This window comes from Bombyx mandarina, chromosome 05, assembly GCF_030267445.1.
Source record: "Bombyx mandarina strain Sakado chromosome 05, ASM3026744v2".
Classification (NCBI taxonomy): Eukaryota; Metazoa; Arthropoda; class Insecta; order Lepidoptera; family Bombycidae; genus Bombyx; species Bombyx mandarina.
In genome coordinates this window covers 16940-77887 of record NC_143212.1, presented here as the reverse complement: position 1 = coordinate 77887, position 60948 = coordinate 16940, and the positions used below count along the sequence as shown (strand labels likewise).

Genomic DNA, 60948 nt, shown 5'->3' with positions numbered 1-60948 from the left:
TACAATGACCCAGAGGTTTAAATTTCTTTATCGTTGTAATTCAAATTTTTTTGTTATTCCATTTCCATTTGTATACTGTAATTAAAATAATAAAAACACAAACGTTTTGAAATTGGCCATTAAAATTAATTACTTAAGGAAAATATCTATTGCTAGGCTTATTAAGATTTTTGCAAAACAAAACACAACACAAATTTAATTGTATTGAAACAAAAATCTGGGTGATAGACTGTCAATTTATACGAATAATTAATTTAAGTGTGATTAATTAACAGCTTAAAATTGTTGAGAATAAATTAGTCTAAAATTATTGCCTAATTGCAAACTCTTGTAGAATTAGTCTAAAATTGCAAGAAATACTGCTAGTATTTTAATTTAGTGAATTAAGTGCTTTTTTTAACTTCCGTATTCAGTTCGAATACATTTTCTAAACAAATCTAGATTCTCAACGAAATATCTATACTAATATATAAATCTGCAGTGGTTTTTACGGATGTTCCGTTATAACTACTGAACTATGCATCCGATTGACTTAAAACTTGGTATCCATGTAGAAAATACATGTACTTAATGGATAGGATAATATTTATATGAGTGTTCGACTCCCTACACCAGTTGCGGGGGCGTTAATGATGAGAATCTTTGTGGGGGTGAGAAATAATAATGTTAATATTAAATGCCCAGCTAGTTAATCTCTAAATACAATCGTCAGATGAATAAGTTCTCAAAAGGCTTACGTTGATTGGAAAGAAAAAGAAAAAAGAAAGAACGTAATGTGCGACGACACATTTGCCCTACTACTTATTATAAAGACAAGTCAATCCAACCCCTAAATAATATCCGAGAAGCAACATACTTATATTTCAATAATTCACTAATCAAGTGGTAATTAAATTATAGTGTTTTGACGTTTTCAGGTTTATGTCGCTCGCTCAATCGGCTTTTGATCATTATCTGTTTATTAAAAGAATTTGAATAAATACTTAATTCATGAATTTTTTAATCGCACAAGCCTATCAACAGTTATTGAATGAATTACATGATATTTCTGTGTTCTTAAAAATTATTATTTTAGTAGTTGTCGTTAGGCACGTTTATCTCACACTGTAGTAATTAATTAATATATTTTATCATTATATAGTTTATATATCATAATATTTTTCTCAATACTTGATCTGACGAAAGTAGTAACTAACCTTGAACAGGCAATAAGCCCTTTGCCTTCCGTCACTCATTGCTACGTGTTCTGGTTCCATTATGAATGTCAACACGGTTGATACGAATTAATAAACGTAGAACTGTAAATAAATTAAAAGACTGATGACGACAATTAATCAGGAACTAAAATAGAAGAGTCTGCTGGAAGAGATTTCTTAAAGAAATAAGCAGTGCCTTTGTACATAATTTTCCTATTACTCTGTACTGTCTTCTATTTTGTGTGTACATAAATAAATAAATAAATAAATAGAATTCATCTGCAAAAAGATTCATATATATTTGGTTTCGATTATAAAAAATAATAATTAATTAACGTTCATATGTATATAGAAACACATTAACGAAACGAAAATAAGCTATTAGAATGAATACAATATATTGAAAATTTAATTGTAACTTTTTAATATAAAAGAATTGCCCCAAAAACAATTTTAATGTCTCGAGTATTTGTGAATCCTTTAAATACAATACACGAAAATATTCGATTGAATTAAGATCCTTATGGCTAGAATAATTTGCTTCTCGTACATCAAAATACCATTGGATATTCAACTTGTACATTAGGATTTCCCAATAGCCATCATCTGACTAATTCTCACATAACGTATTCAACAATAACGTCATAAAATTAAAAAGGAATAGCGGTGCTACGTTTATGGATCGCATCGAGAGGGGGGCTGGTACATGGCAGGATGTCGTCTCGAACCGAGCGCAGTGGGTTTTCTGAAGGCTGCGGCGCGTGCCGCATGCCAACACCTCTCATGACCTCGTACGACCCTATTAAAACAAGTTCCGTCGCCAAATCGGCATAGTATCATCAGATCCAACCATGAGGCTCCTGTGCTCTTGTCTCTGCTTAGCGACGATTTTGAAAATCGTTTCGCCCGCGCCCTCCGGCTTCGCTTTTCCGGATCAACGTCGCGAAAGGAAATTAGAACCAGTGATAACACCTCCCGTCTTGCCTGTTTTAGAACACTTAGAGCGTGATCCTAGTACGCTGTTGCCACATGAAAAACGGGCTCAAGTGAAACCCAAATTCGGTGGTGGCGGATTTAATCTGGCTCCTTCAGGCAATGGTGGACTGACCGCCAGTATTAGCAGCAGCGGTAGCGGACCTGGGGCCAGTCACTCCGCTTCTCAGTCGTTCTCATTTGGATTCAGTGAGGGCTTCAGTGCGTCACACTCGGCCAGTCAGGCGTCATCATTCAATGGTTTTGGAAGGTTAGTGACCATGTTTTTTTGAGTGTTCTGAATTTAAAACGTAACCCAGATATGACGTGAACGCTTCGAATACGTGAGTTGTTTGAATTGATTGAATGAGATGAGCGCTATCGTAGTAAACTGATTCCGATGACGTGACGTTTGTTGATTGATTGTGATAATGAACAGTTAAAGATTTTACGTTATTTTTAAACGTCACACGTTTTAAAAAAGATCATTAAAATTAGCTTAGCTGCTCACTGTGCAACTCGTTTCGTGCTTTTTATTTTTAAGTCTTGAATTAGATTCGGTTGAATATATGAGGATACCCTATCAGTCATTCTTTACCAAAATAAAAGGAGAATAATTTATATAGTGAATTTATGTATGTAACCTTTTGGATTTATTTTGATATTAAATTAATAAACGCGTGCCAAGCATTCATTTATACGTGCATTTATTTATGAAACTCAATTTTAATATTCAACGATCTGCATTAGTTGATACGACAGGATTTCAATGATAATTAAATTAAAAATGCATGCATGATAATTAACATGGTTGCAATGTATGCATACGCGAGCTTATTTCAATATCATGTTTTATTTTCTAAGTTTTTCAACAATCCCTGACCGTGTCGAAAATTTTGTTTGTTTTACAATTTTTGACGTTTTGAATACCTATGTACGTAGTGTCTGGCATTTTTATCTGCAGTCTTAATATATCACAGAACAGCATGCGAGGTCCCAGACGTCTGTCGTCGAAAAATAATTACGCAATTATACACTGTAAAATTGGTATTAATAGATCTCATATTATTTTGATTCGGTTATAAATTATAAATAAGATAAAACAAGTCAAACCGTCTGCATTACACTGTAACTACACTTGCGTTATATAGGAGTGGGTAATATCGGTTTTTGCCGCGTATCGAATCGTATCTATATATCGAGGATCAATATCGGATATTGAATCTATATATTTTCTGAATCTATATATTGATGGATGCTAGTAGATTTTCTCGATTCATGATATTTGAGATTTGAAACGATACGCTGATATAATATCGTAGTAGATATAGATTTAAGTCAACGTTATACGGTTGGTTTTCTGATATCAATTTATAATATGATCTTAAAGTAATAAAAAGAACATGAAAATAAAAATATCAAAAAAACTTTCCTTCATGCTTTTACCAGGCTTAGGACTGGCTACATTATTTTCAGTTTTTAGTATTTTGTGTCTTAATTTAAAATTACAAAATATACTAAAAGAGTGTAGATTTCAAAAGTTTAATACAAACACAAGAAATAAACTCAATTATTTGGATTCAACTAAAAATAGAAAAATGTGTACTTTAAAAATCAAACACAAAAAACTTTTAAGTATTTATAAACACTTGTCCAAAAATTCTAGTTCAAGGTCAAAGCGCGTGAAATTAAATTCAACGATGCAAATAGGCTATACTGCATTCAAGTTAGGGTCGAAAGTTGAAACTTCTTTCCTTAATTGTATCCTGTTGATACGCTAAGAATAATCTACAGACATATGGACTTAAATATAAGGTTTACAATTGTATGGATAATGCCTGTTTCTGTTTCATTCATCACATGATATCCCTATCGTGCGCTCACTCACTCTGGCCGATTCGATACGAACCAAACGAATATTGCTGATATTAACGAATCGGTACGATATGCCGAAGCGCATCACATCGAGCAATATCGTGTATCGGCTGATATCGAAATATAGATTTCGATTCACGAATCGGTACGATATGGCGATGCGCATCACATCGAGCAATATCGTGTATCGGCTGATATCGATACATATATAGATTTCGTGCGGGGCGATATCGGATTCAACGATATTGCTACGATATATAAATATTGAATCTATATACGATTTATATCACCCACTCCTAGCGTTATACAAGATAAAAGTTTACGATAATTTTAATGCTAATAATAGGTAACGTTACAAAATACTAATAATATATTACATGTTATTTGAAAAATGACGTAAATAAAACATAAAAACCTCGTAAACTGATAACAGAAGTTGCAGTATCATGAATTATGCATAAGAAATATTTGCAGCGTGTCGGATGTCCCGTAAATATTTGCTTGCAATGACACATCTTTTTACTCGAAAACGCTACAGATCGTTTGCAAGCCGTTAATAATACATAAATCTCGTCTCTCGATCTCTCTCTTCGATCGGTCCCTCACTGCTGAGGATCGTGACTCCATCCGATTCCGTCAACCGGCTGTCTCCATCGACCCCGTTTTGTAGCTTGGTGGATTGCGTCGCTGACAGATACCCTCAGTTCCTCCGCTATTTGGTCCTAACATCGTTTGGGACCTCTACCCCTAGACCATTTTCGCTCTATTTTACCGGTCACCTCGATATTTTACCGGTCTCGATTAATCTCCGGTGACCGGTGCTTGTGGTACCTAAAAGCACCGTTAATGGATCGGGAGGATCCGTAATGACTACACTCTTAGTAGATTTGCTTCGACACATACGTAAACGTATTTCATATAGCCGGACAAAAATTGTCATCAAATGTGCATTTTAGGATGAGAGACAAACATCGGTTGTAATAGTAGTGGGGGACTTCTCGTGAGCACCACCCTGCCTATTTCTGCAACGAAATATTAATTCGTTCCAATTTGAAGAGTGGGACGGGCGTTATACTTTATAATTGAGATTTAGACCTCATGTGTCAAAGTCAGAACCATTCAAATAGTTATGTTTATGGACTCTGCGTGCTTAGTGCGAGTTTTTTAACATTCTCGATAGAGTAAAAGTTAATTCAAATTTGTATGCACTTTGGACAGCACCCCTAGCGGCAAACGTAGGCAGATGTTCCAACTACATGCATATTTGAGTTAACTTTTACGCTATCGAGAACGTTAGAAAACTCGCACTAAGTACACTGGAAAGCACAGATTGTGAGTTCAATCTACATATATGTATATCTATAGAATAAAATGTTACTGTTTTAAAATATACGTAATATTAGTTCCTAGTGATGTTGATCGATGACTACACATATGTACTGTGCTCTGCATACGAAATAATCAAATTTATATTATAATGACTATAAGTAGATAACATGAATTAATTATTTCTAATCCGACCAGAATTTCATCTCCAATATTAGATGGCGACAACATCAGTAATAATTACGTAATTATTTATTTTACGTAAATATCATTATGTAACTCACGTAAACATGTACAAATATTGAAACTGACATGTTTTTAGTCAAATTGGTTATGTTACGTACTTACTTGTTGATTTTTTGTGCTGTTTTGATGTGTCACGCGTACAAACTGCAATGTTTTACGTAACCATTACGGTGACAATTATATAGATTTTAATATACATTACGAATTAACTACAAATATAAATCCAAATAAATACGAATAAAAAATGTGTATCATGTGACACACATAAAGGTTAAGTTACATTAGAAGTATTACAAGCTATGTTCTTTTTTCTTTTTTTACGGTATGTCTCTAAGTTATTAATCTAATTAGATGGGCAGATGAGCCACGCATGAGTTAGTTGGACTTCATCGACATCACAACGTGACCTATCTTGAGATCAGTGGTAAAGTCGTGACAATTTAAATGGGCCTATAAAAGCCTACTTTGATTTTTAATACGCTTTTATTAGCTTCAGACGTATGTATGTAACGGAATCTGTGAACAAGATTTTGACCCCCTTCAAAACGTCGGATTAACTCGAAATTTGGTATACTTATTAAGGACCGATGAAATTCAATATTAAAATTAAAAAAAAATATATTGTAAAAATTTATATTCAACTAAACGACGAAAAATAAATAATAGTTTAAAAAAACTAACAAAATACGCTTTTATAGAAAATCCAACTAAAAAATAGAAAATAAATTTTAATAAATTTGAATTCAAAATAGTGTAAGAAAAAGTGATTTTGTTGTAAAAAAAAGCGTGGTGTGTTTTTCAGGATATTATCAAAATAACCCTTCTACTCATATCTGTTCATATTTTTTTTATAACTACTGATACCATGCCCCCACGCTTTTCTTACACTATTTTTAATTCAAATTTATTAAAAAAACTAGCGACCCTACCTCGCTTCGCTTCGGAAACATCAAAACACACATGAAACCAAAAAAAAAAAGAAAAAAAAAAAAGAAAGTAGCCTATGTTCATCAGGGACAATGTCGGCTTCTAATGGAAAAAGAATTTTTCAAATCGGTCCAGTAGTTTCGGAGCCTATTCGAAACAAACAAACAAACAAATCTTTCCTCTTTATAATATTAGTATAGATATTTTCTATAAAAGCGTATTTTGTTAGTTTTTTTAAACTATTATTTATTAAAACTAGGTTTTGATTGATTTTCACTGTACATTTTATGAATACTTCGTATTTGCATTTCAGTGGTTTCAGTGGCAGTCAAGCCAGCAGCCAAGCCGCCGCAGCCTCGTTCGGAGTTGCTGGTCCATCAGTCTCAGGAGCCGCCTCGCAAGCCGCATCCTTCGGAACAGGCTTCGGAAATAACTTCGGAAGCCAGAGCGCGTCGTCAGCCTTCGGATTCAATTCACTTGGTGGATTCGCTCAACCCAACGTAAGTGTTATTTTGTACACATAACTAAAGTATAAGTGATTGGGCCGCGTGGTCAAGGAAAAGTGTCAGTGTAGTTTCCCGTGAGAATGAGATGTTTTTTTCGTGTTAAAAGGTAGCCTGTCAATCTCTTGACTTAGTAGTATCATTTATATAAAAAATCATCCGTTGCTTCGTTTCGACCTGAAAGAAGGACAAACAAACACACTTTCGCATTTATAATTTTGAATACAACTAATAAATAGTATGGATTACTGGTGGTAGGATGTCTGGTATATCCACACAGGTACCAACTACGATTATATCCTAAATGAGACAGACAGAAAGACGCGGACTTTCCATAATAATTAACGTATATACCTAACATAATCTTTCACGAATCAACTGTCTGTTTCAATGCTCTAAAGGAGCATCGATGCTCCAATAAAAAATCGAATAAAATAAACCAAGATATTTAAAAAAATTAAGCTAATTACTGGTGGAAAGCAACCAACCATAACTGTCTTATATCTCTCTACCGAGAATTGTATGGGTATTTCGGGTTTCTTACCGTTATTCCGACGAAGTAAGCAGTGATTAATTAGACATATCGTCAGAAATGTACATTTGAAATATTTTACTAAATAAATATTTCTGATTTTTCAGCCTTCGTTCGGTGATGGTCTTTTAGACGTCAGACACCGTGGAGTCCCGAACTTTCCCTTCCCAGAGCTTCTAGGGAGAGGCAAAGGTATCGGCGCGGCTGCGTTCAGAAACGGAAAATCGAATATTTCACCGAGATTAGGCGACGACTTCGTGACTGTGGTTGTATCAAATTGAAAACTCACAGATAATATATAGGTACCTAATATTCTGCGTTTTACGGAGCGGTTTTTGGATCGTTTTCAATTTTGCGGCCAAAAAAGTAACGATTTCTTGAATTTAAACTTTCTCTATTTTTTCATTTTTTTGTATTTAGGCGTGTTAATTTTACGCATTTGATAACGCCAACACGGATGACAATTTAAATAGGAACTTTTTTATAAAGCTTAGAAATCGTACTTCTTTTGTTTTTAATAAAGTTTTAATATCCAGTTAGTTTTCCTTTATTATTGTATTTTATACTGATTAAATAAAATTGCCGAATTTCAACACACACTACCGGAAAAATAGCAAACAAGTTAGAATTTGAATTTCGAACCAGTGATACGAATGAGGTTTGGGGTAGTTTTTAATATAGAACTCCTAATTTAACAGTTTTTACGAATATATAGTTATAAGACTATGTGCCTGTTGTCATAACAACAAATTTATTGTACTTATAATTACGGTACCATTAAGGTTATGAGAATTAAATCAAAAAACTCGCTTTTGGCCCCAAATCTGAAAACGACCTTTTTACTGTTTAAAAAAAAAAACATTCGAAAATCGAAATACGTAAAATAAATTCCACAGAAACATACTATATACGTAGTATTCGATGTACATTTAATAGTTTTTATTGTTGTGTATAAAACAAAACTTTTATAATAGAACTATAATACTGAATAGATGTTGCAAATGTTAGCAGTCACGTTTTCTATACAGACTTTTTTCAATATAACACATGTATGTAAACACTTTATTTCAACGTGTGCATATAGACATTGTTGTCGTTTTGTTATCTAGTCTAATGTAATTAATGTGCTTCTAGTGAAAAAAATACGTCCTTAAAGACTTATTATTTAACATTGTAAAGACTTTTCATTTTCTTTGTAAGTGAAAGAATTAAGATATTTAAAATATTTTTTACGAATTATGCGATTCATATTTGATTAAAAACACTCACACGTCGAAATGTCGTAGACATTAATAGACAAAAAATTAAGTAGACAATAATTAAAACGGCGTTCGGCCGTAAATTGTATTCTGATTTTCAAAATTAGGCTAAGCAAACATCGATTAATGTATTTATTTTTAGTTAAAACTTTATTGTAAGTTGTAATTTTAAGTTTATTTACAATAATAAAACGAATTGTAAATTTTTCATTTAATTTCTATACATTTATTTTTACGATACGACCGTGTCGCTATGCATATCCCGCGGACAGTCTCTTAGTGCGAGTTTTTTTACGTTCTCGATAGTGTAAACGTTAACTCTTTGTATGCAGTTGGAACAGCGCCCCTAGCGGCAAACGTAGGTAAACGTTCGAACTCCCTACACATTTGAGTTAACTTTTACGCTATCGAGAACGTTAAAAAACTCGCACTAAGCACAAGGATACCATTTTTTGTTTAACACGTGTTTGCGAACAACTTCCAGAATGAAATAATAATACTGTGTTATAATAATAATACAACGAGCATAAATTGTGATCTCCATTATTATTGGAAGCGTTTGGTGGCGCTGTTATTTTGATTTCTGTCGCGAAGTTTCTCTTTTTGAATTTGAAGAATGGATCAGCCTGTATAATAACCAATTCATACTAACGTCCCAAGGTCTTCCAAAGTTTCAATAGATCAGGATTATCAATGAAGCATAGCATAAGCATAAGCATAAGACGCACGCACTAAAATATTTATTTATTCTTTGCTTGTATTTCGTAACTTTGCCATTACTATGCTAAACGAGCCTTACTTGTCACTTTATGAGATTAAACATTTGACACATACATGATATCGTCCAATAATAAATATCTAACAAATCTTAGATTAACAACCATTGAGCTAAGAGAATAATATTGTACAGTAGATGTACTGTTTCGGAAGGAACAAAGCGGTTTAAAATAATTGAATATTAAACTTCATATTCAATGTGGCCGGTATAGCGCGTTGCGCGTCTCAGTATACAGTGTGCTTAGTGCGAGATTTTTAACTTCACGATCGCGTTAAAGTTAACTCAAAATTGTATGGAGTAACGCCCCTAACGGCCAACGAAGGGAAGCTATTCCAAGTCCATACAAATTTGAGTAGGGCACGTACGAATTGTGAGTCCTGCTTATGTACATCAATCAAAATCATATTCTAATACCCTTGCTATTCATAATAAAATAGGCGCTTTAGAAAATAATAGTAATTAAATCGTCGTTTTTAAAGATTCAAAGCCAAAAAGACAATATAAATAACTAAATAGCTTATGAACAAATCACGCATGGTCATCCGGTGCCAAATTAGGATACCCTGTGTTATGGGTAACACAGACTGACGTATAAACTTTTAAATATGTAGGTACATATATAGACGAAAAGCGAACAAACCGATTTATCATACAAATGTTAGCCTGATCTCAGAATCGAACCCATGACCCTCTGGGCACAGTCAAGAGCGCTAACTACTACACTACCAAATCAGTCATAGCTTCCCCTTCTTCTATAGTCCCTTCCACTAAATTAACTATAAGATCTGTAAGTATACCTGTACAGTAAGGGACGAAATACGTGTCTGAAGACTTACCGATTCACCTTCCTTCCATTGCCTCGCGCTCCCCGGGCTCAGCGTCGTTTCCCGAGGTGGGACCGTCTGTCCCTTGACTGGTACACGATGAAGAATTGTCGCTGGTTCTATGGTTACGCGTGACTTGCGTTAGATAATTTTTGTTTTTGTAATAATTAATGCATGCCGCGGAACGCGTGTGTTGTGTATTCTATGCGACGGCGATCTCGGCGCGTAGGTTTGTAGGGGTAGCTCAGCAAGCTTCTGGGTGGCTAGTCGGCCGTCTACAGACGAGATCGAACCTTACTGCGCCTCGGTTAAGACTTGTGTTGTGTTGAAGATGTAATATATTCATTACCTAATACTCCATACTAATAAAATATACGAAACAAGAAAAAATCTGTTTCAGTACGAAACAATAGCCATTATGCCTTTTTCTGCGACGAAACACACATGAAGTCAGTTTCGAAAGGCGGGACACTAGTATAAAAACAAACACTATACAAACACTTCGCAGAGCGACATGGCTATGCATTTGGCATTGCATTCACCATGATGTGGATAGTATATACTCGTCTACAATAAAAAATTAACTCAATTTTCAAGGTGGTTAGTGGCATTAATGTTTCGAAAATTTCTATAACCATTCATCCTCCTTCTTGCGTCGTATTCCTCATTGCTGAGGGTCGTGACCACCCTTTTGTATCACCTTCGTACGCACGATCTTTCTCCATCTATTCTTGTCTCGGGCGGTGTGGAGGGCGGTGTGAAACGTGGAATCAAGAGCGGTGCGGATCTGGTCGGACCAACGTATTGGGCTGCGCCCCCGAGGTCTTTTCCCATCTACCTTACCAGTCACGATGAGCCTATACTAACTATTCATCCATCGACACTATAAAAATTAAATAAATGTATTTCTACGATATTGTAACAGTATTTTCGTAGTATCGATTATTGTACCATATGTTACTTAATGAAACTTAACATCGATATAGAAACATCAATGCTTATCTATGATTAATGAATATAGATCACCCCTAACTCGGATCCGTGTTACACTAATCAATGTAACCAACAACATTATGAATGAAGCCTTCATATCAAAATCATAGTCCTTAATTTTTGAGAACAGTTTCGTTACATCCTCATTATATTATTTATCCACATATTTTTATTACATTTAAGCTCAGTTGTTTATTGCTAATTAATCATTGATGTTCGAATAAATAGTACCTCTGGTCTTCAACCTAAGTACCTAGACATACATAATAGGGGTTAAAGTATGAAATTTGCCGTTTTATTGTAATAGGTACACACTTCGAATTGACATAGAACCTTCATGGTTTGAGATGACTGAAACTATTTCCAAATGCTACGGTGAGGTTTAAAAAATGTGCAACATTCGATTCTCGACTTTCAGTTTCTTTTTTAATCAGCTTAGAAAAGAAAGATGGATACTTTGAAAATTGAGTGATTTTTGAATATGAATTCCGACGCGGAACTAACTCTGCAGAAATAGCTCGCAATATCAATGTTGCGCTTGGAGAGGGGACTGCTAATGAATACACCGTGCGATTTTGGTTTAAACGATTTCGTGATGGAAATTTTGATTTGAAGAACGAACCACGTGGAAGACCGCCCACGCGTGTGAATAACAATGAATTGAAAGAGATGGTAGAAGCCGATGCGAGCCAAACTACCCAGGAATTAGCGGCATGGCTTAACCTTACGTTACCAACAATATTGACTTATTTGTGTCGAATCAATAAAATAAAATAAATATGAAAAATGTGTGCTCATGATTTAGCTGGTCTGCAGAAGGAAACGTGTGTTAAAACTTGTGTTGCCTTGTTGAATTGATACAGAAATGAAGGAATATTGTATCAAATTATGACACGTGATGAAAAATGAATTCTTTGCGATAACCGTAAGCGAAAAATGCAACGGCTGACCCCAGGTCAAACGCCGCAACAATGTCCTAAGATAATAAAAGTAAAATAAAGTAGGTAAAGTAATAAAGGCAAATAAAAAGGTAATGGTAACTGTTTGGTGGTCCCAGCATTGTGTTATCCACTATAGCTTTCTTCGATCTGGTGAAGCAATAACGGCAGATGTCTACTGTGCCGAACTCCGAACAATAATAGCAAAACTTGCAGTGAAACAGCCCCCCGACTCATGAATCGATCTTCACCATTATTGCTTTATGATAACGCGAGTTATGGCCAAGAGTGGTATGGCCAAAAGTGCCATGACTCAGCTCGGAAACATCTAGAGAGATCGCAACATATCCGCAAAGACCAAAACCAAACTGGTACGGACTCTAATCCTCGATTTTTTCGTATGGCGCTGAGACCGGATCATTGAAATTTGCAGACCGCAGACGCATTGACGCCTTTGAGACGTGGTGCTGGAGAAAGATGCTGCGTATTTCGTGGACAGCATTTCGGATCAACGTATCAATTTTGCAAGAAGTATCAATTTTGCAAGAACTCAAAACCTCCTCGTGGCTGTCATCCGAGTGTCTTCGCAGAGTCCTTGAATACTTCGGTCACATTGCACGGAAGGATGGTAGCAATCTCGAGAGGCTCATCGTGACTGGTAACGTAGATGGGAAAAGACCTCGGGGGCACAGCCCAATACGTTGGTCCGACCAGATCCGCACCGCTCTTGATTCCACGTTTCACAGCGCCCTCCACATCGCCAGAGACAAGAATAGATGGAGAAAGATCGTGCGTGTGAAGGTGATACAAAAGGGTGGTCACGACCCTCAGCAATGAGGAATACGACGCAAGGAGGAGGATAACGCGAGACCTCATACAGCACGAGAAACCGTTTTAACTCTACAGGAACTGCAATTAGAAACCATTCGTCATCTTCCGTATTCGCCAGACTTTGCTCCAACGGACTACTACTTTTTACGTGATTTGGACAAATTTCTACGTGATGTAAAGTTTTCTTCCCAGGAGGTAGTTAGTACAAGATGCTTTCGCACAGTTTATAAAACCTAGATCACCAAAGTTCTATCGCAAAGGCATAAATGACCTTCCTATTAGATGACAGCAATGTATAGATAATAATGGTAGATGTTTTGAATTAACAAATGTTAAATGAAAAAAAAAACGAATTTCAATTTTTGAGTACAAATCGACAATTTCATACTTTGACCCCTAATATTAATACAACGTTATGATTATCTGCCAATTATCTCGAACGTATCATTGAGTGCTTTCGGCACATTGCCAGAAAATATGATGACGACCTTGAAAAAATGTTGTTACTGGAAAGGTCAATGACAAAAGATGACGTGATCATAACCCGATACGTCGACTCAGAATTTCGCACAACAAAACTTATTAAAATGTCGACATGGATACTAATATGTCGACATGGATGATGCTCCGAGTGTATTGCGGTCACAAATGCGACTTTATAAGATTGGATACATTACAATTTTTGATATTGTATGAGTACGCACATTTCGAGAAGTTTCTGTTGATTTTAAATTACAATTCGAAGCGTTTGAACGACAATTGGTGTTGCGTAACACGTAAACCACATCTTGTCACGTAAGACTATGGTTTGCGTCTTCATAAAATATGATCTTGGGTAAACCAATGACTCATGCAATACTCGTTGTCTGATTACAAATGGCCACTTCAATGTTAACAGAACTGTAATAGCAAGAATAAAGAAACAATATGGATTTAACTAAATCGCAGTTCGGTCTTAGGGCGTAACGACCACCATCCAAATTATCTGCGAAACACTTTAGCGTTTCAGTTTGAAAGGTTTGTACCGGTACACAGGGCACAGGCTTAGATAAGTAGCTATCATATGGCAAAAGAAGCAGAGTGAAATCCTGAAACGCGTTACCGACCTTTACAAAACAAGCTTATATGTATATTACAAATTCCAGCCTAATAACATTCTGACTAATAGTCTATCGAGCAAAATTACGTACTCGGTTAAAGACATTGTTTATCACTTATAAATTGTTTAACATTTAATTATCAGCAATTACTAAATATTCTGATAACGAAATTCTATGCAATACACTTTTCTGTAGAATAGCATTCGCCCGTATATCGGTTTACATTACAGTCGATTTTCCAACATAAATTAGCTTTTTTTTAATATTTTTGAATGAAGTTCCTTATGGAACGATGCGGAGGGGTACCCTAACCGGGAAAAAACGTCCGTAACGTAAGATTTTTATTATTTATGTATAGTCTTAGTATGATGGGTATACAGTGTCTAATGTATAAGTATAGTCTACGTGAGGACGGTTATCATTATTCATATAAATAGCTGTTTCTTTGTATATTATTATTATATCTTTTTTATAAATCATTGTGAATAAAATAAAGTTGATAGCTTTGTAAGGTAGTTTTTTTTAAATTTTTATCAACAAAAATCATAGTAAAAAATGTATACCCGAATAATTATTTTCTTTATACCTCGAATAGAACTTCAAATTAATATTTTTATAATAAGGAACTTCGTTCCTATCCGGTGTCCCACGACACCACACATCTTTTTTTTATTGCTTAGATGGGTGGATGAGCTCACAGCCCACCTGGTGTTAAATGGTTACCGGAGCCCATAGACATCTACAACGTAAATGCGCCACCCATCTTGTGATATAAATTCTAAGGTCTCAATATAGTTACAACGGCTGCCCCACCCTTCAAAGGCTTGCGTCATTCAGGCTGTTAGGATGTTAGTTTGCACTAATATGACCTAAGACCTCTCGGGGTCAAACTTAAGCTAAAATGTAGCCGGAACTTAAGTTTCGACATCAAGAAATTAGCAAAAAAAACACACACATTGAAATTATCACAGAACCAAAAAGTCATTTGCGACTTTTATTTCGAAACTAAAATGAACTTTGTTTCCGAACGGGAACGTTTGGTATTACACGTAATTATTCAAATCGAACTTACGCTCCTGCCGTGATTTCGAAAAACGAAATTTAATGATTTACAGTCGTATTCAAAAAACCGCCTCACGGTTAGCTGGTTTTAACATTTTAAACTCGCAACAAAAATCCGGTATTCATTCTGGCCTGCTCGGTCATTCAAAGATTTCGTGTTTCGCTATAACTTGAAGAGGAAAATGAAGTTATTAATATTTTATTTAATATGTTTGGTGTGTTTCACGAGTGCTTGGCGAGTGTTCCCGTTGCCGAGCGAGTCAGATGCTAGTGGATCGCAATGGGTCAACCCCACGCCTGTATTTAAGCCGTTTTCGAGTTCCACTGTTCCGAGAGTGTTTCAGCCGTACGTGTTCCCTCCGTTGTTAGTTTCAACCGGCTCACCCATCAGGCCAACTAGCGTATGGAAAGCCTATACTATGACCACACAGGAGGTTAATTATCCATACAGCACTAAGACAGTACAAGTAAGTATTTCTGTAACATTCACTCTCGTCACGGACGTACCACACAACTCAGACTAGAATGTACAACAAAGAAATATGCGCGCGTATCAATGTTTTCATTTTCACGAGACTGCTATTCCATTTTTTCAGAAATAAAAATAGGGCTTTTAGATTATAACTATTATGAAGTCCACCTAGGAGACATACGGCATTTCTCGTATTCTTTACTCAATAAAAAATGAGTAAGGTACGTTTTTTCTGAAAGCCTAAAAAACTGAAATATCGTGCACAGTTGGTTCCATCGCGATGACGAATTAAATAATACAATAACTACTATTTTGGACATTTAAGTGTCATAAGTTTGACAATAAACAAAAGAGTACGCGTGTGCTTTTTAAGGCATTATTAAAAAAAGAATTAGCATTCTGCATTTCTTCTCCATATTCACTATAAGTGTGGGAAATTTCTTGCTCCTCCGTCTGTGCAATTTTCGTAAAAAGGGATACAAAGTTTTTGTTTCACGTATTAACATATATATAGATGTTTCAACTACTAAAGTTTACAGAAATATGTACGTACTATCTGCCTTCGCCGTACATGATATGAAAAGCGATATTACTTTCACGGATGTCGCCATGTCAGTATTAGGCAACAGTTTGCAAAGTAGCACTTATTTCGTATATCAAGGTACACAGTAAACGTAGAAAAGTACTATATATTGAGGTAAATACATTTCGAACTCCACACAACTGTTTATATACCTAATTTATTTTGAATTCTAGAATTGTAAAATCAATGTTTTAGCCCTAAACATAGAACCACTTAAATTTTATAGCAAATTCAAGTTCAATATGAAGTCATTTTATAAACAGGTGACAAGGCGTCTTGCGAGTCCGCACGGGTAGGTTTGAAGGTTCGGAAAGCCATTGTACTTATATAACTGATACTTAGAACTCAAGTCTCAAGATGTTAGTGATCTCCATGGACTCTGATAACTGTTCCACACCAGGTGCCCCATGAGGTCGTTCAACAACCGCCCAAAAACAACGTCAACAAAAAAATGTATTAAACATGATCCTTTCTCTATTTCAGGATGAATACCAAGCTTTCGACGCGTAAGAAACGTCTTCTTCTAGAACTGGTTAAAATCAATACGTCGGTGTGAATATCAGAAGACGAAGCAATAGATTGTTATAAAAATAAAAAAAATTGAAATGGTTTTCGTATTCATTAATTATTTTTAACGTTAAATAAAGTTTCATATCTTATAATACGTCGTGACCCGTTGAGATCGTAACAATAACGCCTCCCGCTCTGGTTGGTGGTAATAGTGAAAAGTAGGGCCCGTAGACAATATAGTACAATTTGTAGACCACACTTCCCGTACTTCTTTGAAGATCTTGAGAGGTGAGAGCAAAGTCTCAATATTCCTACTCTTTGTTCTCTCTCTTTCTCTCTCTCCTTCTTCGAAGATCTTGAGAGGGAGAGAGAGAGAGGGGCGCACGACTGCGTCGCGTCTCATGATAAGCGGCGAGAATTGGATCAAGACTATGGGCTCAGTAGTTTATCAGTAGATTACATATAATTCAATTTCCCCTCCGAAAAATTATCCTGGTAAAACTGGAAAGGCCTCCGGGCGAACAATAATTCCTACCTCCAAAAAAATCACATGACAAAGCAGGGTATAATGAAATACTTCCGAATACAAAGACAGTTCTTAGTATTTGTAATTTGAAACATTAAACCTATACAAATTCGATTTTCATTATACCTAAGCTTTCTAACACTATTCTTAAAAAAAAGGGTGCGAGTACTTATGTACGCGCGTAAGAAGTTATACTTTATTTTTATTACATTTATTCCTTTTTTTTTAAATATTATATAATTAATAATTAATATTTAACGTTAAAAAATGAATGCTAATAACACTTTTTTTTACGAGTGTACATGCGCGAAAGTTCACCTGTGGCTATATTCAGACTCGCCAAGTTACGTCGGTCGTATTGTAATTAGTGATTTAGTGGGCAACTTCATTCTGTTAATGTTGTGTCACGGTGCGCGCGCATCGTAAAATTTCACTCTCATAAATTTTTCATACCGCGCCTAAAGAAGTATAACTTCAAAAATTGACAGACAACTCAAAAGAGTCCGGGGAACGGCTGGCTGCTAACAGATACCAGAGCCAATGAAAAATGGCAATTCTTCCAACAGCTAAAAGTATTTATGCTTGGTTCCAGTAATTCAATATTACTGGTATAAGGCAAATTGTATTTTCGTTTTAATACTAGGGACCACCTGTGCCAAATACATACCCTATTATATATAAGGCATGCATGCGTCGCTGCTACGGCAAAGTTGAAACCATTAATTAATTAGGTTTAAATAGTTAACTTGCATGTAATTTGTAATAAACCAAGCAAACTACGAATGTTATTTTGAATTTCAAGAATAACATTCATATTTTTACAAAGATAATACCTATAATATTTACAACTGTTCCATGAATTTAGTTTCATCATTGTATGCATAATTGTAAGGTAATTTAGTCAAATCTCCTTGGGTTAAACAACACAAATTATTTTTAATTACGGCGCTATGCAGTCATAAACCGAGAATTTGAATGTTGCGATAAAAACAATATTAATTTAAATACTTAGTCTGGCCATAAATACTGTTACAATTAAAAATAAAAAAAAACTATTGTAAATAACATTTATTACTTTTACAATGTGTTAGTTTAATACATAAATATAAAACCATTTAAAGTTTAAAAAGCTTATTCGAAGTGGTCTCCAATGACTGCAATACAGTCCTTTAAACGTTGAGGCCAGCTATCAATAGAAGCACGCACTCTTTCTATGGGAAAAATTTTCACTGCCAATCGTACGGATTGTTTTAGGGACTCCAAATTGTGGACGGCCAGATCTTTTTCTGTCACAAACAGAGGAGGTCGCATTGCACCTATTAATAGTCCGGTACACAAACATTTTACTAATACCAAGCGTATGGAGAGTTTTAAAAATTGCATTTGGCTCCATACCTACTTTGTGTAATGCAATCACAGCGATTCGGTTCTCTTTATCACCCCACTCCATTTTAATATCGCAAAATATTGTACAATGGCACCAAAATGAGAAAACTCAATAAGCAATCATATAAAAATGACAGATTCCAAATTCAAATGTAATATTTTGTTTATTTTTAATTATAACAGTATTTATGGCCAGACTAAATAGTATAAATTATGTACATAGTGTATGTTTTCTAAGAGAAAATAATACTTTCAAATGAATACACAAAAAAAATCTGTAATTGTTTTTTCTCATAGCAGCTCACAATACGCTAGTAACTATATTTTGCTACCTACCAAATATAAATAACTAGTCGTGGCCTAAAAGATATGAAGCCCGCGCTTCGGTGTAATCATGTCAAGCGACGTCACTTTGCCAATGTTCGATTCTCGCTGACAGGTACAAATTTTCCATAGAAATACGTAGGTGCTTAACGCATACTCACGAATAACATCCACGATGAAGGAGTAACATCGTTTAATAATGAAATCAGCAAAAACTTTAATATCCGTTATTATTTAGAAAATTGACTTAGACCTCAAATCGCAAACAACCACCAACTTGAAATAAGATTGGCCGCAAATTTGTTCAAGTCTACGCAATAAATATGTGTAAAGACGTGTGTGTGACGAAGTGTACGTTTAATAATTTTTTGGTACAGTATACTGAAGTTATGTGCTTAAGAACTTGTTATTATCAGATAACGAACAGAATGGACATACCTGTTTTTACATATAATAATATATTGTATCTAAAGATAGGTAGGTAGGTACCTATCGCAACGACGGCGACGTACTCCTTTAAGATAACTTGAAAAACAGGTTTAATTAAATAACGATAGGCTCTTTGTTCTCGACTTGAATGTTGTTGATCATGGTGAATCCGAGAATTCTGAAAGACTCTATAAATTTGCAAAAAACAATATAAAATTCCTTTTTATTAAATTAATAAATTGTATATTATTATGCAATATGCAATAAAGACCAAAAATTAAATAAGTGTTTTTTAAATCATACTATGATCATCATTAGATAAATTATTTATTTTTAAATGATCTGTTCTAGATGTACCGTGTACTGAAAAATCATATACGCTAAAAAAAGTTACAATTAAAGGATTTTTTGGTAATTTAAAACAACTTTATTTACACAAGCTACTAACTACCCAACTAAATTTTAAATTTAATAAAAACGTTAATTAAACTTTTTTATAACCGGTTTATAAACCATATTTTTAGCTAAATCGAACGATAAAATAAAAAAATAAAAAAATACAATACATTAAAAATTAAATGATTCATCGTGTACCTTACACGTGACAGTAAATTATTAATAAAACCTATAACAAGACTTAAGTCTTATTTACACGGCAAGAGGTTGTCGGTCAATTTTTGTGCCAAAAATCGCACATTTCTATCTTATACATTAATCGCCAACTGAATATCGAAAGCCAATGTAAATTATAATATTATGTTTTACTAATATTTTTGAATTAAACTATTAGTGTTATTATTTACACTATTTACAATTTCTCGATATTTAAATAAACGAGATCTTAAAATGTTTGTTTTTAATTATTGCCAGTATCGTAAGATTGGTGTGAAACTTTTTGAATGAATGACGGTTTAGATTAGTTCGCCATTCATTAAATACGGAGACGTTCCATATTCAATTTTAATGCAAAACAATCTAAGCATTCGAAAGACATTCGATTTTCTTTTAATTTTCGTACCAGAAACTCTGGCTAGTGTGAAGGATCCATAAAACAAGCTTAATAAATAAATTAACCGGCCGTTCCCTCGATCCCCACCTCATATTATTTTTATATGCGGTGTCAATTAACTTTCGATGTAGGTAACATTGCAAGTTTTACGTATCCAACACGTGAGATGTGTTCGATTTCTTTGCGTAAACCGATTTTTTGTTTCTAAATTACCATACAAAAGAAAACATATAAATAGTAGACAGCGTTCTACCGCTACATTTTAGCTTGTGATATCCTTGAGGGGGGACCTGTACAAAATGCAGTGGTGTGTATTTTTTGTTTTGTTATCACTCTTTAATTACAATGACGCAAAAGATCAAGAACTGTACAAAGTCAGTGGTGCTGATTTAATTGATCTTCTGAGAGGTTTTCCGACCGAACAAGAAGCCTTGGAGCTTGAAAGAATAAAGGGAGATAAAATACAGGCACCAGATGGGATATATTTCCAACCTGAAGATGAAGCATTGTCATTAGAAAGTGAAAGGAAGTATTTATATGTGAAGGTATAGTTTCGTTTTTTTCTTATTCATTTGTTTTTCAATTACGGCAAACCCAATGGAGGCTTAAGATTTAGACATTACATACATGAATAGTTCTAACCTACATTTTAAGAGTATGTGGGTCTGTACGACTATTCATTAATTATTTACGTCGTTGCTCAAATTTTAATTAGATGTTGTCTAACTAAATATATATTATATGTATATAGCAATCTAGCATTCCGCATTTCAAATATGCAAAACGTGTCAATAAACCTGACATAGCGGTTTTTATGTTATTCGTGGATGAGCGTTTTTAGCAAAACGGCTTCTTAGATATACATTTTGATTTTGTTTTTATCTAAATTATCTTTGTTTGATAATTACCTTTAACATTTTTGTTCCAGAACAAAAATAATAATGATCTCGATAAGAAACTTGTAGAACCAGTTTCGCTTAAAGGACACAAAGCGTTGTGAAGATTTTATGAAAATAAGGAGCCGCCATAGACTGAGAGATATACCTAAATAAATGTAGTTTATTACGATGTTGTGACGATGGTAATCATGACTTAAATTATTGTATTTTGCATTAGCAATCTCTTATGTGATTGAGGAGATAAGATGAAGTTTTCATTGTTAAGTAAGTCTAATCCACCATTTAAATTATTAAAGATTTTGAATATCATTGTTCTTTGTTTTTTAAACTTTCTAAAATAAATATAGAATTTGTTCCTGAGCTTGTAATAGCGTTTTGAGTTTGTGAGTGTTTTTACCATTCTTCATGTAACTTTTAATGACTTTCAAGCCGAATCGTCGCATGTCAGCCGGCAGAGGAATATAAAAACAACTTTATCACCCGCGGATACGGTTGATAATGCATCTTGAATCAAGATTTTCTTCTTATGTAAACTTTACTGCTTTATAAGCTATTTTAACTATCTACTTCTGAATGACGTATTCCCTTGCAAAATTACCATAATGAATTACTATTATAAATTTACGTATTTAAAAGAAAAACTATTGTATGACCATCAATAAACTCCTATTATTCACAGATAGTTAAAAAAATCGAAGGTGATTTTAAAATATCGATTCTCAAATTACATGTTAACGCTTAATCATAAGTGATTCTTGTTGTCCGTCAATTTGAAAAATCGTGATCGTTATTGAGATGCATTTATATAAATAAAGGTTTAAAGCGTTACCCATAACATTTAGTAATATAGACGCGATGAAACTTGGTATTATATTTGAAGTTACAATCATATTGGCTATAATTCATTTGATTGTGATCAATGCTGATGAAGAAAGTGAAACGAAGGTGGTTTTAATAGCCCCTTTACTTGCTCCACCTACAGACGTAAAAGGACATAAGGGGTCTCGCGTTGTTGAGACTGCCAAGAACTTTCCAATACTGATGGTTTTGGCTACCAGCGGAAATGCCGGTAACAACGAAGAAACTTATACAAGTAGTGATGTCCAACCCATTTATGTGCAAGTAAGTACATTACCGGTTTTCCTAAGTTATCTTAGAAAAAGAGAGAGAGAGAACATACTTTATTGCACATATTGCATAACATTAGAAAACAATCAACAAGCAGATACGTTTGTACAATAGGCGGTCTTATCGCTGAAAGCGATTTCTTTCAGACAACCGTTTAATTACCCGAAATTCTGGGCAGATAAAGATACAGCAGGTATGTTGTGGTGTAGTATTGATAATTCATTATTAAAGAAAATAAATACATACATACATACATAGATATAATAAATAGATAAATACCGTTAAATATAATATGAAATCACTATATGACTTATATTCCAATATACTTACATACACAGAATAAATCAACAGTATGGATAAAGCATAATCAAGTAAACAACATTATCTATAGCTAATCTTATATAGTTTAATAAATTTAATTTTGTTGGCCGTCTTTTACTTTGAATTTAAAGTTAACAGTATTTTATTTTATTTTATTTGGATGTATGGTGTGCTTGGCTGTGCCTCTGGTATTGTTGACGTGCAAAAACCACGCTAACTGCTTGCCATCAGATGGGCCATACGCTCGTTTGTGTACAAGGGTAATAAAAAAATACTATATTTAAATTATAACATTATACTTAATTTCCAAACTAACAGTGATACTCGACACGAAGCAATACAATTCATGCCTATCCAATAAAAAAAAAGGGTGCGTGTACTTATGTACCTACGCGCGTAAGAAGTTATACTTTATTTTTATTAAATTTATTTCTTTTTTATTTATTTAAATTTTAATCAATTTGAAAAAAAATCGATTAAGCAACATCCTCAAACACGCATATTGGACATCCCTTTTCTTGACATCGTATAAATTCGGTAATTCTCGGTACGGTTCGGAAAGTTGACCTGCGGCTATATTCATACTCGCCAAGTTACGTCGGTCGTATTGTAATGAGCGATTTAGTGGGCAACTTCATTCTGTTAATTTTGTGTTACGGTGCGCGCGCATCGTAAAATTTCAATCTCATCAATTTTTCATAATGCGCCTAAAGAAGTATAACTTCTATAACTTCAAAAACTTTCAAATCACGTGCACATAAAAATACAAACAATTACTTCGTCACACGATTTTGGAATAAAAACATGGCATGTTTTGTTTTACGAAGATACATAGATGACGTTATTCATTAGTTTTTTCACAGCTAGTCTCGTTCCATTGCATAGTCGAGGTTGAGTTAAGAATTTACCTATGAACTTGCCGTTTAGTATAGAGAAAACTAATGTAATTTTCTCAAATGACTGAATTTGAAAATATGAAATTCTCTTAAGTTTGAAATTATAAATCATTTGAATTTAGATTTTCCAATGGCCAATATTGTAAAACGGCAACATCAGAGGTAAATACCTATTTTTATTTTTATAATTCTGTATTAAAAAAACTTCACGTAAATTATTATGGTCTGAAAAAAAAGGTCTACAATAAGTAAGCAAACTTACAGCCTAGTGGGAAAAACTCTTTACAAATTTTCCACCACGGCGGTGCGCTGGTTCAATATTTTTGAAGGAAGTTTTGCGGGGACGAGTATCGCTAAAGATGCACATATCACTTGCGCAACGACGAATATGGTCGTCAGTAAGAGTTCGTATAATAGAGATTAATATGAGTCCATGAAAATATTTATGTGAAAAAATAAGCGGCGTGTGCGTGTACAGCGCGTGCGGTGCGGTCGGCGATAGTCTTCTTTTTTATTTTTGACTTTTGCTTCTTATGTTTCTTTTTTATAAGTGGCAATGCTAGAGGTTTTATGTCTACTCTCATTAAAAAAGAACCACAGCCCGTCTGATGTTAAATGCTTAAGACATCAATCATGTCAATGCTGTCACCATCTGAGACATGAGTTTTAAGTCTCAGTTTTACAGTATAACAGCTGTCCCAACCTTCAAATCGAAACACATTATTGCTTCGTGGCAAAAATGGGTACGGTGATGGTACCTACTCGTGCGGGCTCACAAGACACCCTACCTCCAGGCTCGAATTCTCAAATGTATTGTTTAACGGCTGATCCACACTTTAAACTGGACCGCATTGTATTGCGGCAGATTGTATTGCGATGGGTAGCTGATACTTAGAAAATGCAGCTCATTTTTCGGTGAACTATAGAACTGGATAGATTTTCATTTATAACTAAGGAACGATAGAATAGTGGTCTTCTGGCAGGTAGCTTCAGAACTATGTTACGAACTACGGTTCTCGCAATTATAACATTTCGAATTATATTTTTTTTAATTTATATTTTCAAATAATAGTGTATTTAACAACCCTGACATATCTAAATATATTCATTATATTTTTTATGCGTAAGAACCTGTCAAACGTTAGATAAACTTCTTCTAGTTCGGAAGCAAATAACAGCGAATGTTAAAATTTTGTTCGCAGAAACTTGAGAAGACGTAGAAGATTGAAAACCTACAAAATTTCATTAGCAATAAAACACAAAAAAACAAAACGGTTTTAGAAGACAACGAAACAAAAAAAATTAATAATTGACAAATTGGATATTCTTAATGCCAAGTATTATTACCATTGAAGTATGGAAAAAAATTAAGAACTTCAATCAAGCCATATCCTGTTTTGGTTTTTATTTGATGTTATTAATTCGTTTTATGTTTCCATATGTTGGTAGATTTAGAGTTTTCGTATAACCTTTTTTTTATAATAGTTCGTGTTCTCATCACTGAACTTCTTCTAATCGGTCTATCCAAATTTAATGATTTATTTTCTGTGTGGATGTGGTCCATTCCGTCGCTTGAGTGAAAACTTAAAAGGACTCTACAGGTTTGCGTGGATCTTCCTAGGAATTTTCCGCTTATTTCCATAATTTACGTTCCGTTAATTTTTATATTGAAAATAATGATTCTTTACAGATATTTTTAATAGATCATAATTAGTGAGAATGAAATGGAATTGGTGATTTTTTTTAGATTATTTCCGAATCATATTGTCGTTGTAAATCGTTGAATATACATAACAGTACATAATTATTGTTGTTAATAATAATAAAAACGAACACACAATTGATAATGTTTCGCTTATTTTGTAAAAAAAGTGACGTGGTATTTATTTTATTGGAACGTTGCTGTCACAAGAAGACTAATTAATAATTTTGCTGGCTTAGCAGGGGTACTACTTGTAGATACGACAACTTGAATGCCCTTAGTTACTTGAAGCATAAGGCCAAAGCCTCAGTCAAGTATTTTATAACAGATGTCTATGTCTTGGATAACCTATAAGTTAAATACAGTGCAGGAAGAACATTTTTGAATTTACTATTACTAGGTGCTCTAATTTTCGGCCCAATGTGGATTAACATGATACTAGATATAGGTATAGGTCTTGTAACTTCATTAGGTAGATGAAATAGTTTGATGATCAGAATTTTCACATTATGTATATGTTGTCATAGTTTAATAGTATAAAATGAATAAAATAAAACGCGTTTTTTTTTTAAACTACCTTTTTTTTATTCGTCATTTTTAAAGTTGCGTCATTAATACCTAGTCTTGCCATAAACACTGTTACAATAAAAAATAAAAAAAAAACTATTGCAAATAACATTTATTACTTTTACAGTGTGTTAGTTTAATACATAAATATAAAACATTCTAAAGTATAAAAAGCTTATTCGAAGTGGTCTCCATTGGCTGCAATACAGTCCTTTAAACGTTGAGGCCAGTTATCAATAAGAGCACGCACTTTTTCCATGGGGAAAATGTTCACTGCCAATCGTACGGATTGTTTTAGGGACTCCAAATTATCATGGCGTTTAGAGCAAGCCGTACTCTCTGAAACTGAGCATAAATCATAATCCAGCGGATTAAGATCGTGACTGGACGATGGCCAGTCTTCAGCTCTGATGAAGTCCGAAACGTTCGTTTCCAACCAAGACTGCGTAGACCGAGCTTTATGACCTGGCGCCGAGTCTTGCTGGAAGGACCATTCTTGATTATTGAACATGACGTTGTTAAGGGGCTTCACTACCTTCTCCAAAATGGTATCTTGATACACTTGTGCCGATGTTTTGATACCTTTTTCACAAAAGTATGGCTCAGTCACTCCTCCATAGCTAATACCCCACCAAACCATCACTGAAGTCGGATAGTGCCCACGTTGCACTCTGTCGACTAATTGGGAAGCTTCCTTGGAGCTTTGAGCATAAATACGGTGATTTTGATTGTTAAAATGTTGCTCAATTGTAAAAATTTTCTCATCCGTAAACAAAATTTTTCTATGACCTCCCTTTTCGTACCGCTTCAGTAGTTGTTTCGATTTTACCACCCTATTCTCTTTTAAATTACAGTTAAGCAATGACCAGTATGTCTCTTATAGTCTGCAAGTCCTAAGTCATCTTTTAAAATACGCGACATGGTTCTAGGTGCTATCTTCATCTCCCGAGATAAAATCTTTTGTTTTCGGACAGGATTTCTTCGAATTCTTTCCCTTACTGCTTTGACCACCTTTTTCGTACGAACAGTACGTGGACGGCCAGATCTTTTTCTGTCACAGACAGAGGAGGTCTCATTGCACCTATTAATAGCCCGGTACACAAATATTTTACTAATACCAAGCGTATGGAGAGTTTTAAAAATTGCATTTGGCTCCATACCTACTTTGTATAATGCAATCACAGCGATTCGGTTTTCTTTATCCCCCCACTCCATTTTAATATCGCAAAATATTGTACAATCTGTTGGCGCCAAAATGAGAAAACTCAATGAGCAATCATATAAAGATGACAGATTCCAAATTCAAATGTAATATTTTGTTTATTTTTAATTGTAACAGTATTTATGGCCAGACTAAGTATTTATTAAAAGATTTCGATTGCTTTATATCAACTTTTAAAATGTAAATGCATCTTATTTACTTGATTATAACTTTTGTAGGCAATTCAAGATAGTATTCTGTAGCAATGTGCGATCGTTTTTTATTTAAAAGAGACAAAACTATACTATAATTACACTTTTTACTTTCTTAATAATACATTACTTATGTAAACAATCTAACTCACTATGTACGTAGGTGCATAAAGAAGGTTATATAGAGGATCAATTGAATTTCATACATAATCTTCAATAATTTCTTGCAGGATTATAAGCTGTAATAATGTCTTATAAATGACATCAACATTGTTGTTGGTATTGTTTGTATTAAATCGATTCTATTTGATACAAGGTCGAAGATTGCTCATCAGTGATTAGGTTAATTTCCGCATTATTTACATCATGCTTTTTATAAGTACTTTAATACAGTAGTTGTATTGTAGATACATATCAAATTTTCATATCCTCGAGTCGATCTTCGATTATAAAAACACTCTTTATAGTCGAAAATGGAATCTCTTATTAAGCTGTACAAAATAAAACGTCATGATTCTTTTGAATTTTGTTACTTCGTTTGTGTTGTTACCGTTGTTACGAATGTTGTTATTGTTGCTCTTTCACAAAAATAGCAATCACAAAGAAATAAATTCACATTGTCATAACTAATAAAAAAGAACTGACGCCATTTTGTCACTCATCAAAAATATTTAAAATGGTGGAACTTTTTTTTATTTCGACGCTAACTTACTTAAATTTTTAAATTATGAACAACTAACTCGACTAAATCTTAATGATCAACTCAAAGAGGATGTTGAGTTATTGTTAACGATCTACAAACTGAATACCATTGCGTGTGCAATTATAATTGTTAATCTTTCTAAGTAAAATAAGGTCTGCTAAATAATTCACTGTACGGATTTATTAACCACGCTCACGTGAGCGCATCCTTGTAATTAATAAACACCATCCAGAAGTATAACTGTCATGAATATGTATTTTTATTTAAATTAGTTTATTTTTAGTGTCGGTTTGCTTTTATTTTGATTGTTCTGTTATTCGTATTATTAAGCGCATGTTATTAATTAGCAATTTTAGTACATCGTATAGCATATATTTTCCTTTAATTATTCAACTAATGACCCCCCCCCCACTTCTACGTTATTTTCTGTAGAAACTTCGTTGACCGTTAGAGAATGTCTGAGGCATTAAGTTCGCCAAATATACAAGGTTGGGGAAAAAGATTCTTCGCATTTTTTAAGAAAATTCACAAAAAAATTTAATATAGTTTATTTACATTTAACTAAAGTATGTAGGTGTACCATTTTGTTCAAGAACTTTTTGCCATCTTGTAGGTAGGGACATGATCCCATTGCTATAGAAATTTTGGGGTTTCTGATCAAAATACCGCGACAATTGGTTTTGGCAGCCCTCTCGTGATGTTAACCTGACACTGCATAAAGAATTCTGAAGAGACCGAAACAGGTGGAAATCTGAAGGTGCAAGGTCAGGACTATACGGCGGATGCATTAACACCTCCCAGCCAAGCTCTCTTAATTTTTGCTGAGTGGCTAAAGATGTGTGAGGATGAAAAACCACACCCCTTCTGTTGATGAATTTTATTATCTGTGATGTCGCAATCGTGAAAGAATGAACATCTATTAACGGCGTAAATATAATACAGTTATATTATGTACTTACGTGAAGTAATTAACAACGACATAGTATTTTTCATCTGTTGGTCTTCAGGCTTGTCAACGTATGCATTTTATTTTTATTTTCATCGACAATTAAAGTTAATGTATAAATTCTAAATTCAAATGTATTAAGTACAGATTCCCAAAAGAATCGCATATTGTTTGACATGTCACAAAAAGGTTTTTATTGCTCATTCTCTACAGCAAAAAACCTGTTCTTATCTTAAAACTATTTTAATTTTTTTTTATGAACATATAGAAATTACTCCTTCGAAAATAGCATACCAGATAGGCAATGGAACAAGTTTTTCCAATTATTTACTCTTTTTGTTTCCACTAAAATCAAGGTAACTATCTGAGTGATTTTCGTCAAAGTTGTATAGTTAATCTGCGAACAATTCGACTTTACGCTGAGTAAAAAAACCTTATTTGAATTTCAGTCATTTATAAGGTGGAAAATATATCAAAAATAATACTTAATCTACTTAATCTTAATAATCGTATTCTTAAAAAACACATCTCATTTTGACAGGTACTTATGGCAAGCACAAGTTTATTAAATAAATTACAAGTATTCGGCACACATTTGCTCTCGAACTATTGAACAATTCAAAACGTTTTAAGTACTGGGTAAATCCATGTAATTTACGTTTCAATTCAATTAAAACACTACAAAATTCTTAATAGCTTCATCCAACCGGATTTCGAAAACAAAAAAACAATGTTTATTGTTCCGTTGCGCTTAAAATTTTCCTCGTACGTATATATATAGACGTCTTGGTAAATAACCTTTTCCAGATTCGCGGAATACATGCCTTCAATTAATTATCAATTGCCGTTTCTGATTACGAGGCTGGATAATGATAGATCGTCGTGCAACTGTAATCAGCTGTTAGTTGATATGATATTACCCATTTTTTATGTTGTTTCAGTGACGAGATAATAATGATAAATATTGTCAGATGTCTGATGCGCTGTTAATGGTTTTCTGATAGTAAATTTCTTCGAAAGAATAATGATTAATTGAATTAAACTAGAACTTTGTTTTACTACTATTGGTAATTAAGTGGTTTTTTAAATTTTATTTTTAAATTATCTAATTATTTGATGATTAAAATGATTTTATAATAAAGTACACTGGAGGAGATTTTTTATTGGTGGTAGGACCTCTTGTGAGTCCGCGCGGGTAGGTACCTTCCTATTTCTCCCGTGAAGCAGCAATGCGTTTCGGTTTGAAGGGTGGCGCAGCCGTTATAACTATACTTGAGACCTTAGAACTTATATCGCAAGGTGGGTGGCGCATTTACGTCGTAGATAGGCTCCTGTAACCACTTAACACCAGGTGTGCTGGGAGCTCATCCGCCCATCTAAGCAATAAATAATAAAAAAGAATAACCTCACCCAGAAGGATACTGGAGACCGGGCAAAGTGGAGGAGCTTAAGTAGGAAAGCGGACCTGGCATTAGACAGAAAAACGCTAGGATGAAGAAGAAGGAGAAGAATGTACACTAACAAACGGCGTTCAACATTATATTCATAATGAAACTAAATGATGACATACAAATTTCGATCAAAGCGGGAACGGCAATTGTGACTGAAAACACCTGAGTCAAAATTAACGTTTTGTTTCGTCCGCCAAAATTGAACATTCAATATATGACAATAAGAGCTCTTTTGCCTAGTCTGTGTGTTCGATCAGTTCAGTCAGAGTTGCGGATGCTCTTTTCCTGCTCCTGGGAAATTACAGGGAAGATAACTGCGGTAGGCAGCGGCTTGGCTCTGCCCCTGGCATTGCTGAAGTCCATGGGCGACGGTAACCACTCACCATCAGGTGGGCCGTATGCTGGCCTGCCTACAAGGGCAATAAAAAAAAAGTCTTCAATTATCGCTATGTCTTAAAATAATAACACCTCTTTCTACTTGGTTAGAATGGAAATAAGAATAAGCTGCGTGGATGTAAAATTTGATTGATTCTGACTTGATCTCTTATGACGAATATTCTGGACTGTGATTTACTGTGTGGCAAAACATGCCCTTGCCTCAAGAAAATGTATATTTCTGCCGGGAAATAACGGTGGGTTCCGCTTTGAGGGCTGACACAGCCGTCCTGTAATGCAGTTAAGACTTCTATCTCCCATCCAAAGATAGATGAGTGAATTTCCGTCACCGATATAAAATACGACTATATATCAAACAATTCATTCTTATTTTTTTTCTAATTATAATTTTTTAAATGAATCCTCTACATCACGCAATACTTTTTTATGTGATAAGTACCAGAAAAAAGAATACGAGACAAGAATACCCAGATACAAGATAATACTTATGGTATGATACTTTAAAATGTATATATTTATTAAGCCTTATTAAACAGTTAGTATTTAAAAAATAATTGATGGCGGGTCGTGGCGATGTTCTTGACACAATCCACTAGTTACTAGGGCTTCAGAGTGAGAAACTTGCTCGTGATACACGCCGTATCAAGAATGACTGCTTTTTAAATCAGACTCTTAATCCATCTGGATAACAAGACTTTCTTAAGGCATTACTGGAAAATTTTCCCCATCAAACCGTGCACCAACACAATTACCGGAACAATAATTAAATCAACATTTCACAGTAGTCCAGTGGGCCACGTCCCTATGATCGTACTTACTATTAAGTATATTTTAATAATTATAACTAAATGGGTCGTCGATCGTATTGGACGTCGCGAGTATTCGTTAATTTTTCGTGGCTTGTTTAAATTAATTGTGAAAATAAATTACTTAGTTTAAAAAAAGGTTGTACCAAACAAGAATTGATGCGGTTTCTTTGTTATAAATGTAGATTAATATCAAACAAACTAGAATATATTCGTCAAAACAAAAGCTTCTTGTCCTTGTAGAGATAAAAACTAGCATAATCTCACGAACACAAGAAGCATGTATCTTTAAACTTATTGTATCCATAGCCGCTGAGATATCCGGTTTTGTAGGAATGACCGGAGCTCATGTACGGAGTCATCTTTGCTAGCGAATTGCTACACTGACCACGATCGTGGCCGTCCAACTCAATAACTATAATTCGACATCGGTAATAACGCGTGAAATTGATATCTAAAATCGTAAACAATGTGAAGAATCACTCAGTAACGTCATCGTGGGACCGATTCGTTCTGTGAACGTCCTGAAGACTGGTTCATATATGGGCGGTTGGTGACGTCGCGCCCGTTTGGAAAACACATCGTATAAATAGATCGACTACGCGAGTCCTGCGGCAGTTGTCAAAATGGGACACGGTGGAGTGGTGGTGAGCTTCTTGGCGCTGGCGGCTGTGGCGTCGGCGTCTATTGGTGATGGTGATAACTCCTTGGATGGAGGCGAGCGTGTAGTTCTCGTAGCGCCCGTACTGGCACCCCCGAGGGATTCTAGAACTCATGTAACGGACCGAGCGAGACAGTTCCCCATACTAGTGCTCCTGGCTCAGCCACAAATTTCAGACTACCGTCCTGAACCCTCAGCCAAATCTTTGAAGGGACATCTTGAACCTATTTACGTGCAGGTAAATATTATCTTTCAATATGTGTGTGGCTTGTTTGATAAATATAACTTTTTATTCTTGCATTTTGGCACTGGTCAAATAATTTTTTTGTGAAATAGATTTAATAAAAATATTTTTTACATACTAAATTTTAGCCGTCCGTGATCACGAAAACGGGAATGTTCGATCAGCGGAATAATTTATTGAAAATAATAAATACGAGCTTAAGCCATAAAATAATTTTGAGTTAATTAATAATTATTATGTTACCGTAATGTACTTATTGGTCGCAACAAAAACCTTAAAACTTGATGTAAAATAAACTCACTAGATAGTTTTTGCCAAAAATGAAACTCATTAAAAATTAATTGCTACAAGAAGTAAGTTCTACGTAAAAATATATTTGAAAACAAAATTATCCTATTCCTGTTTTGTCGTAGTTGTTATAGTTTTCGTATGTTTTTCTTTTTAACCTCATCTTTTATTTAATATTAAAAAAAAACAGTAGTAGTTTGATACATAAGTACTTTATTATACTTTACTAGCGGCCCGCCCTCGCTTCGCTTCGGAAACTGTAATTTATTATTGATTTCTCCACTATTTAATGGATGTTATTATACATATAAACCTTCCTCTTCAATCGTTCTATCTATTAAAAAAACCGCCTCAAAATCTGTTGCGTAGTTTTAAAGATTTAAGAATACATAAGGACAGATATAGGGACAGAGAAAGCGACTTTGTTTTATACTATGTAGTGAAGAAGTCATTTTACCATTTTAAGTTTCTTTTTTGCATTGGAACGTCAGGAAGTAAATGTATGTAACTTAGATAAGATTTTTGGGCCCGCAGCTATCAGTATTCAAGGAATTAAAAAGAGAAATAATACAAGACTTATTTGGAGAAGCAGTAGGAGACAAGAGTTGCATATAGCTTGAGACCATTAAAAATACCAATAGATTAGAACTATGCTAACTAACTATTACTTGAACGAAACAAAAAAATATAATAGTTACATATTTTTGTTCTCACAAAAACTTGTTTTCGCTTTACTCCTTTTTGTTTTAAAGCTCGAAGCGTAATTAAAAACCGTGAGCAAAAAGCGTGTTCATCGATGTGTGTATCAACTGACAGGTATCTCTATGAATTTAAAGAGCACTAGACTTTGATAAATCCAAAGATATCAACAATATGATTACACTTCCTTTTTCAAATTACTTCTTGTCTGGACTATTATTAGTAATCAGTCATTTTTTAGTTTTAGGTTTTTCTTTTATTAATGTGAAGTTTGAAAGTTTAAGAATTTAAAGTGAAGTTCACAGCTTCTTCAAATAAATCTAAGGGAAGCTAACGGTTACAAATTTTAATAAAATACATTTTTCATTATACGTCTAATAATAATTGAGTACCTTAAAAAATATTATTGTGATTTTCAAATATTATAGAGTGGGAATGAGTCGTAATAAGTTCGATATGTTCTTATTAGAACTTTGCTTACAGAAACTTGAAGACCAAGCGAATAACAAGGGAACTCTCAACAGGCAGAAGCGGACTTTGTTCTTTGGACTCAAAGGTTTTTATTTATTTATTATTTAGATAGTTCATCGCTGATCCGATTAAATTAGGGCGGCATTGGACTCCAGTGTCAATGTCGCTGTCCACTGCGCAGAGGACAGGAAGGAATGGAGGAACATAGACCAAACAAAAGTACTTCCTAAAGGTCACGACTATCAGCACTGAGGAACACGACGCAAGGAGGGAAATAATACATCGATCTTCCGGTCCACCGGCTTACTGATGGTAGGACCTCGTGTGAGTCCGCACGGGCAGGTACCACCACCCCGCCTATTTCTGCCGTAAAGCAGTAATGCGTTTCGGTTTGAAGGATGGGGCAGCCGTTGTAACTATACTGAGACCTTAGACCTTATATCTCAAGGTGGGTGGCGCATTTACGTTGTAGCTGTCTATGGGCTCGAGTAACCAGTAAAAAAAAGAATAAACAAAAAGAATTAGTGTTGCGTGGTTAAATAGAAGGGTAAGCCGGAACCTATTGACATCACATTGTGAATGCCGTCACCCAACTCGAGTTATATGTCTTAATAGTTTAATTATTATGCAAATATTATTTATTTGGCATTTCGAGATTTAGATTGCACTATGTTACATTTCCATCGTAAACATTAGTTAAGTACGTATTGCATTAGAAGAATTAGGGCCTGCCTGCGGAATTGTCGAATCGCTCGATATGGTCCGGCGTCTTATCCCCACGCTTCGTCGACTTCTGTTATGGCATAGGTGGCGCTTATAGGTATCATTACCATCACAAGTACTTTGGTCATGGCCAGCAGGAACCAACAAAAACCATCATGGTCAAAGTCGTAAAGGAATGCCAAATGAGGACGATCTCGAAATTACAATAATACAATGATAATAAATTCATGAAGGGTTTCGATTGATTGATGACGTTTGTTTTTTGAATGTGCACCTTGCTTTAGCTTTTTCGCATTTCTTTTGTTACAATAAATAGAGTTACTCATAGATTTTTGCTCCAGGTTACAGAAAAGGCCACCACGGATACGACAGGGGCGGTGGATATGGCGGGGGCGGTGGATATGGCGGGGGCGGCGGATATGGCGGGGCGGTGGTTATGGCGGGGCGGTGGATATGGCGGGGGCGGTGGATATGGCGGGGGCAGCGGATATGGCGGGGGTAGTGGATATGGTGGGGGCGGCGGATATGGTGGGGGTGGCGGACACGGCGGCGGATACGGCGGTAATCAAGGCAATTATGGATACCCTACAGGAGGGTGTCGAGGCGGTTGCGGTGGCGGACAAGGTTCCGCTATAGCCATTGCTACTGCCAACGGGTAATTTACCATATTTGCTGTATATTTACAAAATAAAAAGTTAATACATCGCCTTCTTCGTGTAGAAATCAGATTATCTTATGATAGAGTAATAGTATCGGACCGATGGCCTCAAGCTATTATAACTATTTAACTTTTAACCCTTTTAACTATTTAATATCTTGATTTAAATATCCAAGGCCTTAAATTCCCAATGATGAACGGAAATGGCTTCCTGATTCTTCTTTAAACTGTTAAAAGTGAAATTATAACACCGTCTTATTTTATACAAAATCATCTACCAACCGAAAACCTAATTGTCTTATTATGTTAAAAAAGCAACGAAATTTTTGTTTGATGGGAACAAAAAATCTTACCTAATAATTAGAGTCAAAGCGAAACATCTTACCTATTAATTTACAAAAATAATTTGTTTCATCACTTAAATTCAAGATAGCAGCAAAAAGACTACAGATTAGTTTGACCCAAGTCTGACCATGGACATTACGAAAAGTGCATTGCTCTAATGAAAATGATTTTATCCGTACCGGACCCTCGCAAGACGTCATTTAAATTCACACTTTATTGTGAAATGCATAAATGTGAAATTTCTTCGCTGACCAAACAGGTTTTAATGTAAAAACTATGAATAATCCAATCTGATTTGTCAAAATTTATCTGTATTAAATATGTATCTTATGTAAATAATAAATTAGAATACTTTCCGAATTTTAGTTATTAAATTATTCGCAATAAAGTTTATTTAATGAATGTATTTTGCAGAGATTTTTTACTGGTATTAGTAGGACCTCTTGTGAGTCCGCACGGGTAGGACCACCACCCTGCCTATTTCTGCCGTGAAGCAGTAATGCATTTCGGTTTGAAGGGTGGGGCAGCCGTATATACGTCAGTTTCTAGTACACATAACACTGGAAATCCTAATTTTCTAATTTTTAAATATTCTCATACAATTTAGTCATACAAGAAAAAAAAATCGTATCTGAATTGACAGATATTTTGCAATAACGTTGTTTTTAACCATTCTCTCGTATTTCTTTCTAAACGTACCAATCTTGATGATCCTTTTTTAAAGCTTTTTTGAAAGCTTGTGCTTCTCATGTAGTGTCTATATTATGTAGGTACTTTTGGTATCCAAAATATACGAATTAAGAATTTACTCTTTTGACAAGTAATTTGAAGTTTTTATGCAAGAATTAAAACAAATATATTTTTCACGATTTTATCGGACTGCTATTTGCTTTCAATAACACCGTAATTCAAGCGCTATACCCACTTTTAAACATTCAATTAGTTGTGGAATCTGATTTTACGTACCTACTTTAGTTTATTCTTTGAAATTTTCCTTGATGTTGAGCTGGTCTCTGCAATTCCACGACGAAGGCATCTTCTGCATAGGGATTTAATTGTAGACCTCATCTTGGTTGTCACGTAATATACATACATTAGAGAGAGAGAGCGAGAGAGAGAGAGAGAATACACTTTATTGCACACCAAAACACAATTTACATTCAAAAAAACAATCAAAAAAACAGATACATTTGTACAATAGGCGGTCTTATCGCTCTCTTCCAGACAACCGTTTAATTTATAGAAATTCATTTTTTTTTCCAGGTAAAATATTTAATACATTATTTTACATATACATTATTTTTTTTCCAGGTAAAAACGTTAACTTGGCCAGATCTAAGTGACAGTTTCCTGTGTCTTTGCGAATTATTATTGAAATCGGTAATCGGAAGTTCAACGCTATACGCCAAAATAGTTTTACCTATAGGTTATTTTTCCAAGTTTATAACTAACTACAACATATAAAGTTAGGCCAGTACAATATGTATGTATTACCAAAAATATATATACTTTATTTGTATGTATGACTAAAGATTACAAATTAAAAAAAATGATTTAGGTACGTCAAATCTGTAGGTATACGTATGATTACAATAATTCTAAGCATTATTCTTTATAGAAATAACCTTAAATATATTATATGTGTATATTGTACAACATAGGTATTGTTCATCTAAATCCTTAGCCGATATCAAATAAAGTTTTTTTTAAAAAAAAACGAGATGTTTGTTTTATTTTATTGCATAAATTTCAAAACTGACTACGTAATTGTGATTTTCTTGATCTTCAGTATAAAAATGTATTCTCATATTTACACTGTAGGTAACCGTATAATCAAAACTTGTTAATTTAGAATACACAGATTGAAGGTACGTGGCGAAATGACAAAAGGTTCCAAAAACAAAACTCGCAGGTGGAGAAGAAAGTGATAAATAATAATGATTTCTAAAAGAATTGTCATGGAGACCTCATTGTTAAGTTTCAAGGTTGGTGACGGCATTCATTCTGTGGACTAGAACTGCAGTTAGGTACCAATCAAAACTGCATTTAGGTACCAATTAGAACTACAGTTAGATACCAATTAACTCCGGATAGGCCGTGACATTATGCGTGCGTCGTAACAAAATCTAAGTTCACTAATTACGCCTTTGCGACTCTTTATAGCAAACCCTCAGTTAAGTGCTACCGGCGTCATCTGGGTCATTGCTCGTAAACATTATTTCAAAATAAATTCAAAATAATTTTTTTGAGTCCGCACGGGTAGGTACCACCACCCCGCCTATTTCTGCCGTGAAGCAGTAATGCGTTTCGGCTTGAAGGGTGTGGCAGCCGTTGTAACTATACTGAGACATTAGAACTTATATCTCAAGGTGGGTGGCGCATTTACGTTGTAAAATGTCTATGGACTCCAGTATCCACTTAACACCAGGTGGGCTGTGAGCTCGTCCACAAATCTCAGCAATAAAGAAATAAAAAATAAATGTATCTGCTAACTTGACTATCATTACAAATATTTATAACAATATGTATAAGTGCTTCAATATATATTCCTGAAAATTCCTATTTATTCAAATTTCGAAGGTGATAAACTAAATTCCATCTGCATTAACACATGACTACTTCTCACTTTTTTTTCTATCTATCTGCCAGTAGCCTCAAATGGCTGGCTTCACCGTGACAGGAGGGTGAACTCAACTTGAAAGAATTTATTAAGAGCCTAGCAAGACAGTATTTCGATGAATCTACCACCGGTTCGGGATCACGACCCATTGAAAAGATCCGACGAGAAACTTAATGGGTTGTGTTTTGTGGATTAAGTTGCACGTCCGACTCTTCTCTCGTCGAATTAGAACGATGACCGCTAATTGAAATATCTAAAAGTATAATTGTCGCCAAAATTATCCAAGTTATACGACGTGCGTTTCTTTATTTAGTGATAAACAGGTTCAGATTATAGGATCGAATACAAATATAAAATTCGGCTAAATTACATTAGCCTTAAATTGATCAAATTTTTTCCCTGTTTTTAAAGTACCACAAACACACATACAAGTCTACAAAAAATGTACCCATCTATACTAATATATAAATCTGCAGTGGTTTTTACGGATGTTCCGTTATAACTACCGAACCATGCATCCGATTGACTTGAAACTTGGTATCCATGTAGAAAATACAGGTACTTAAGGGATAGGCTAATACTTATATCAGTATTAAACTCCCTACGCCAGTTGCGGGGGCGTTAATGATGAGAATCTTTGTGGGGGTGAGAAATAATAATGTTAATTTTAAATGCCCAGCGAAGCGGACGGGTACAGCTTATATTAGAGTGTCAAATTATCTTTATTAGTATTATTGGTCTGTGATCAAGGCCTTGAATGCGGTGCGCCACTGTTTCAGCAGGTCATCCTCTCCTTTATCTGCCCTCTCTCCTCTGATGTAGCTTCTAATCAAAACTCCACCTTTCTGATACTCAAACTTTGGATGAAAAGTGAAGTATGCAAGCACAAATTGCCTTTTAGTAATTTTACCACATATAAGGGGCTTTAGCTGAAATGTATTTGATATAAGTCATCACTTGTTCTTCTATCAGTATGTCAGTGTGGCTAATAAAAAAACAAAGACAAAAGACATAGATAAAATATTTCTTATCGAATTTATATTTATATAAAATACCACAGGTCCAGAGCTAAAAAGTAGTCCAATAAGATCGAAATCTCAAACAACGGTTATCCTTCTTTTCAAATCGAAGTAGACAAAAGCCTCGCTGCAAAAATAACTAGATTAGCAGAACCGAACCGGGTTCACAATAAATGCCCTAAGGTTTTACGTACCTTATACATTTAATTTTATGACGCTTCTTTTTACTATTTAGATAATTGCTAAGAGAAAACATAGAGGCACCTGACTTTTTAAATTTAGAAGAAAATAGTTTTATAATCAAATCTGCTGCTGCTCGATTTCGGAACGTCAAAGTCTTAACGAGTGACATCAGCTATGACACTTTTTCCCTTTCAATTCCAGCCGCCAGGAGCGACGCATCGATTTCATCTTTCTGTTAAATTCAATCTTTAATTTGTCACATAAGGACTAATAAATTTCTCAAAAGCAATAAATACAGTCCACGCTCATTTACCACAGCGCAACAGCTGCTACTAAAATAATCCATTTTTATAAGCATGAAAGGACCTTATGTTTGAAATCGGAAGATAGTTATTTTGAGAATAACGAATTAGCGAATTAATTGGCCATGAAAGGCGCTGAAGTAGCTTCAGTTAGTCGAAACTATCCGGAGTATCCATTGAGAGTAAATAACACTAGGAATAAAGCCCAATATATAATCAATAACAGGTAGGTACAACCCAAAAAACTCTCAGCTTGCTTCACAATAAGTCAACAATCTTATTAAGAACCCCAAAAAAACGCTGTAGTTTGTGACAACCCAAGCTAGGCCTCGTAACAGGTTCAGTCTGTAATTTTTTTTTATTGCTTACATAGATGGACGTGCTCACAGCCCACCTGGTGTTAAGTGGTAACTAGAGCCCATATACATCCACAACGTAAATGCGCCACCCACCTTGAGATATAAGGTCTCAAGTATAGTTACAACGGCGGCCCCACCCTTCAAACCAAAACGAATTACTGCTTCACGGCAGAAATAGGCAGGACGGTGGTACCCACCTGCGCGGACTCACAAGAGGTCCTATCACCAGTAATTACGCAAATTATAATTTTGCGGGTTTGATTTTTATTACTCGATGTTATTCCTTCACCGTGGAAGTCAATCGTGAACATTTGTTGAGTACGTATTTCATTAAAAAAATTGGTACCCGCCTGCGGGATTCGAACACCGGTGCATCGCTCAACACGAATGCACCGGACGTCTTATCCGTTAGGCCACGACGTCTTAGGAATAAGAAACCTATCTTTGCATTCGGGATAAACAAAATATATTCACTCCTTAAAGAACGCCTTCTCGACGCCAAAAGTAGTAATCAGTGAGTGGTGAATTCACTCCATTAAATTTAGCAAAACAATTACCCTTTGATAGCAGCAAATCATGAAGAGAACAATATGCGATTGCCTTAGTTATTTTATTTTATACTATATTATATATATATATATTATTATATTCAATCTCACCATGAACTATTTACTAATTAAATTTATCGAAACATTTTCCTTCACGGCACATCAAATGTTGACGCATAGGCTCCAATGAATATCGAGTATTAACAATAAATATACTTGTTTATCAAAGGAGAGGTTATAATTTATATCAATTTCGCAGTACGATCGGGTTATCAGCATGTTTAAAGTCTAGAAATTTGACGTCACAAGCTGTAACAAAATAAATTTAATTACCTACATTACGTTAAGGAAACAATTTGTAAGGATACTATATACTTGCAATTAAGAATTTATAGAGAACGGCTCCGAAAACGAAAATGGAAAACGAAACTTTGTAGTCTATAAAGAATTTAAGCATAAATACTCGTGATTTTAGTAACTTCATAACAATTTCTTAAGTTTTGACCGACTCGGTGGAATCCATCGTGGTTAGCGATCGAATATTTGTTAGGTTATGATACTCACATCGGGCAAACATTCATATGACAAATAGGTTTCTTTGTTTTTTATCTGGATTTATTTATATATTATGTGATATGTATGTATGTCAGTCTCTGGTTCCCATAGTACAAGGAATCCTGGTATGGAGACAGATGATCATGTGTGATTTTTCACAACTATTTGATTATTTCGTGAATCCGTCACGCAAGAGGTGAATGTCTCTTACGTTCAATTTAAAAATGCAAGTACTCAAACTCAATTGTTCTTTTTTTAGTTATCACATCTACAGGGTGGCCCATAAGTCCTTTGATATGAAAAAAAATTATTAAAATAAAACTAATTACATTATGAATTAAATTTTTATTTACATAAAAAGCTTAAAAAACGGGAATTATTTTTTGAAAATAACATCTCCTAAATGTAATCCGTTGCGATCACGGCACTCTTGCAAACGACGTCTAAAATTGTCGATGACTGCGCGGCACGTCACTGCTGAAATGCTTGTCATTTCTCTGCGGATGTTTTCTTTTAGGGCCTCAATTGACCGCGGGTTTGTGTCGTATACTTTAGCCTTAAGGTAGCCCCACAAAAAAAAATCCATCGGGGTCAGATCTGGACTACGTGGAGGCCAGGAAATGTCTCCTCTCTTAGAGATAACTTTGCCAGGAAAAAGTTGACGGATAACGGGCATAGCAGTGTTAGAGGTGTGAGAAGTGGCCCCATCCTGTTGAAACCATGTCCTGGCATTAAAGCCTGAAAAGTTTTGCAATTCTGGTATGAAAAACTCTTCGATCATAGCCACATATCGCTTACGAGTTGACTGTGTCGGATTTTCGCGAATAGACTGTGTCACTGTGTCTATGTTTTGTTCCGTACGTGACGTCCTTGGGCGACCCAACCGCGGTTTATCTAACGTCGAACCGGTCTCCTCGAACTTAGCAACCCAGTTCTTAATCGTTTGAAGAGTTGGAGTGTCGTCAAAGTTGTGTAAACCTTTGTGTTCTCGAAATTTACGCCGCGCAACGGTTGCCGAATTGTCGTTTTTATAAAACTCGCGCACACAAAACGCACGGTCCGCTCCGGTAAAACGCTCCATCGCGACTAAATTCCCAGAAACCGAAGTTACTCCCCCCGCTTCCCCTGCACCGCTCACGCGCGCCCTGTTCGTTTTATTCAAATTTTACTTTTCAAAGGACTTATGGGCCACCCTGTATAATCACCAAAACTCCTGGCCACCTAGGGAGATTAAAATGCAATATTATCTAACTATTTCAAACTATTTGTTGCTTGTTATAACCACATTTTTTTTGGTCAGGAGAAAATCGCCGGACTTCCGCCGTCCACTGGGGATAGAGGGCGGGGCATGTCGGAGTCGAACTGACTAAAACCTCCTGTCGCTCAACAACCCGCGTCCGATCCTCACATGAGTCAGAACTCATGAAAAGGCAAAGGGGAGAAGTAAAGTGCTTAGTGCGGAGTATATCTCTGCACATCTCTCCCATCACCCTCCGCCTCGGGATGCCGGACCGGCAGTCGTCGGCGCCACGACCACCAGTCCTCTCAGTTGGCAGGCTACCCGAAGCCCGTCTAGGTGGCGCCGGTTAGAGTGATTTGTCCTACGGAATATCCCACTGAGTGAGAACCAGCATGGATCGAGGATAGCCGACCTTTCATCACCCGGATGCTCATGCGTAAAACGCGTGCAGAGCAGCTTGCACGTCGTTTTCTTGGGCCCCCCTCGCCGGTCCCCAGACTGACATGTGAGGGGGACCCGAAACACTTAGAGAACCAGGGCTTGGGCGACATCCGCCTCCCTGGCCCCCGCTCGACGGCGGCGGGCTTGTGCGTCTCTAACGCGCCCCGCCGCCTCTTTCTGCGAGATGGTGCACTCGCAGAAGTTGACATCGCCTTCCAGGACTCGTCGCCGCCGAGCATCGATGCCACAACACTCGGCAACGACAAGTCGTTTCTTATTTTTGCGACGAGGTCACGGCGCCATCCCTCCCATGCGGGACAGACGACGAGCATATACTCCGCTGTGTCCAAGTCGCAACCACAATGGTGGTACTCTGCCTTCGGCTCGGCTCCGATCCGGTGCAGGAACTCACCGAAGCAACCATGCTCAGTCAGCACCTGCGTGAGCCGGAAAGTAAGGCGTCTTCTGTCACGATTCACCCAATCCACAAGGACTGGGCGAATCGCCTCGACGGTCCTACAACCAGCCGAAGGATCGGCCAGCCGCCTGGGCCGTGACTCCATCTGTACTGTTGACTCTAGCAACTTTTTCCGACTTCTATCCATGCTTCAAACTGAGAGTTAAATAATATTGAAATGTTAGCGTACTCATATAAGATTTCAGCATTTAAAAGCACAACCACATCCCTTCAGCAAGAAGACACAAAAGATTAAAATTCAAAAATACATTGCTAGTCAGCATGTTTCACTGAACATAAACCAATTGATCTATAGAGTAAAATATACAGTAGACTCAGGTAGGCCTTACAAAGTAAACGCTGGAGTTTTCACCATGAAGGAAACGTAACACATAGCGATCTCTAATATTCCAATATTTTGTTACATGATTAGGAATATTACAATTATGAATTATATAGAGCGGTGACCGCTTAAAATTTACAATATGATATCAAATCAAATCAAATAAATAATTTTTATTCAACATAAATGAAAGTACACACTTGTTGAAAGTCAAAGAGAACTGCCGCCAATTCACAAAAACTAGCTTCCGTCCTGAGAAGAACTGGCAAGAAACTCAGCGGGCATGTCTTTTTTTTTTAAATATTAAATATATTTTTTAAATGTTCATTTTTACAAGAGGCATTAAGTATAACGTAACAATTATTGCAATATTGAAATGCCCGGAGCGAGCAATTCATTCCCATAATATCATACCTAAAATAGGATAACCAATGAATGCGTCTACTATTTGACTGAAACAATACTGAAACAAGTAGTGAGATGCTCGCTGGATCTTCTCAGTGGGTCGCGATTCCGATCCGGTTGTAGATTCAGCGAAAAACTGCTCTTGCTAGGGCTAGTATTACAAAATTCTCTCTGGTTGAGTCCGTGAGCTCACCTACCCGTCAGAGCGTAGCTGGAATAGTTTCTTATGCTACCAGCGATTTCAAAGCAAAAAAAAGGACAAAAACCCCATTTTTTCTTCTGTGTGCTTGGTGCGAGCTTTTTAACGTTCTCGATAGCGTAAAAGTTAGCTCATATTTGTATGGAATGGGATCGTTTGCCTACGTATGCCGCTAGAGGCGCTGTTCCAACTGCATACAAAATTGGGCTAACTTTTACGCTATGGAGATTGTTAAGGATCTCTAAATCCCCCTCCAAACAAGTTTTTATTCTCGCCCACCACCGAGCTTCACTTCATCAAGCGATCGCGAACGCATATACATCTTTAACGATTACATACATTATCTACTACAATATTCAACCTCATTATTATTTGTTCTTCAGTTTTTATCTTTTAATATACTTGTAAATACGAGCCAAATCGTTTCATTGAAGAGTACAACAAGACATCCAGCAAGGAACAGAGATTAATGGAGAACGTTAAAAAACTCGCACTAAGCACACTGATCAAGCGACACAGACGCGTTTGTCAAACCACGAATATCAAAAAATCCGTCCAAAAACAAAAGCTATCGGGATTCACTGTTCCAATAATTCGTGTTTAACGAAAAACAATTATTAATTAACATATTGTTGGAAATAACTTCCGATCGCAGTGCTAATCGGAATTTAAGGTCACGTTACTAACGACTTAACGAATGCAACACGTTAAAAAATAATCGTTGCAAACACCTCCAAACTCTCACGGCTTTTAACGATCGTAAATATACTTTATATTTATATGTAAATCTTTTTTTTTGTTAGATAACTGTATTAGTTACAATTACATTTTTCTGGAACAAATAACAAGGGGCGAGTCATATTAATTTATTTTTTTTGCTTTGACATGTGGACGAGCTCACAGCCCACCTGGTGTTAAGTGGTTACTGGAGCCCATAGACATCCACAACGTAAATGTGCCACCCACCTTAAGATATAAGTTCTAAGGTTTCAAGTATAGTCACAACGGCTGCCCCACCCTTCAAACCGAAACGCATTACTGCTTCACGGCAGAAATAGGCAGGGTGGTGGTGCCCACCCGCGCGGACTTACAAGAGGTCCTACCACCAGTAAAAATATAATAATATTATTATATTATAATCCCTATATTTCCACGCGCAACTTCGAAGGCGTGGACTACAATATATTTATATCGCGTTATCGAAGACTCAGCAGTTGACAAGTGGGACGATAGGTAACTTGTATACTTTCTCAGGATTCAAACTATTTTCTACCAAAGTTCATCAAAATCGGTTCTGCGTTTTAGTCTTATAAAACATATCTGGTGGTAAGGCGTTTCGTCTTATTACACGATGTTACCTACTCCTTGGAAATAACTCATGAACATGTTTCAAGTACGTATTCCATTAGATAATTACGTACCTGCCTGCTGGATTGGAACACCGCATCAACAACAATCGCATCACATGACATGACGCGTCAAAACAGGGTGTCTTGCCCATTAGATCACGACGACTTGGCGCAAACAAACATACAAAAAACAAAAAACAACATTTTATAGGGATTTTATGACCTGGTAACTAAGACCTTTAAGTCATGTCTTATTTTAATTTATATTTGTATTTGTATGAAAAATGATATTATGGAGTGAAATGAAATGAAGATGATTAATTTGAGACATTAATCAACTGGGATGAAATTAAATAAAATGAAATGAGAGGATATGGGATTAAATTTAATCTCAGTAATTACAAACTCTGTACTCTAACGTAAACATAATATTGTTGTGGGGGATAGTGTTATTCGCGTCCGTAGGAATTACCTAACCATAACCCTACACGTGTCCCCTGGGTGGTGCTAAATGAATAATAACGCCGGGTCTCGAGCGGCGGTAAATTAACTCGACCAAACCAGCGCAAGCTTGGCCTATCAGTGGGAGTAGGAAATGACCCTCACTAGCCGCAACCCTGTAACGACAGGATCGGCGGTCTTGGCTTCATTGTCTGGGCCACGAAGAAGAAAACTTCTATAAAAATCACCCCAAGTCCACGGTGAGACCTCGCGCCAAGGGACTGCATGGCTGATGGGAGATCAGTCGATAGCGATCGACCTCTACGGACATGGCAAACGTAGTTGTACTCTGCCTTCTTAGGGAATGGCGTCACCCCTAAGTGACCTTGTACTTCGTCCAATACTCGTGGGAACAAAATGAATGAAAAACAAAAAAATAAAACAAACCCTACTATGATTCAATCAACATTGCACAAGAGTATGTTTACAAAAGCACGCAGCAACTCACTCGGTACTATACCGCAAGACATCAACGTCCCTGAAATAATATTTAGTACGAAAGATCAAATCAAGCACGACTGGCAACAGGACAGAATTCCGCCAGCCAAAAGAAAGAGAGTGGAAACCGACTCCCCACAGACTGAAAAGGTAAAGAAAAAGCCTAACACAACCACTTATGCAATTGCTACAAAGAATCAATTCGATATTTTAGACAGTGAGGAATCTACAACAGACAATATAGAAATAGAAAAACCACCAAAACCAGAACCAATATTTGTTACTGGTGTCCTGGACATCAGCGCCCTCCGAAATAAATTAAAAGAAATTGCATCAGCAGACGACTACACTATGACAACACTCAAGTCAGGACACATTGTGAAAATAATGCCAGCAAGTATAGAAATATATAAATCAATACGAGAAAATTTTATCTCAGACAATATTAGCCATTACACATACATGTTAAAGAGCGAAAGACCATACAGAGTTGTACTAAGAGGCCTCCACAGCTCAGAGGATACTACTGAAATAAAGGAAAAACTCAAAGAACACGGGCACGAAGTAAGGCAAATTGTAAATGTACGCCACCGAACCTCAAAAGAACCTCTACCTTTGTTCTATGTAGACCTGGAACCCAAGCCAAGCAATAAAGATATATTTAATTTAAAATTCCTAAATCACATGAAGGTATCATTCGAACCACCCTACAAGAAAAAAGAAATTATCCAGTGTAAAAGGTGTCAAAGATTTGGTCACTCTAAAAATCAGTGCTACCGACCTTTCAGATGCGTCAAGTGCGGAGAAGACCACCCCACCAGCACCTGTAAAAAAACTAAAGACACAGAAGCTACATGTGCGAACTGTCAGCAAAAGCACCCTGCTAGTTATAGAGGATGTTTCAAATATAAACAATACAAGGAGCATATACTGAAAATACAACCGAAAAACACGCACACAAATATAATAAACAGACAAACCAGACTCCCAGATGTAGATATTTCACAGCCTAAGAAATTTAGTACCAGTAATAAAAATAGACTAACTTATGCTGAAGCAATAAAATCTAAAACAGACAACATAATTAATTCAAACGAACCACTTCAAGTGCAACAACTGGGTGACATCCTTGATAAGATGTTCAACAGAATTCAAACCATGATGATCAACATGGTAGACAACATGATGGACAGGTTTGTCCAGCTAATGAGCAGCCTAAAAAAAATTTAGTTCCAATCTCAGAATAATCACTTGGAACGCTAACGGACTAGTCGCACGCAGATTAGAGCTAGAAATGTTCCTGAACATGAACAAAATTGACATAGCACTAATTTCCGAAGCCAGATTTACAAGTAAAAGTTTTTTCTCAATAAGGGGCTATACTATCTACAACACCAATCATCCATCAGGAAGTGCACATGGAGGAACGGCAGTACTTATAAAATCTAACATAAAACATCACCCGCTCGAACCATTCACGACAGACAAGATACAAGCTACACTCATCAAAGTCAGTGACAAAAGTTCGGACATTACAATTGCTGCAGTCTACTGCCCGCCCAAACCTCAGATATCACGGGAAGACTATAATGATTTCTTCTCTAAACTCGGACACCGTTATATAAGCGGAGGCGACTGGAACGCTAAACATACGTTCTGGGGTTCCAGGCTTGTAACAACTAGAGGCAGACAACTCTACCAAGCTGTTAAGGATCTCAACCTTGACTGCTTATCAACAGGTGAACCTACTTACTGGCCGACTGATCCACGAAAAACTCCTGATCTACTGGACTTCTTCATAACAAAAAATATTATAATCAATAACACCAGTGTGGAATCTGACTTAGATCTCACATCAGACCATTCTGCAGTTATTCTTAACCTGAATAATAAGATAATATTAAATGATGCACCACCCAGAATCTACAATAAAAAAACAAACTGGGAAGAATACAAAAATATTATCACAGCAGAAGTACAGCTCATGGTGTCACTGAAAACAGTAGAAGAAGTTGAACAAGCCATTGAAAACCTAAATGGATTGATCCATAGCGCAGCTAATAGGTCCACACCCCAAGGTAAAGCTAGTAGTGCTAAAGAGCATGTATACCCTGCGTTCATTAGGGACAGAGTAACTGAAAGACGTCGACTCCGCAGAGAATGGCAAAACAACCACTACAAAAGAGACAAAACTGCTTTTAATAAAGCATCGCAACAACTGAAGGCGCTAACGAAACAATGGGCAAATGAGAACTTACAGAGTTACCTCACAAAGCTGACACCTACTAGTGATACAAATTACTCTCTGTACAAAGCTACAAAAAACATGAAGCGTCCAAAACAACAGGCTACACCTATAAAAACACAACTAGGGACCTGGGCTCGCTCCGACGGTGAGAAAGCTACTACATTTGCAGAGCATTTACAAAAAGTATTTGAGCCACCTCCTAGCAACGACCAAAGCCTAGACAATGTAATAGACGAATACTTAAGTTCTCCAAATCAGATGTGCCTACCGTTGAAACATGTCACGCTTAATGAACTAAGACGGGACATCCGAAAACTTAAACAAGGTAAATGCCCCGGCTATGATCTCATTGACGCTACCCTCTTAAAACATCTTCCAAAAAAGGGACTTCTGCTCATACTTGCTATCTTAAACGCATGTCTAAGATTATCCTTCTATCCAAGCCAGTGGAAAATAGCCCAAGTCATTATGATACAGAAGCCAGGAAAACCACCTCAAGATGTGACATCATATAGACCCATAAGTCTTCTTCCTGTTGTTGGAAAAATACTTGAAGGGATTGTGCTAAACAGAATGCGAGAACACCTAGCAGAAATAATACCAACCCACCAGTTCGGCTTTAGAGAAGGTCACGGCACTATCGAGCAAGTGCATCGTTTGGTTGATGTCATTGGGAGAGCGCTGGAAAACAAATTATATTGTTGCGCAGCCTTCCTAGACATTTCCCAGGCTTTTGACAAGGTTTGGCATGATGGGCTGCTTTACAAAATTAAAAAAAAGTTGCCACATTCATTTTTCCCACTACTTCAATCATACCTTGAAAATAGGTGTTTTGAAGTGAAGATCAATTCCGACACATCTAACATGTACGAAATTAATTCTGGGGTGCCTCAGGGTAGCATACTGGGACCGGTTCTTTATTTGATATTCACAGCGGATTTACCCACTCACGCTTCCACTACTACTGCGACATATGCTGATGACACTGCGATTCTTTCAACACATGAAAATCAAGATTCAGCATCCGATAGGCTTCAACATCACTTAAATCTGATCGAGAAATGGCTCAGACAGTGGCGCATAAAGGTCAACACAGACAAGTCGGTTCAAGTAACCTTCACTCTCAGAAGGAAAACATGTCCTCCTGTAAAACTCTGTGACGTAGAAATCACACAATCAGATGATGCTAAATATCTGGGTATGCACCTCGACCGACGGCTCACGTGGTGCAAACATATATGGACAAAAAGGAAACAGCTGGACTGCAGACTCAGAGGCATGTACTGGCTTATTGGACGCAAGTCGCAGCTTTCAGACGCCAGTAAAATGACAATTTACAAAACAATACTGAAGCCTGTATGGACATATGGCATACAGGTATGGGGCACTGCCAGTCACAGTAATATAGAAATACTAGAGCGTTTTCAGAGCAAAACAATGAGAACCATGTTCAACATTCCACCATACATAAGCAACAAATATGTGAATCTTGATTTGAATCTGAGAACAGTGAAGGAAGAAATTGAAACATACAGCAAGAATTACCAAACACGACTTGACCAACACATTAATCAGCTGGCTGCAGAGCTGCAGGGGGAGGGCAGCCTAAGATACTCTCGCCTGAAAAGGAGTAGTATACCAGACCTAGCAAAAAGATTTGCAGATATAAGATGAGAATGGTACCACTGGGGACACAACTCAGCTGACTCAACTTTTCCTGATGAAAATCTGACAACAGATTAGATTATTGTTTTTCAAGAAACAGATTGCTAAGTTGCAGGCTAGAGAAAAAAAAAAAAAAAAAAAAAAAATATTGTTGTAAATTAAAAACAATATATTCGATCTTATAATAACGTAACGGCTATTAATTAACGGACTTATATAATGAAATGGGAAGTAATCGTGAATGAGCGATCGTTCAGTAATAAACATGTTTTGGTATCTCACAAACAAAATTTTTTTTTAGTTCATCCAAATAGTACAGGTAAAACTGGAAATTTCTTATCGAAGTATTTTATTTGTGTATTTTGGCATATTTGCTGACTAAGACTTATATTAGTCAGCAAAGGTGATGCGAAGACAGGCATAGTAGTTGGTAAATAAATTACACATGCATAGACTCATACATTACTAGTGGTAGGACCTTATGTGAGTCCGCACGGGTAGGTACCACCACCCCGCCTATTTCTGCCGTGAAACAGTAATGCGTTTCGGCTTGAAGGGTGGGGCAGCCGTCGTAACTATGCTGAGTCGTTAGAACTTATATCTCAAGGTGGGTGGCGCATTTACGTTGTAGATGTCTATGGGCTCCAGTAACTACTTAACACCAGGTGGGCTGTGAGCTCGTCCACCCATCTAAACAATAAAAAAAAACGTACATACTAACATATACATACAATCACTACTACTACGCATAACATTTACTTCTTTTAGGGTAGTCCCTTGTAGGCAGCGGGTATACGGTCCACCTGATGGTGTGTGGTTACCGTCACTCATGGACATCAACAATGCCAGGGGAAATGTCAAAACGCTGCCCAACCCCATACTATTTACATTTACCCACTTGAATATATCCGTCTGTGTTATCGTCAATTGTACCTAATAAGTACAATTACCTAAAGTTTATACAGGCCGCGTATTCTTGCTGTTTACGAAAATAAAAACCTATCTTAACATAATTAAATTACGTTGTAAAATCTGTCGGTTTCATAAGATATCTTGAATACATAATCAACGTCCATCAAAATTTTTTTTTGCATACAATAGTGATTCATCGACAAATATAAACGATGACCGTGGCACTACAGACATCGTGTCATGGATGTAAGAAATATGATAACAAGAAATCATTATATACATATCGATATGACTACCATAGAACATTTTTTATTGGATGAGACGCCCGGTGTACTCATATCAAGCGATGCGATCATGCTGACGTTCCAATCGCGTAGGCGAGTGAGCATTTTTCGGCTTCGACACCAGTGAGTGAAATTCGTATCTGACGCGGTCTTTGAAGTCAGTTCCACGGTGAAGGATTAACAACGCATGATTGCAATGAAAAATTTTAAAAACATATATATCGTAACGTCTTCTGGTAGACCACATTTCTCAAAGTAGGTAGCATTATTTCATTCTGCTGTATATGACCTACGGTAACACCTATAGAATATGCTGTCATAATCTATATACCTAAAAATGAATTGCTGTTCGTAGTCTCGCTAAAACTCGAGAACGGCTGGACCGATTTGGCTAATTTTGGTCTTGAATTATTTGTGGAAGTCCAGAGAAGGGTTAAAAGGTAGATAAATATGAAAATTCACGGAATTAAATAAAGTTTAGGTCTTTTATTTATCGATTGAGGCACTACGAAGTCTGCCGGGTCAGCTAGTGTAATTAATAAAAACGTTATTTTTTTTATTGCCGTATAGTCAGACGAGCATACGGTCCACCTAATCATGAGTGGTTACCGTCGCTCATGGACCTCATCAATGCGAGGGACAGAGCCAAGCCACTGCCTACCGTTTTATACTCCCCACTAGCCTCGTTTGAAGAAGGACATGTCATAGTGCTCGGGAAACACTGAAGAAGGGAGCTCATTCCAAAACCGGATGGTACGATGCAAAAAAGATCTCTGGAAACGCACTGTGGATGAACGCAGTAGCTCCAAGTAGTATGGACAAAATCTACTCCGGTGACGGGCGGTGCGATGGTAAAACGAGATGATAATAACATCTCAAACAAGGGCAGAGCACTCCCCATAGAACATCCTAATATAATTATGCTTGTTGTGGGTGTCTTCTTGGAAGATGGCATGGATCCTGTCAGTTTTTGCCACGAAACAATTGTGCAATTATGAGCGTAAGATAAGTGTTATATCTTTGGAAATGTTGACCTCATATCTCAAAGTGGCTGGCGTCAATACTGTTTTATACTCTAAAGTAGGTAGTCCAAAAGGCCATGATTATTACTGAATGAAGAATTAAGTCAATAGACCGCTCTAATATTTACGCCGTTTAAAAAAACCATTCTAAAGTTTTTCACTGTCTCAACAAATAAACAGTCAGCTAGTTTGATCACAGGCTGTTACTGCCATAGACGGCGGTGATACGAGCATCAGTGCCATAGGCAGGTTTCAATCCAACTCGTTTTTTGCGCCAAGCCCGGCACGTTGAATTCCAATCACTACCTACCTGTGACAGTCTAGTTATAGTTTATGAGAACAGGACACCGGACACCATGGGTCGATGGACGCGAGGGTCGTCGCCCCTCCGGCCTTGCAACAGCAGAGCAATTTTCATTTTAAACATCCGTTACACAAAAAAAAAAAACTGAAAAAGATGCCTTGCGAGTTGACCGTTAAGCTCTAGACAATTTGATATCAGCGTTCATCAAGTCCTCGATAGATTAAGCAAGCCTTTCAAATATCCATCTACATCAAACGAATTTGCTAATTAACTTATAGTTTTTCTCTCTCAAATTGATCTTCAAATTCGTAAAAAACATTCCTAATGATTTATCTACGAGTATACCTATGTTACAAATGTGAAAGTTTGTGTATTGAGATATTTCTTTTTCGGTTACTCAAAAATAACTGAACGGTTTGAATGAAATCTCTTATGAAAATTGATTACCTTGTTACAAATTATAAGATAGTTCTTCGTATGGTAAATGACATGATTATGGTAGCACTGATTTCACGACCTGACCGTTATTGCTAGGGCCAGCAAGTCCCAGACTGAGCCCGTGAGCTCACCCACGTACCTGGAATACCTAGAATAGCTTTTTAAGCACCATTAACGCTAAAGGGTAGGGTAAAAATGTTCCACCCAACGGATTTTTAAATCGAATCCTAGTTTATACCAGAAAAATACGTTTCATTAAATATTACGGATTTTCATAAATGAAACCACGGAGCACGTCTCGTGGTTTGTATAGTACAGACTGTAAATACAAACAGTGTAGGTACTTAGTGCGAGTGTTTTCACGCTCTCGATAGCGTAAAAGTTAACTCAAATTTGCTCAAACAGCGCCCCTAGCGGCAAACCTAGCCAAACGTTCCAACTCTATAATTAAGTTAACTTTTACGCTATCGAGAACGTAAAAAAACTCGCACTAAGCTCACAGTTCATACTGGGTATATACTATCGAATACGTAGGTACTGATTGTAATACTGGTTGCCCGTTTTATAACGGGAATACAATATTGTACGGTAGCAATACACACAGGTCTACGCTTTCGATTATCGCTAGCAATAATAACCACAGCGTGCCGGTTTGATATTGACGACTTACAATTTTGAAGCAGTATCTTGTATTTTGTTGTATTGAACGCTTTAAGTCTTTCTGTAACTTATTCTCCTATAGTTTTTATGGTTAGCTCGACATCTCATTTTATAATACTTAACATAAGATATTTTTGTTTATTAATAAATAAATAACTCACAAATACATAAAGTGTAATAACACTGTAATAACAAGTACAATAACACATTATGCATTTGTATGTATCTCGAACTTAATGCCTAAACCATTCCCTATTAGTCAATCAAAGGTAATGGAGAGAAAATAACATAAATTATATTATAATAATATAAATTATACATATATACATACATACATTCCAAATAAAGGAATAAACTTTATCTTTTATAATATATTTATCTTCTGTATATGTACAATAAAAAAACAAAAACTAAATGATTAAACGTGGTTTTTAAACGAGCAAAAAATTAATACGCTATTATTTAGTATAAAGTAAATAAATAATATACATTTACATACCTACAAATTTGTAGATCTATGCGCGTCTTTTATCAATTTGAGTCAAACATTTGCGCAGTTGTTGGGACAACAAGGAAGGTTTTCGTTCTAGAATTATCATTGACACGTATTAATTTAGAAGCAAAAGAAAAAAGCGGAATAATCTTTCTATCAAATAGTCTGGTTGGATATTAATCAGCAAAGTAAGTAGTAGAGTAAGTAGCTAATATTAGCACGTCAGTATTTGAAAACTAAATAACACTTTATCTGAATCGCTGATGCGCCGTTTCTCATGGGATAATAAAGCAATGATTTGAATATTTATTTATTTATGCACTTTAAATATCTACCTACATAATTGTTATTTTGATACTAACATAGTTTTAAGAGATGTAACAACATATTGAGTCCTGGCTACTTTAATAAATAAATATACCTTTTATTATTAATTAATATATGAACAAAAGTTGACATTAACAGAACTACGTTTACGGTTTAATCTCAATCAATATTGTGCTAACAGTACTTAGTAAATTGGCATAATATTAAAATATAGACGAATAACACCTAATAAGGATGAATACATCCATGACTACGAAAATTGTATTCGAAATATCCAAAATGTTATAACGACAGCGAGAAATGCGAAATTGAACCGTCAAAGTGGTGTGAATTATCTCTACGACCCGCGAAAGCCGAAGAAAATATTACGAGTCAACATGTAACCGGTTGGTAAGGTACGTTCTACATTACAAAACTTTACAGTGAAACCGACGCATTTGAATTTGAAGCTTCAAAGCTTGCACGCGGTTAGGTAGAAGCCAATGAAGAAAGTCTCAGCCATTGAAGACTTTCACATCGCTTTCAGGTCGACTTACTTCTGCACGAATGGAAATTACACTCACACCTAAAAGGTTGGCTTGAACTTGTTGACTAATGAATCTATATGTATATAAATGAATTGCTGTTCGTTAGTCTCGCTAAAACTCGAGAACGGCTGGACCGATTTGATTAATTTTGGTCTTGAGCTACTTGTGGAAGTCCAGAGAAGGTTTAAAAATATGAAAATGCTCGGAATTAAATAAAGATAACAATTTTGTTATTCCTTTGATGTGTCCCCCGTCGGACGGATTCCTTTTGTTTGTTTTAAGCTTATTTTATACAAAAGTTTAGGTCTTTTATTTATCGATTGAGGCACTACGAAGTCTGCCGGGTCAGCTAGTACGTCATAAAAGTATATTATTATTGATACAATAAACAGACAGGGAATTCGGAATATATTCATTTATTACATTATGTCTGATGAATACATGCACAAATGGGAACAATTATATTACAGAAAAAATAAATATTAAGTTTATAGGAGGACAATAATGTATTGAAAGATCGGTGTCGCAAATGACAATATATGCCTTTCTCGTATTAAGATTAGAATAACGAAATAGGGCAATAAAATAAAACGTGATTAATTAATCCAAAATTATGTAAAAAGGATATAATAAAATAAAAACAAATCAACAAAATTATAACCAAATTCATAAGTACTGCATAAATAACATACGAGATACCATACTAATTTTTTTTTTATTGCTTAGTTGGGTGGACGAGCTCACAGCCCGCCTGGTGTTAAGTGGTTATTGGAGCCCATAGAAATCTACAACGTATGCGCCACCCACGTAGAGATATAAGTTCTAATGTCTCAGTATAGTTACAACGGCTGCCCCACCCTTCAAACCGAAACGCATTACTGCTTCACGGCAGAAATAGGCAGTCTGGTGGTACCTACCCATGCGGAAGCACAAGAGGTCCTACCACCAGTGACTATCTAAAAGTAACATTACCACAGTATCATACAAGTATTGGATCATAATAGTACAAATATTATAAAATAGGTGACCAAAATAACTAATCAACTATGTACAGAAATAATTCAGTGAGTATTAAAAAAATCAGATGCATCGCTCTATATTTCTATTTCTAAATTAGTATCTCAACTAAGCAAAATTGTACTAAAGATACAGGTAACCTACACATTGGTAAGAATTTGTCTAATTATTTCATCGAATCGAGAAAGACCTCAATTTCCCAAAACAATATTGTCATCTCATTTTAAAAATTGCAATTCAGAACTAATTCACTAGTAGATACCTACACTACATCCAATAATTACTCAACTACAAAAAAACCCAGAAAGTCACCTATTTAGAATTATTTTCACCTATTTTTAATATTTAATCTCTTCAATAGCATTACGATATTTAGTGTTGTACATTGTAAAAATGCGTGTAGTTTATATATACGTGGAAATGATATGGAACGCATGTTAAAAACAAATGAAATTATAGGAAAACATCTAAAATTAAATTGTTTGTCAAAACATTATTCTGTATGGAAAAAAATATTAAAGACTCCAGAAGCAAAGAGGTTATCTGATACTTCGTCTTTGATTGTGCTCATGATGAAATTAAGATCTGTGATCATATTTTATTATGATACTATCTTGTAAGGTTTATTTAAAAAAAATCAAGGGGAGATACATCAACAAAAACCTTTTCTAGTTTCTGCCGTTAAAACTGCCTAATGGTGAGGGTAGCTTTGCTAACAGTATTCAAACACTATCTACACAATTAAATATATATTTTTTTTGTATGTACAAATGTACATACTTTTAGTAATACACCATTTCTTGATTTTATATTGATCTTTGTGTTATAATATTGTAACATAAAAGAAACATATGACTAATTTTCTATTTACGAAAGGATGATAAGCTCTAATATCTTTATTAGAATTAAAGACAAGCGGGCCTTGATTATAATTTTTTTTTTCTAATTTGCTTAACTAACCGCGACCGGGCCATCATGACCGATAATTATTGTTGACTTATTATTTTTAATAAATTGGACATTCAATAGTCTGGTGATAAAATTATAAACGCAAGTCAACGCTTTTTAGTTTTTATCTGGAGGAGAGAGCGTCGGCGTTCGCATTCGCAAACCCGCCTTCGTCGTCGTAAGCCGTGTCTGCCGTTCTCCGATACGCATTAAATTTTACATTAAACAAATAACGCTATTCAATTTTAAAATGTACAAATCACTCGTCTTGTTGTGTGTTGTTTGCTGTATCGTTGTTGGTAAGTACGATTTATAGGATATTATTTATATTTCGCTATATTTAAAAAAAAATCTATTAAACTTTAAATCATTGATAAGGTAATTTAAAACTATAATTTAACGGTTAAACAATAAGTTTCGTAAAACTAAAATCTAGTTATTTTCAGACAACAAGATTCTTTCAGACAATTAAGTAAAAAAAAACTTCGACAACAATTTTCAAAATAACAAATCAATAGACAATGTAAAAAAAAAAACATAATTACAATGTTATTCAAACACCCGTCGTGAACACTATTGCCGCGAGATAAATGTAACAAAAAATGACGATTGAATATCTTTAGACAAAACATTCCGACTTTATAATTAACGAGTATTATTGTATTATTAATGTAAGTATGAAGCGCAAGTCACGGAGCTTGGTGTAGGCGAAATCGTGACAAGACGATCCTTTTCCGTGATCGTGAGCCCGGATTCTTTATTTTTTCATGAAACAAAGCTTTAATTAAATTCCATACAAGTTTTTAAAAGCAGTAAAACGCTGTATATGTGATTGAATCGATAAGAAACAACAACAAAAAAAAAACTTGTTCTTCATATTTCTTATATTCGTAAAATTTTAACAAAATATTAGTCTTGTAATATTTACGTCAAAATCGCAGAAAATACTTCGACGATGCTGCCACTATCGCATAATATAAGCGATATTGCGAATCAAGAGGATATTGACCTGAAAACGGTCAGTAAAAGAATAAAACACGATTACTCCTATTCATATACAAGCATATTTTGAGCGGTAGGCAGCGGCTTAGCTCTACCCCTGGCATTGCTGAAGTCCATGGGCGACGGTAACCACTCACCATCAGGTGGACTCGTCTGCCTAGAAAGGCAATAAAAAAAAGCAATATTTATAGTTGTAAAATTACTTTTTTCCCCCTACCTATTCGCTGGTAGCCTAAGGGGCTATTCCAGCTACGCCCGGACCGGTAGGTGAGCTCACGGACTCAACCTGAGAGAATTTGCTGACACTAGCCTTAGCAAGAGCAGTGCTTGTCAGGATCTACCACCGGATCGGAATTACGACCCACTGAGAAGATCCGGCTAGAAACTCAGTGGGCGGTAAAATTACCGAAGTTACTCTGACGTACCAGTTTGCCCAAGAGACACTAATGAACGGTAAAATGGTGGGCACAGCATGACGACTCAGTCAAGAATATCTCATACCGGCACCTGGTAATGAGTGATTTACTTTATTAAATCCGAATCTACTGGTTTTGCATTTAGAAAACAAGTGTCTCAAAGAGATCTAGATCTGTTTATCACACTCTTTACTTCGAATCTACGACTAATTTAAATATACAGACATATCATGATTATTACTAGGTATACAATTTTAAATATTTATGCAAATATTTTCATTAGATTAATTCTATACCGAATATATCTACAAATCAATCTACGTTATATACTTTTAGCTAAGTTATTTGTATAAAATTAAAACCAAGTTATACGGACCCATTGATAGTTTTTGCTGTATGAAATTCAATTTAATTCGTAAATAATGAACTTCATTAGTCACTCGATCGGAGAAGACCGAAGCATTTAAAATATTTTGAAATGGGCAGCATTAGATAAAAAAAAATATGATGAAGTCATCGCGGAGTATATTTCTGAGAAAGAGATTGGATAAAGTAATAATGATATGATTTCAAGAAATGATCGCGTTGGCTTTATTTTAGAATATTTTAGAATAATATGAGATAAATCGAATTTGTTATACATATAACGGCAATTATTTCTTCTTCTTCTTCTTCCTAACGTTTTCCCAGGGTCCATTTTCCTCTTTAAACTCCTCCACTTTGCCCGGCACCTTTCTAATAATAAGTATATCCTTCTCATAATGGCAATTATGTATATTAAATAAATTTACCGAATAAGCTATTGCATTGGATATAATAGGTTATATTTTTAATTTGATGAGATTGGTTAGAAATTAAACGATAGGTTTAGAGCAGTTATATAGTAACAAAAATGCTTTACCGCTAAATTTAAAAAAAATAATAAGCCTATCGGAGAACCGACAATTACTTAAACAAACAAAAAGTCAATTCGAATTCTTTTCAAACGTTTTCGTTATTTTACCTCTGTAATTGCGAGGCTGTAGTCCGAAAACCTTCCATGGAATCTTATAATAACGTTAATGGCATGAAAAGGAATTTTATAATAATGCAAAAAAAAAACAACCAGATTGAGCGGACTTGTTTGAATGGTTCCATAACGCTGCACAGGACGATGACTCCCGTGTCCCTGCACTGCGTGTCCGTAAGCCGTAAAATATCGATTAGAACGTAATTCGATTTTCAGTTACACGATATTCAATTAATTTCGGTAGGCAGCGGCTTGGCTCTGCCCCAGGCATTGCTGAAGTCCATGGGCGACGGTAACCACTCACCATCAGATTGGTCGTATGCTCGTCTGCCTACAAGGGCAATAAAAAAACACGATTAATATTGAGTGTAGTACATCAAAAAAGTATATTAATAAAATTATAACGTTTTACCGAATTACATTTTCGTCAGGACAAGCTTTAAAGGATTAAAGTAAAAGAGAGGGTAAGGTTTAGAAATGTTTATTGGATGAATGAAACAACGTAGCGGTCGTTGCGCCAACGCCACGAGGCGATCGTGCGTTCCGGTCCGAAGACCAGGATGGTCATTCGAGATCGGGTCCCGAGGTAAGCTCCGACGACAGTGGACAGTCATGTCGTCTGCATCAACAAAAAAAGAATTCGCGAACTCAGAACCAGATTGATAGATTTATGTACCATGCAGGCTCACTCACATGGAAATTGTTCAAACAATTCTATGATAGATATTTCCTTGAGTTTTCGCGAGCCGTAAACATAATTAGGGGATTTAAAATAATATAATATAGTGACAATAAAAAA

General features: G+C 35.7%; 5 protein-coding genes and 1 long non-coding RNA gene across 7 annotated transcripts in view; all 6 read left to right on the top strand.

Annotated features, from left to right (window-relative positions):
- The first annotated feature begins 1906 nt into the window (after positions 1-1906).
- Positions 1907-9050, top strand: LOC114244868 (uncharacterized). The gene is made up of 3 exons (XM_028176805.2): positions 1907-2439; positions 6856-7042; positions 7685-9050. The coding sequence occupies exons 1-3, from the start codon at positions 2048-2050 to the stop codon at positions 7856-7858; spliced, it is 753 nt and encodes a 250-aa protein (XP_028032606.1). The 5' UTR covers positions 1907-2047; the 3' UTR covers positions 7859-9050.
- A 6381-nt stretch (positions 9051-15431) lies between these two features.
- Positions 15432-17027, top strand: LOC114244872 (uncharacterized). The gene is made up of 2 exons (XM_028176809.2): positions 15432-15829; positions 16901-17027. Exons 1-2 carry the CDS (start codon positions 15545-15547, stop codon positions 16925-16927), a joined length of 312 nt encoding a protein of 103 aa, XP_028032610.2. The 5' UTR covers positions 15432-15544; the 3' UTR covers positions 16928-17027.
- A 3696-nt stretch (positions 17028-20723) lies between these two features.
- Positions 20724-21809, top strand: LOC114244871 (uncharacterized). The gene is made up of 2 exons (XM_028176808.2): positions 20724-21146; positions 21530-21809. Exons 1-2 carry the CDS (start codon positions 20901-20903, stop codon positions 21599-21601), a joined length of 318 nt encoding a protein of 105 aa, XP_028032609.2. The 5' UTR covers positions 20724-20900; the 3' UTR covers positions 21602-21809.
- A 138-nt stretch (positions 21810-21947) lies between these two features.
- On the top strand, positions 21948-30237 carry LOC149502876 (uncharacterized). 2 transcript variants are annotated; one of them, XR_016323098.1, is made up of 2 exons: positions 21948-22622; positions 30118-30237. It is a non-coding gene; the product is annotated as an uncharacterized LOC149502876 (long non-coding RNA). The 2 variants fall into 2 exon arrangements; XR_016323097.1 differs by lacking the exon at positions 30118-30237 and adding an exon at positions 25048-26120.
- Positions 30238-32379: 2142 nt separating this feature from the next.
- On the top strand, positions 32380-35574 carry LOC114244894 (uncharacterized). The gene is given in 5 exon segments (XM_028176840.2): positions 32380-32728; positions 34205-34277; positions 35257-35337; positions 35340-35354; positions 35357-35574. Coding segments are annotated over 5 exon segments (660 nt in total). The 5' UTR covers positions 32380-32455.
- Positions 35575-57855: 22281 nt separating this feature from the next.
- LOC114244883 (uncharacterized) overlaps positions 57856-60948 on the top strand; it is a 15445-nt gene continuing 12352 nt past the window's right edge. Inside the window, exon 1 of the mRNA XM_028176824.2 lies at positions 57856-58021. Within this exon, the coding sequence (XP_028032625.2) occupies positions 57973-58021 (49 nt within the window). The 5' untranslated portion in view covers positions 57856-57972. The remainder of the gene's footprint in view (positions 58022-60948) is intronic.

Excerpts from the sequence above, each read along its gene's own strand:
- LOC114244868 (XM_028176805.2), top strand. The coding sequence starts at position 2,048 with ATGAGGCTCCTGTGCTCTTGTCTCTGCTTAGCGACGATTTTGAAAATC. Across the intron at positions 2,440-6,855 it reads TCATTCAATGGTTTTGGAAG|TGGTTTCAGTGGCAGTCAAG; the intron begins GTTAGTGACCAT and ends TTTGCATTTCAG. Across the intron at positions 7,043-7,684 it reads GTGGATTCGCTCAACCCAAC|CCTTCGTTCGGTGATGGTCT; the intron begins GTAAGTGTTATT and ends CTGATTTTTCAG.
- LOC114244872 (XM_028176809.2), top strand. The coding sequence starts at position 15,545 with ATGAAGTTATTAATATTTTATTTAATATGTTTGGTGTGTTTCACGAGT. Across the intron at positions 15,830-16,900 it reads ACAGCACTAAGACAGTACAA|GATGAATACCAAGCTTTCGA; the intron begins GTAAGTATTTCT and ends TCTCTATTTCAG.
- LOC114244871 (XM_028176808.2), top strand. The coding sequence starts at position 20,901 with ATGCAGTGGTGTGTATTTTTTGTTTTGTTATCACTCTTTAATTACAAT. Across the intron at positions 21,147-21,529 it reads GGAAGTATTTATATGTGAAG|AACAAAAATAATAATGATCT; the intron begins GTATAGTTTCGT and ends TTTTTGTTCCAG.